Below are 72,089 nucleotides of genomic sequence, written 5' to 3' on the forward strand. Positions count from 1 at the left end.
AAAAGATTTGATTGCAAGATCTAAAGATATACCTTCAAGCACTCGCCTCCCCGGCAGCGGCGCCAGAAAAGAGCTTGATGTCTACTAAGCACCTTTATTCTGGTAGACTCGTGTTGGGCCTCCAAGCGCAGAGTTTTGTAGGATAGTAGCAATTTTCCCTCAAGTGGATGACCAAAGGTTTATCAATTTGTGGGAGGTGTAGGATGAAGATGGTCTCTCTCAAACAACCCTGCAACCAAATACAAGAGATCTCTTGTGTCCCCAACACACCCAATACAATGGCAAATTGTATAGGTGCACTAGTTCAGCAAAGAGATGGTGATAAAAGTGTAATATGGATGGTAGAAATATATTTTTATAATTTGAATAAATAAAAACAGCAAGGTAGCGAACGATAGAAGTGAGCACAAACGGTATTGCAATGCTTGAAAATGAGGCATAGGGTCCGTACTTTCGCTAGTGCAATCTCTCAACAATGCTAATATAATTGGATCATATAACCATCCCTCAACGTGCAACGAAGAATCACTCCAAAGTTCCTATCTAGCAGAGAACATAAGAAGAAATCATTTGTAGGGTACGAAACCACCTCGAAGCTATTCATTCCGGTCGATCTATCCAAGAGTTCATACTAAAATAACACCAAGTTATTCTTTCCGATCGATCTATCAAGAGTTCGTACTAAAATAACACCAAGTTATTCTTTCTGAGCGATCTATCAAGAGTTCGTAATTTAGGCCGGAAACGGCAAGAGTTGGGATACAGATAAGGTAAATTACATCCGGGGTGTTACAGAGTTGTGCTCATCATGGTGGCCGCCGAGATGATGAAGATGGCCACCGGTGATGATTTCCCCCTCCAACGGAGTATCAGAACGGTGTCTAGATTGGTTTTTCGTGGCTACAGAGTCTTGCGGCAGTGGAACTTCCGATCTAGGGTTACCCCAAGGGTTTTTGGAATATTTGACGATTTATAGGGAGAAGAGGGGGTACGAGAGGCCACCGAGGTGGGCACAACCCACCTGGGCGCGCTTGGGCCCCCAAGCGCGCCCTGGTGGGTTGTGCCCCTCTTGGGGCACCCATAGGTGCTTCTCTGGCCCATTGGATGTCTTCTGGTCCAAAAAATCTCCAAAAAGTTTCGCTGCATTTGGACTCCATTTGATTTTTGTTTTCTGCTATGTAAAAAACAAGCAAAAACAGCAACTGGCACTGGGCACTATGTCAATAGGTTAGTCCCAAAAAATGATATAAAGATGCTATAAAATGATTGTAAACCATCCAAGAATGATAATATATTAGCATTAGTACTTCATAAATTATAGATACGTTGGAGACGTATCAAGTCCCCACATTATTGACGGCATCCTTGAGCTCTTGCTGCACTTCGGCACTCTTGCCTCGTGCTTCTCACTCACACTTTTCACTGTCATAAGTTCGGCAAGCACTTGCTCGGCTGTCGCCTTCTGTTCGGCCACCTCCTCCTTGGCCTTCTTCAGTTTGGCCACCTCCTCCTTGGCCTTCTTCAGTTTGGCCTTGAGGCCCTCGACCTCCGTGGTGACAGCTGCAAACATAACTAAGCACCTCTTGCTTAGGAATAATCCCGAACACTTTGATCAACAGGAGGAATGTAAAGTCTCGACTAGGCTAACCTTGCACTTCGTCAAACCGGTTGCTGACGAGGTCGAGCTCCTCATCGAAGCTTTTGAGCTTCCGGTTCATCTCATCCAACGTCGCGGTATTAGCTGCCGCCGCTAGAGACGAGGCCCGCAATCACAAAAAAAGAGAGGGTCGCATAGTTCAGACTCCCGGTTCAATGATTTTTGATCCTCCGCCAGGTTTTTCAATCCTGACAGAGTCTCAGGAGCTGCTATATACAAGGAGTGTACAACTTTGTTCAAAAATCTGCTTTATGAAAAGAGCATTACATGGCTTACCTCGAACCCCATCAGGAGGCCACCAAAGGCTTCCTCAGTCCGTTGTTAACGGACCGAATACTTTGCAACACCATGCCCATTAGGGAGCGGTGCTCCACAATCATGGAGGATTTGTTCAAGGCCTCCTCCATCATATCCGGGCACCTAGCCGCAACTCGATCGCCGGTGTTTGGCGCGAGCGGCGGGGCCCCGACCCCTCCTTCGGTGGAGGGTGGAATTGACGCCTTCGGGGGCCTTGGGGCTCCGAAGCTGTCTTTCAGGAGGGCTTGGATTGACCGAGCTCTCCCTCTTTTTTCACCAGGAGGGATCCTTCCTCCTGGTCTTCGGTGACCGAGGTGTTTACCTCGGCCATGATCTCGTCACTACCACCCCCCGTGTCCGGGTCGGGTGGGGTCCTTCAGGACAGTATCTCTTCGGTCTCCCCGATTACCGGAGGAGGCGCAGAACATGATGCGGACCCACTTTCCGCCAGTTCGGCAGTCGGAGAAGTCCCCTCTGAGATTTGATCAGTGGGGTGGGCGCATGGTGGGCTATAACATAACATACATGTATACTGTCAGTAACCGACTAATGAAACGAGCGCCTGGGGAATCTTCGAGTTCATACCTTTCGGCGGGGGGCTTGACCCTGGGGTTCCTCTTCGGAACCTCCTCGGACGTCGTGGATTCCTTGTCGGAATCCGAGTTGTCATCAAGCAGGACCAACTTGGGCATGTGTTGTTTCTTTGCGAGACGAGGAGGTTGCTTGTAACACCTCGGATGTAATTTACATTATATGTATCCCAACTCTTGCCGTTTCCGGCCTAAGTAATTTTATTTTCTCTGTTGTCGGGTTTTTGTCTTCGTGTGTTGTTGTCTTTGTCATGCATCTCATATCATGTCATCATGTGCATTGCATTCGCATACGTGTTCGTCTCATGCATCCAAGCATTTTCCCCGTTGTCCGTTTTGCATTCCGGCGCTCCTATCTCCTCCGGTGCCCATTTCTACCTCTTTTCGTGTGTGGGGGTTAAACATTTCCGGATTAGACCGATACTTTCCATGCGGCCTTGGTTTACTACCGGTAGACCGCCTGTCAAGTTTCGTGCCATTTGGACTTCGTTTGATACTCCAACGGTTAACCGAGGGACCGAAAAGGCCTCGTTTGTGTTGCAGCCCAACACCCTTCCAATTTGGCCCAAAACCCACCAAAAACCCTTCTATCGTCTAGAGCGTTCGATCACGGTCGCGTGGCCGCAAACCGCACCTCATTTGGAGCTTCCTATCTCCCTCTACCTCTATAAATAGATCCCCTTCCGAAATTCCCGGGTCTCTTCCCCCCTAACCCTAGATCTTTCCCTCTCCTCGCGCGCCGAACAAAGAATCCGCCGACGGACATGTCCGCTGGCCTCCCGCCGCCGCCATGTGGCACTGTCTGAGTCGCCCGCCTGGGCGCCCACATCGCCGCCGGATCCGCAGGGCCCGCCGACCCGCTCCGGGCCCTCCCGGCCCATCCGCCGCGCCCGCGCCTCCCGCCTGGTTCCTCGCCGAGCCGCCTCGGTCCGCCTCCGCGCCGGCGGCCGCCACCTTGCCGGCGACCCCACCGCGCTTCGCCGCTCCGGCTGCCGCCCGCCTCGCTCCGACGCCGCCACCGACGCCGTCCGCCGCCCCCTCGTCGCCCGCGCCGCTGTACAAGTCCGGCGACGAGCAACTCTGGCCTCCCTCGCCTCCGGTGACCAGCTTCGGCGGCCTTGGCTTCTTCTCCGGCGACCTCTACTCCGACCGGCGAACCTCGGGCCGCGCGCATTGCTACAGTGTAGATCGGCCAGATCCAGATCCAAAAACGCATCGGTTGACTTTTCATCCCCGAACCCTAATTTTTTGCAAACTTTGGCATGCCATAACTCTCTCATCGTAGGTCCGATTTGTGCGTGTAGCATATCAATGTTCGTCTCGACGAGTACATCATTTCATCTCATTGCATCATTTTCATTTGAGCTCATCTTGATGCGCAAAATGCTGTTGGAAGAGGGCTATGTGATGATTTTGGCAGATCCGTTTCAGCAAATGGCATTTTGTCATTTTTGCCATGATTAATGTGTGCATGCTATGATCCTGAGCTCTACATGTGTTTTGTTATATGCTATGCCATCTTTACAGAGGTGCTTGCCATGTATTTTTGTGACATTTGTGGTGACTAGCACAAGCTTGCAAAGTAGCGTAATCGGTAATGCTAATTTCAGGGACTTAGAATTTCACTAAGTCCTTGTTTTGTTTTTGTCCTTATGCCATATGTTCATGTTGTTTCCTAGTGATCCGTGCCTCTTTTGAGGATGATCAGTAAAGGTTGTTTTGTTAATATTGTGGTGCTCTATCCATCCATGTCTTCGTTTGCATTTATGGAGCACCCTAGCTTGAGTCAATCAAGCTCTACTTTTGCTATAAAATGATCCTGGCAGATTGTTGACTTGTTTAGCGATTTTGCCGAGGATGTTGCTATTGATCCGTGCATGCTATGTTGTTGTTCTTGCCATGTATTCTTGATGGGTGTATGCTTAGTTTGTCATGCCATGGTCTGTAGTGAGTGCATCGAGCTCGTAAACATGTCTATTCGTTAACTGATTTGCATGCTCCAGTTTTTCACTAAGTCTGAATCTGTTTATGTCTTTGCCATGTTCACATGCTTGCCATTGTATTTTCTGATCCCATTTGGCTCAAGGTCACTAAGGGACTTTTGTTAAGTCGTTTGAGTAGCTTCATACCATGCCTTGCTTTGCCATGTTAAGTTCCTGTAGCATGTAGTTTTCATGCTCTAAAGTGTGCTTCCTGATGATAAATTCCAGACTTGTGTTAATTTCACGAAGTCTGAAACCTGTTATCATTTGCACTTTTGCCATGCTTGTTTGAACCTGTTAATGGATGAATTAGCCGTAGCTCAGTGTTCATATTTTGTCAAGCATCATTAGTGGATACCTGCCATGTATTTTGTTGTTATGTTTGAGTGCTGTAGCATATTTTTCGTGATGCATTTAGTTGGTCACTTGCTGATTATCGCAGACCGGTGCCATATTTGTTTTGCTTGCCATTTCCAAACCGTGCATCCGATTCCGGTGATCTTTATATCGATTTCAACCGAAATCACCTCACCTTTCCAGTGGCACCCTTGGATTTCCGAGTTGAGGCCAGGTTCAATCATTCCTTGTCAAATCTTGCATATGCATCACATACCGCATCCCGCATACCATACCATGTTTGCATCATGTTGTTTGAGCATTGCACGTGGTTGATGGTGTTCCATTTTCTTGTTGTTCTTGTTTGGGTAGAGACGGAAGACGAGTTCACGAATGAGGAGCCCGTTGAGTTTGCTTATGAGGATCAAGTCAACTCTGAGAACTTTGCAGGCAAGATGATCATACCCTCGAAATCACTTCTATCTTTACTTGCTAGATGCTCGCTCTTTTGCTATGCCTATGCTACAATACCTACCACTTGCTTATCATGCCTCCCAAATTTCCATGTCAAACCTCTAACCCACCATGTCCTAGCAAATCGTTGATTGGCTATGTTACCGCTTTGCTCAGCCCCTCTGATAGCGTTGCTAGTTGCAGGTGAAGATTGGAGATCGTTCCTTGTTGGAACATTTTTTATTGTTGGAATATCACCATATTATCTTGTTTATCTTAATGCATCTATATACTTGGTAAGGGTGGAAGGCTCGGCCTTTTGCCTAGTGTTTTGTTCCACTCTTGCCGCCCTAGTTTCCGTCATATCGGTGTTATGTTCCCGGATTTTACGTTCCTTACGCGGTTGGGTTATAATGGGAACCCCTTAACAGTTTGCTTTGAATAAAACTCCTCCAGCAATGCCCAACCTTGGTTTTACCATTTGCCACCTAGCCTCTTTTTCCCTTGGGTTTCCGGAGCCCAAGGGTCATCTTTATTTAAACCCCCCTGGGCTAGTGCTCCTATGAGTGTTGGTCTGACTGAGCTGCCTGCAGGGCCACCTCAGGGAAACTTGAGGGTTGGTTTTACTCGTAGCTAGTCTCATCTGAGTGTGCCCTAAGAACAAGATATGTGCAGCTCCTATCGGGATTTGTCGGCACATTCGGGCGGTGTTGCTGGACTTGTTTTACGATTGTCGAGGATGTCTTGTAACCGGGATGCCGAGTCTGATCGGAATGTCTCGGGAAAAGGAATATCCTTCATTGACCGTGAGAGCTTGTGATGGGCTAAGTTGGGACTCCCCTGCAGGTATTTGAACTTTCGAAAGCCGTGCCCGCAGTTATGGGCAGATGGGAATTTGTTAATATCCGGTTGTAGATAACATGAAACTTAACTTAATTAAAATAAATCAACCGCGTGTGTAACCGTGATGGTCTCTTCTCGGCGGAGTCCGGGAAGTGAACACGGTGTTGGAGTAATGCTTGACGTACGTTATTCTAGGATCACTTATTGATCGTAGTTGTTCGACCGTGCTTTGCCTTCTCTTCTCGCTCTCATTTGCGTATGTTAGCCACCATATATGCTAGTCGCTTGCTGCAGCTCCACATTAAACCTTGTCTTGCCTATAAGCTTAAATAGTATTGATCGCGAGGGTGCGAGATTGCTGATTCCCCGTGACTCACAGTTTACTTCCAAACCAGATGCCGGGACCGATGATACCGCTCCAGACGATGTGTAACACCCCGGATGTAACTTTCCCAATTTGAACTCCAACTCTTGCCGTTTCCGGCGTTAAGTTATTTTATTTTCTCGGGTTCGGGTCTTTACCTCTGTGTGTTGTTATCGTTGTCATGCATCTCATATCATGTCATCATGTGCATTGCATTTGCATACGTGTTCGTCTCTTGCATTCGAGCATTTTCCCCGTTGTCCGTTTTGCATTCCGGCGCTTCGTTCTCCTCCGGTGGTCATTTCTAGCTTTCTTTCGTGTGTGGGGATTAAACATTTCCGGATTGGACCGAGACTTGTCAAGCGGCCTTGGTTTACTACCGGTAGACCGCCTGTCGAGTTCCGTATCATTTGGACTTCATTTGTTACTCCAACGGTGAACCGAGGGACCGAAAAGGCCTCGTGTGTGTTGCAGCCCAACACCCCTCTATTTTGGCCCAAAACCCACCCAACTCTGCTCCATCATCTAGAGCATTCGATCACGATCGCATGGCCGAAAACCGCACCTCGTTTGGACTCTCCTAGCCCCCTACACCTCTATTTAAAGACCACTCCCCGAAATTTTCGGGCAAAACCTAGTCGTCTTCCACCTCTTGCCGCCGGACACGTCCGATTCGGGCCGGACGTGTCTGACCTGTCCCGCCGCCGCCACGTGGCATCGCGTCATTCGCCCGCGCCCGGGCCCGGGAAGCCCGCATCCGGCCCCCGCGGGCCCATCCATCGCGCCGCCCCGCGCCTCCCTCTCCTCCCTCGCCCGCCGCCACCCACCGGCGAGCCGCCGCCGCCTCTCCATGCTGGCACCGCACGCCGCAGCTCCGCCGCCCTCCGCCTCGCCAGCCCGCGCCGCCTCACTGCGCCTCCCCGCGCCGCTCCGCCGCCTCGGCCCTGCCTCGCCCCTCGCCGTTCGGTGAGCTCCGACCACCTCGACCTCTCCGGCGGCCCTGAGCACTGTTCCGGCGAAGATCCGACCGTCCTCCTAATCCGTGCAAACCCTAGATCTCGGAGGTGTTTTTTTACTAAGTCCCGAAATTGCAGATCCATGTGCTCATGTTCACGGCTCCGTATCTTTGCATCCGTAGCTCCGATTCATGCATATAGCATATCAAAATGTTCATCTCAGAGAGTACATCATTTCATTCCATTGCATCATTTTCATTTGAGTTCATATTGATGCCCGAAATGCCATTAGAAGAGGGCTACTTGAGATAATTGTCAGATCTGCTATTCCATTTAGGTTTTTGTCATTTTTGCCATGATTAATGTGTGCATGATATGCCCTGATGCTCTACATGTGTTTTGTTAACGGTTTTTTCATCTTTCCAGAGGTGCAACCCATGTATTTTTGTGATGTGTGTGGTGACTTGTGCAAGCTTGCAAAGTGGTGCACTTGCTAATTCTGTTTTCAGGGACTTAGTGATTTCACTAAGTCCTGGAGCTGTTTATTTCATGATGTCATATGTTCATGTTGTTTCCTAGTGATCCGTGCCTCTTTTGAGGATGATCAGTAAGGATGTTTTGTTAATATTGTAGTGCTCTATCCATCCATGTCTTTGTTTGAAATTATGGAGTACCCTAGCTTTAGTCAATCGAGCTCTACTTTTGCTACTTTGTGAATCTGGGCAGATTGTCAACTTGTTTGCAATTTTGCCGATGATGTTGTAGTTGATCCGTGCATGCTATGTTATTATTCTTGCCATGTATAGATTGAATTTTGTGCCTTATTGATGGGTGTATGCTTTTCTTGCCATGACTTGCACCGTAGTGAGTGCATCGAGCTCGTAAACATGGCTACTTGAGTTATATTTCAGCATGTGTCAGTTTTTCCCTAAGTCTGAAAACTGATTATGTTTTTGCTATGTTCACATGCTTGCAATTGTATTTTCTGATCCTTTTTGGCTCAAGGTCACTAAGAGACTTTTGTTAAGCTCTTTGAGTAGCTCCATGCCATTCTTTACTTTGCCATGTTCATGTCCTGTAGCATGTAGTTTTATTGCTCCGAAGAGTGCTACCTGATCTGAAATTCCAGACAAGTGTTAATTTCACTAAGTCTGGGATATGTTTACCATATGCATTTTTGCCATGCTTGTTTGAACCTGTTAATGGATGAATTGGCCGTAGCTCAGTGCTAGACTTTTGTTAAGTATCTTGTGTTCATCCCTTCCATGTATTTTGGTGTCATGTTTGGGTGCTGTAGCATGATCATCCCATTGCATTTAGATGGCTACTTGCTGTAAATCGCAGATCGGCGCCATATTTGAATCGCTTGCCATTTCCAAACCGTAACTCCGATTCCGGCGTTCTTTATATCGTTTTCAAGCGATTTCACCTCATCTTTCCAGTGGAACACTTGGTTTTCCAAGTTGAGGCCAGGTTCATGCATTTCCTGTCATATCTTGCATTTCGCATCCCGCATAGCATATCATCTTTGCATCATATTGCTTGGTCTTGCACGTGGTTGATTGTATCCTTGTTGCTTGTTTGTCTTGTTTGGGTAGAGCCGGGAGATGAGTTCGCTAACGAGGAGCCCGTTGAATTTGCTTCCGAGGATCCAGTCAACTCTGACAACTGTGCAGGCAAGATGATCATACCCTCGAAATCACTACTATCTTTGCTATGCTAGTTTGCTCACTCTTTTGCTGTGCCAATGCTACGATGCCTACCATTTGCTTGCAAGCCTCCCAAATTGCCATGTCAAACCTCTAACCCTCCTTGTCCTAGCAAACCGTTGATTGGCTATGTTACCGCTTTGCTCAGCCCCTCTTATAGTGTTGCTAGTTGCAGGTGAAGATTGAAGGCCGTTCCTTGTTGGAACCTTTATTTACTTGTTGGGATATCATTATATTATCTTGCTATCTTAATGCATCTATATACTTGGTAAAGGGTGGAAGGCTCGGCCTCTCGCCTAGTGTTTTTTTCCACTCTTGCCGCCCTAGTTTCCGTCATATCGGTGTTATGTTCCCGGATTTTGCGTTCCTTAAGCGGTTGGTTTATAATGGGAACCCCTTGATAGTTCGCCTTGATTAAAGCTTTTCCAGCAATGGCCAACATTGGTTTTACCATTTGCCACCTAGACTTTTCTTTCCCTTGGGTTCTGCAGACTCAAGGGTCATCATTATTTTAACCCCCCCCCCAGGCCAGTGCTCTTCTGAGTGTTGGTCCAAACTGTCAGCCGCCGGTGGCTACCAGGGGCAACTCTGGGCTGGCCTACCAGAAGTTTGGACAATCTGAGTGTGCCCTGAGAAAGAGATATGTGCAACTCCTATCGGGATTTGTCGGCACATTCGGGCGGTGTTGCTGGTCTTGTTTTAACCTGTCAAAGTGTCTTGAGTTACCGAGATATCGAGTCTGATCGGAACGTCTTGGGAGGAGGTCTATTCCTTCGTTGACCGTGAGAGCTTGTGATGGGCTAAGTTGGGGCTCCCTTGCAGGGATTGAACTTTCAAAAGTCGTGCCCGCGGTTATGGGCAGATGGGAATTTGTTAATGTCCAGTTGTAGATAACTTGAACCTTAATTTAATTAAAATGAATCAACTGAGTGTGTTACCGTGATGGACTCTTCTCGGCGGAGTCCGGGAAGTGGACACGGTGTTGGAGTAATGTTTGCGCAGGTTGTTCTCTAGTTTCTCGCTCGCGCTTTGCCTCCTCTTCTCGCTCTCCTTTGCGAATAAGTTAGCCACCATACTTGCTAGTCGCTTGCTGCAGCTCCACTTATATTTACCTTGCCATACCTATAAGCTTAAATAGTCTTGATCGCGAGGGTGCGAGATTGCTGAGTCCCTGTGGCTCATAGATTACTATTGCACCAGATGCAGGGCCTGATGATTCCGCTCCAGGAGACGCGTTTGAGCTCAAGTGGGAGTTCGATGAAGACTCTCAACATTACTATGTTTCCTTTCCCGATGATCAGTAGTGGTGCCCAGTTGGGGGTGATTGGGATCGTGTCGCATGTTGGGTTCTCTTTTATTTTGGTGCCGCAGTCGGGCCATGAGTGTTTGTATGATGTAATGTTATTTATGTACTTGATTGACGTGGCGAGTGTAAGCCAACTATGTTATCTCCCCTTTATTATTTATATTACATGGGATGTTGTGAAGATTGCCTAACTTGCGACATATGCCTTCAATGCGATTATGCCTCTAAGTCGTGCCTCGACACGTGGGAGATATAGTCGCATCGAGGGTGTTACAAGTTGGTAATGAGAGCCTTCCCCGACCTTAGGAGCCCCATTGCTTGATCGTTTTTAGCGGCTGAGTTGTGTCTAGAAAAAATGTTTTGAGTCATTTAGGAATTATATATCGGAGAGTTTAGGAATTCTTTTTACTTCCCAGTCTCCTCATCGCTCTGGTAAGGCATCCTGATGTAGAGTTTTGACTCTTCTCTTCTCAAATTTCACTAAAAAAATTTAGGATCACGCGGGTAGCTTGGAATCGTTCCGATGGTTTTATGATGAGAACATTGACTTGGTGCCTCCTGTCAGGGGTTTAGTGGAAGTTTCCCGGGGAGTTGAGCTCTGAGGTGTTGTCATCATAATTTTATCGTTGCAATTCTGGAATAACTGAGTTTAGTACGCCAACATCGAAAATCTCTTTTATGCAGTTCGTTGGTGAGATAACCTCGATGCCACCCAGTACTTGGGCGGGAGTTCGGGAGTATCGCCATAACTTGTATAACGGATGCTTTTTGAAGGTTGAGGTAGATGGTTTCCGAAGGTTTCTTGGTTATGTGTTGAAGGATGGATACAGCTGGATGTAGGAATTGCTAGTTTGGGTGAGATATTATGCTTCCCCTGTATCCCCAACACCTGATTGCATAACCGGAAAGGTTCGGGAGTTTCATAGGTGGGAATTCTTGTAGCTCTAGTTCTTCTTCCGCGGATATTTGGTTTGGGATTGGGTAATCCTCACCAAGTATTCGTTCTTGTCCGTACCTTGTTGTTTTTCTTCTACCTCAATTCTAAGTGGCTTCTCAATTTATGGATATGTGACCATTTCAAGAGGAATACATTCGTTCATTTTGTTCGGATGTGAAGACTATATGTTGCAATTTTCATTCCGTTGGATTCAGCTTCAATAATTGTCTATCAATGTGCTAATGGTGGTCAACCTCTTTAGGATGGCTCCTCCAACGCGCACGACTCCGAATCCTGATCCGCCACCACCTCCACCTCCTCCAGAGGCATGGCAAGCTGTGATGGCCGCAACCAATGCAAACACAAAGTTGATCATGCAAATTCTCCAAGAGCGCAATCAAGGCAGTCAAGGGAATCAAGGCAACAATCAGAGTCACTTTGCTACACTCAACCAGTTCCTTGCTAATGGGCCAAAGACTTTCAGCAATTGTGTTGAGGCAACCGATGCTGACGATTGGTTAGTGGATCTGTGCAAGCATTTTGAGTGCAGTAACGTCAGGCCTGAGGACTTTGTTAAGTTCGCTTCCTTCCAACTCAAAGATCAAGCTACAGAATGGTTCCAGCAGTACATGGATTCCAGAGGTGGACGTTTTATCACTTGGGATGATTTCCGTCGAGATTTCTGAGCTCAGCATATTCCCAGAGCGTGGTTGAAAGCAAGCGTGAGGAATTCCGCAATCTGAAGCAAGGCTCTTTGTCTGTCTATGACTACAACAAGTTGTTCCAGAAGCTCGCCCGCTTTGCCAAGAAGGACGTCCCTGATGAGAAGAGCATGATATACCAGTTCAGAGGTGGTCTCAGAGAAGAAATTCAGCTCGCTCTTGTTCTCTTTGAGCCCTTGAGATATGATGAGTTCTACAACATGGCATTGAAGCAAGAGGCTGCTCAGTTGAGGTGTGATGCTTCCAAGAAGCGAGTCAGAGATGTTACTCCTTCTTCCTCTACTCAAGTGACCAAGCAGCAGAAGTATTGGCTTCCTCCTCCTCCGTTTCGTCAGCCGTATCAGAAGAAGAGCAAAGGTGGCAGTGGTTCTTCCCACCCACCCAACCCTGGCTTTCAGAACAATACTTCGTCTCAATCTCCAAGATCGAGTGCTCCGTATCACCGTCCGCTTTCAGAGGTCACGTGCAACAAGTGCCAACAGAAGGGTCACTATGCCAACAAGTGTTTCAACCAGAGGCGTCTTCCTCCTCCTCCTCCTGTCAGATCGGCAAGTATAGCTGTGGTCAAGCATAACCCCAAGCACGCCAAGGTCAACTTGATGAACGCAGCTCAAGCGGAGGACTCGTCAGATGTGATCATGGGTAACCTTCCTGTTAACGATGTTCCCACAAAAGTTCTTTTTGACACTGGTGCATCGCATTGCTTCATCTCGAAACCTTTTGCATCTAAGCATGACTTGACTTCCCAAGTTATGCATAAACCGTTAGCAGTTGTCTCTTCGGGTAAATGTTTGCTTGCTAATCACGAGATTCCGGATATTTCTATCATGATGGGTGATTTCAAGTTTCTGGCTTCTCCATTGGTTCTTGGTAACTCAGATATTGATCTTATTCTCGGAATGGATTGGCTTTCTAAGCACAAGGCCCAGCTTGATTGTGCAGCCAGGCTGATTCAATTGACTCATTCGTCTGAGGATGTAATTGTCTTTGCCGCTCGAGATAATACCATCCGTCTGTTTTCTCTCAATGAAAGGGGTGAACTCGATGCCATCTCGCAAATTCCAGTCGTTTGTGAATATCAAGACGTCTTTCTAGAAGAGCTTCCAGGAATGCCTCCGCACCGGCCAGTTGAATCCGTTATTGATCTTGAGCCTGGCACGGAACCTGTGTGCAAACGTCCCTACAAGCTCGGACCTGAAGAGTTGAAGGAGCTGAAGAAGCAACTCGATATTCAAGAGAAAATGGGTCTCATTCGGCCTAGTTCTTCTCCGTGGGGTTGTGGTGTTCTTTTTGTGAAGAAGAAGGATGGAACGGACCGACTTTGTGTTGATTACCGTCCATTGAACAAGAAGACCATCAAGAACAAATACCCACTTCCCAACATCAATGAGCTGTTCGAACAACTCAAAGGTGCCCAAGTATTCTCCAAGCTCGATCTCCGTATGGGTTATCATCAGATTCGAATTCGTGAGCAAGATATTCCCAAGACAGCTTTCAGGACAAGCTTTGGTTCATATGAATAAACTGTCATGTCTTTTGGCCTCGTCAACGCTGCTCCAACTTTCTCTTGCATGATGAACTTCATCTTCAACGCCTACACCAATGACTTCGTTTTGGTCTATCTCGACGACATTCTGGTTTTCTCCAAGAACAAGGAAGATCATCCCAAGCACTTGCGTTTGGTTCTTGATAAGCTAAGGGAACATCAGTTCTACGCCAAGTTCTCCAAGTGCGAATTTTGGCTCGATGAGGTTCTTTATCTTGGTCATATCATCTCTGCCAAGGGCATTTCCGTGAATCCTAAGAACGTGTCTGCAATTGTGAATTGGGAACCTCCTCAGAACGTGAAGCAACTCCGTAGCTTCCTCGGTCTCGCAAGCTATTGCCGAAGATTCGTTGAAAACTTTTCTAAGATCGCGAAGCCTCTCTCAAATCTTCTTCAGAAGCACGTCAAGTACGTTTGGTCTCCGAATTGTGATATTGCTTTCAACACTTTGAAAGAGAAATTGATCACTGCTCCAGTTCTGACTCCGCCTAATGAATCCAAGCCGTACGAGGTATTTTGTGATGCCTCTCTCCAAGGTCTTGGCACAGTATTGATGCAAGAGAAGAAAGTTGTTGCTTATACATCTCGCCAATTGAAGCCTAATGAGAAGAACTACCACACTCATGATCTCGAGTTGGCGGCAGTTGTGCATGCTATTTTGACTTGGAGACATCTTCTATTGGGAAGAAAAGTGGACATTTTCACTGATCACAAGAGTCTCAAGTACATCTTCACTCAGCCTAATCTCAACCTCAGGCAAACTCGATGGGTCGAAATGATTCAAGAGTATAATCCGAGTATCGAGTATACTCCAGGCAAGGCCAATGTGATTGCTGACGCATTGAGCAGGAAAGCTTACTGCAACAGTCTGATTCTCAAGCCTTATCAACCCGAGCTTTGTGAAGCTTTCCGCAAACTTAATCTGCAAGTTGTTCCTCAAGGTTTCCTTGCCAACCTTCAAGTCTCTCCTACCTTAGAAGACCAGATTCGCCAAGCTCAGCTTCTGGATGCTATGGTGAAAAAGGTGAAGATTGGGATTGCCAAGAGTCAGTCCAAGTACAAGTGCTACCGCCTTGATGTCAAGGACACTCTTCTTCGAGGATTGTATTATTGTAACCAAAGGTGAACTTCGTAAAGTGATCATGAACGAGGCTCACAATTCTCTCCTCTCCATCCACCCTGGGAGCACGAAGCTGTATCAGGACCTGAAGCAAGCTTATTGGTGGACTCGAATGAAGCGCGAGATCGCTCAATTCGTGAATGAATGTGATGTCTGCAGAAGAGTGAAGGCAGAACACCAAAGGCCACCAGGTCTCCTCCAACCTCTTGCCATTCCAGAATGGAAGTTTGACCACATTGAAATGGACTTCGTGACTGGGTTTCCAAAGTCCAAGCGTGGCAATGATGCTATATTCGTTGTCACCGACAAACTCACCAAAGTGGCTCACTTTCTGCCTATCAAAGAGTCGATCACTGCAGCTCAATTGGCGGAACTCTATACCTCTCGTATTGTCTCTCTGCACAGCATTCCACAAGTGATCTCTTCAGACCGTGGCAGCATCTTTACCTTAAAGTTTTGGGATTCTTTTCAGAAGGCCATGGGCACCAACATCCACTTCAGCACAACATTCCATCCACAAACTAGCGGTCAAGTCGAGCGTGTCAACCAGATTCTTGAAGATATGCTCAGGGCTTGTGTGATCTCCTTCGGCATGAAATGGAAGGATTGTCTTGCTTATGCTGAATTCTCCTACAACAACAGTTTTCAAGCAAGTTCGGGCAAGGCCCCTTTTGAAATTCTGTATGGCAGGAAGTGCCGTACCCCTCTCAACTGGTCTGAAACCGGTGAACGTCAGCTTTTGGGTAATGACTTAATCTCAGAAGCAGAAGAAATGTGCAAAGTCATTCAAGATAACCTCAAAGCAGCCCAATCCCGCCAAAAGAGCTACCATGATAGTAAGCACCATGATTTGGCTTTCGAGATCGGAGATCATGTTTACCTCCACGTCTCTCCTATGAAAGGTACTCGTCGCTTCGGTATCAAAGGGAAGCTTGCCCCTAGATACATGGGACCTTTCAAGATTGTCAGCAAGAGAGGCGACCTCGCCTATCAACTCGAGCTTCCTTCAAACTTTGCAAATGTTCATGACGTGTTCCATGTCTCTCAGCTTCGAAAGTGCTTCAAGACTCCTGACCGTACCGTCAACTTCGAGGACATTGAGCTCCAAGAAGATCTTTCCTATCGTGAGCACCCAGTTGCTATTCTTGAAGAGATTGAACGCAAGACTCGCAACAAGTCAATCAAATTTCTCAAAGTCAAGTGGTCAAACCATTCCAACCGTGAAGCTACCTGGGAACGCGAGGATCACCTCTGTTCTGAGTACCCGGCGTTCTTTTAGTCCTAGATCTCGGGACGAGATCCTTTCGTAGTGGTGGAGTGTTGTAACACCCCGGATGTAACTTTCCCAATTTGTACTCCAACTCTTGCCGTTTCCGGCGTTAAGTTATTTCATTTTCTCGGGTTCGGGTCTTTGTCTCCATGTGTTGTTATCATTGTCATGCATCTTATATCATGTCATCATGTGCATTGCATTTGCATACGTGTTCGTCTCTTGCATTCCGGCGCTTCGTTCTCCTCCGGTGGTCATTTCTAGCTTTCTTTCGTGTGTGGGGATTAAACATTTCCGGATTGGACCGAGACTTGCCAAGCGGCCTTGGTTTACTACCGGTAGACCGCCTGTCAAGTTCCGTATCATTTGGACTTCGTTTGTTACTCCAACGGTTAACCGAGGGACCGAAAAGGCCTCGTGTGTGTTGCAGCCCAACACCCCTCTATTTTGGCCCAAAACCCACCCAACTCTGCTCCATCATCTAGAGCGTTCGATCACGATCGCGTGGCCGAAAACCGCACCTCGTTTGGACTCTCCTAGCCCCCTCCACCTCTATTTAAAGACCACTCCCTGAAATTTTCGGGCAAAACCTAATCGTCTTCCACCTGGCGCCGCCGGACACGTCCGATTCGGGCCGGACGTGTCCGACCTGTCCCGCCGCCGCCATGTGGCATCGCGTCATTCGCCCGCGCCCGGTCCCCAGATCCCCGCGCCGCTCGGGCCCGGGAAGCCCGCATCCGGCCCCCGCGGGCCCATCCATCGCGCCGCCCCGCGCCTCCCTCTACTCCCTCGCCCGCCGCCACCCGCCGGCGCCGCACGCCGCAGCTCCGCCGCCCGCCGCCTCCGCCTCGCTGCGCCGCTCCGCCGCCTCGGCCCCGCCTCGCCCCTCGCCGTCCGGCGAGCTCCGGCCACCTCGACCTCTCCGGCTGCCCTGAGCACTGTTCCGGTGAAGATCCGACCGTCCTCGTAATCCGTGCAAACCCTAGATCTCGGAGGTGTTTTTTTACTAAGTCCCGAAATTGCAGATCCATGTGCTCATGTTCACGGCTCCGTATCTTTGCATCCGTAGCTCCAATTCACGCATATAGCATATCAAAATGTTCATCTCAGAGAGTACATCATTTCATTCCATTGCATCATTTTCATTTTAGTTCATCTTGATGCCCGAAATGCCGTTAGAAGAGGGCTACTTGAGATAATTGTTAGATCTGCTATTCCATTTAGGTTTTTGTCATTTTTTGCCATGATTAATGTGTGCATGATATGCCCTGATGCTCTACATGTGTTTTGTTAAGGGTTTTATCATCTTTCCAGAGGTGAAACACATGTATTTTTGTGATCTGTGTGGTGACTTGTGCAAGCTTGTAAAGTGGTGCACTTGCTAATTCTGTTTTCAGGGACATAGTGATTTCACTAAGTCCTGGAGCTGTTTATTTCATGATGCCATATGTTCATGTTGTTTCCTAGTGATCCGTGCCTCTTTTGAGGATGATAAGTAAGGATGTTTTGTTAATATTGTATTGCTCTATCCATCCATGTCTTTGTTTGTAATTATGGAGCGCCCTAGCTTTATTCAATCGAGCTCTACTTTTGCTACTTTGTGAATCTGGGCAGATTGTCAACTTGTTTGCAATTTTGCTGATGATGTTGTAGTTGATCCGTGCATGCTATGTTATTATTCTTGCCATGTCTAGCTTGAATTTTGTGCCTTCTTGATGGGTGTATGCTTGTCTAGCCATGACTTGCACCGTAGTGAGTGCATCGAACTCGTAAACATGCCTACTTGAGTTATATTTCAGCATGTGTCAGTTTTTCACTGTCTGAAAACTGATTATGTTTTTGCTATGTTCACATGCTTGCAATTGTATTTTCTGATCCCTTTTGGCACAAGGTCACTAAGAGACTTTTGTTAATATCTTTGAGTAGCTCCATGCCATGCTTTATTTTGCCATGTTTAGGTCCTGTAGCATGTAGTTTTGTTGCTCCGAAGAGTGCTACCTGATCTGAAATTCCAGACAAGTGTTAATTTCACTAAGTCTGGGATATGTTTGCCATATGCATTTTTGCCATGCTTGTTTGAACCTGTTAATGGATGAATTGGCCGTAGCTCAGTGCTAGACTTTTGTTAAGTATCTTGTGTGCATCCCTGCCATGTATTTTTTTGTCATGTTTGGGTGCTGTAGCATGTTCATCTCATTGCATTTAGATGGCTACTTGCTGTAAATCGCAGACCGGCGCCATATTTGAATCGCTTGCCATTTCCAAACCGTAACTCCGATTCCGGCGTTCTTTATATCGTTTTCAAGCGATTTCACCTCATCTTTCCAGTGGCATGCTTGGTTTTCCAATTTGAGGCCAGGTTCATGCATTTCCTGTCATATCTTGCATTTCGCATCCCGCATAGCATATCATCTTTGCATCATATTGCTTGGTCTTGCACGTGGTTGATCGTATCCTTGTTGCTTGTTTGTCTTGTTTGGGTAGAGCCGGGAGACGAGTTCGCTAACAAGCAGCCCGTTGAGTTTGCTTCCGAGGATCCAATCAACTCTGACAACTGTGCAGGCAAGATGATCATACCCTCGAAATCACTACTATCTTTGCTATGCTAGTTTGCTCGCTCTTTTGCTATGCCAATGCTACGATGCCTACCATTTGCTTGCAAGCCTCCCAAATTGCCATGTCAAACCTCTAACCCTCCTTGTCCTAGCAAACCATTGATTGGCTATGTTACTGCTTTGCTCAGCCCCTCTTATAGCGTTGCTAGTTGCAGGTGAAGATTGAAGGCCGTTCCTTGTTGGAACCTTTATTTACTTGTTGGGATATCATTATATTATCTTGATATCTTAATGCATCTATATACTTGGTAAAGGGTGGAAGGCTCGGCCTCTCCCCTAGTGTTTTGTTCCACTCTTGCCGGCCTAGTTTCCGTCATATCGGTGTTCTGTTCCCGAATTTTGCGTTCCTTACACGGTTGGGTTATAATGGGAACCCCTTGATAGTTCGCCTTGATTAAAGCTTTTCCAGCAATGGCCAACATTGGTTTTACCATCTGCCACCTAGCCTTTTATTTCCCTTGGGTTCTGCAGACTCAAGGGTCATCATTATTTTAACCCCCCCCCCCCGGGCCAGTGCTCCTCTGAGTGTCGGTCCAAACTGTCAGCCGCCGGTGGCTACCTGGGGCAACTCTGGGCTGGCCTACCGGAAGTTTGGACAATCTGAGTGTGCCCTGAGAAAGAGATATGTGCAGCTCCTATCGGGATTTTTCGGCACATTCGGGCGATGTTGCTGGTCTTGTTTTAACCTGTCGAAGTGTCTTGAGTTACCGAGATACCGAGTCTGATCGGAACGTCTTGGGAGGAGGTCTATTCCTTCGTTGACCGTGCGAGCTTGGCATGGGCTAAGTTGGGACTCCCCTGCAGGGATTGAACTTTCGAAAGCCATGCCCGGCATATGGGAATTTGTTAATGTCCGGTTGTATATAACTTGAACCTTAATATAATTAAAATGAATCAACTGAGTGTGTTACTGTGATGGCCTCTTCTCGGAGGAGTCCGGGAAGTGGACACGGTGTTGGAGTAATGTTTGCGCAGGTTGTTCTCTAGTTTCTCGCTCGCGCTTTGCCTCCTCTTCTCGCTCTCCTTTGCGAATAAGTTAGCCACCATACTTGCTAGTCGCTTGCTGCAGCTCCACTTATATTTACCTTGCCATACTTATAAGCTTAAATAGTCTTGATCGCGAGGGTGCGAGATTGCTGAGTCCCTGTGGCTCACAGATTACTATTACACCAGATGCAGGGCCTGATAATTCCGCTCCAGGAGACGCGTTTGAGCTCAAGTGGGAGTTCGACGAAGACTGTCAACGTTACTATGTTTCCTTTCCCGATGATCAGTAGTGGTGCCTAGTTGGGGGTGATTGGGACCGTGTCGCATGTTGGGTTCTCTTTTATTTTGGCGCCATAGTCGGGCCATGAGTGTTTGGATGATGTAATGTTATTTATGTACTTGATTGACGTGGCGAGTGTAAGCCAACTATGTTATCTCCCCTTTATTATTTATATTACATGGGATGTTGTGAAGATTGCCTAACTTGCGACATATGCCTTCAATGCGATTATGCCTCTAAGTCGTGCCTCGACACGTGGGAGATATAGTCGCATCGAGGGTGTTACACGATGCGCTTGAGCTCAAGTGGGAGTTCGATGAAGACTCTCGTCGTTACTACGTGTCTTTCCTAGATGATCAGTAGTGGTGCCCAGTTGGGGCGATCGGGGACCGTGTCACATGTGGGGGTTGATCTTTATTTTGGTACCGTAGTCGGACCATGAGTGTATTGGATGATTGTAATGTTATTCATGTATTTGTGTGACGTGGCGAGTGTAAGCCAACTATGTACCTTTTCCCCTTTTATCTATTTACATGGGTTGTTGTGAAGATTACCTTACTTGCGACATTGCTTTCAATGCGGTTATGCCTCTAAGTCATGCTCCGACACGTAGGAGATATAGCCGCATCGAGGGCGTTACAAGTTGGTAATCAGAGCCTTCCCCGACCTTAGGAGCTCCCTGCTTGATCGAATCGTTGGCGTTGTTGAGTCTAGAAAAATGTTTTGAGTCATTTAGGATTATATATATCGGAGAGTTAGGAATTCTTTTTACTCCCTAGTCCCTTCATCACTCTGGTAAGGCATCCTGATGTAGTGTTTTGACTCTTCTCTTCTCAAATTTCACTAATTTTTTTAGGATCACGCGGGTATCTTGGAATCGTTCCGATCGATTTGTGACGAGAACATTGTTCTTGGTGCCTTCTTTCATTTAGGGGTTGTGGCAGTGTCCCGCGGAGTTGAGATCCGAGGTGTTGTCGTCACAATTTTATCGTTGAGATTCTGGAATACCTGAGTTTCGCCGACATCAAAAATCTCTTTTATGTAGTTGTTGGTGAGATAACCTCGACGCCACCCAGTACTGGGGCGGGAGTTCGGGAGTATTGCCATAACTTGTATAACGGATGCTTTTCGAAGGTTGAGGTAGATGATTTCGGAAGTTTTTCTCGGTTATGTGTTGAAGGATGGATACAGCTGGATGTAGGATTTGCTAGATTTGGGTGAGATATTATGCTTCCCCTGTATCCCCAACACCTGATTGCATAACCAGAAAGGTTCGGGAGTTTCATAGGTGGGAATTCTTGTAGCTCTAGTTCTTCTTCCGCGGATATTTGGTTTGGGATTGGGTAATCCTCACCAAGTATTCGTTCTTGTTCGTACCTTGTTGTTTTTCTTCTACCTCAATTCTAAGTGGCTTCTCAATTTATGGATATGTGACCATTTCAATTGGAATCGTTCGTTCATTTGGTTCGGATGTGAAGACTATATGTTGCAATTTCAACCCGTTTGATTCATCTTAAATATTTGTCTGCCAATGTGCTAATGGATGTCAACCTCTTCAGGATGGCTCCTCCAACACGCACGACTCCGAATCCTGATCCGCCACCACCACCTCCACCTCCGGAGGCATGGCAAGCTGTGATGGCCGCTACCAATGCAAACACGCAGCTGATCATGCAACTTCTTCAAGAGCGCAACCAAGAGAACCAGGGCCATGGCAACAATCAGAATCAGTTTGCTACACTCAACCAGTTCCTTGCTAACCAGCCAAAGACCTTCAGCAATTGTGTTGAGGCAACAGACGCTGATGATTGGCTCGTGGACATATGCAAGCATTTCGAGTGCAGTAACGTCAGGCCTGAGGAGTTTGTCAAGTTCACCTCCTTCCAACTCAAAGACCAAGCTGCAGAATGGTTTCAGCAGTACAAAGATTCCAGAGGAGGCCGTGCAATTACCTGGGATGAATTCCGTCAAGACATTAAAGCTCTTCATATTCCTCAGAGTGTGGCTGAAAGCAAGCGTGAGGAATTCGGCAACCTGAAGCAAGGCACTATGTCTGTTTACCAGTACAACATCATGTTTCAGAAGCTCGCCCGTTTTGCTAAGCAAGACATCCCTGACGAGAAGAGCATGATATACCAGTTCAGGGGTGGTCTCAGAGAAGAAATCCAACTAGCTCTCGTCCTCTTTGAGCCCAAGAGGTACGATGAGTTTTACAACATGGCAATGAAGCAAGAGACTGTTCAACTGAAGTGCGATGCTTCCAAGAAGCGAGTCAGAGATGCAACTCCTTCTTCCTCAACTCAAGTGGCTAAGCAGCAAAAGTATTGGCTACCTCCTCCTCCGTTCCGCCAGCCTTATCAGCAAAAGAGCAAAGGTGGCAGCGGATCTTCCCACCCGCCCAACCCTGGCTTTCAGAACAAGACTTCGTCTCAAGCTCCAAGATCAAGTGCTCCGTATCATCGTCCTCTTTCAGAGGTCACGTGCAACAAGTGCCAACAGAAGGGTCACTATGCCAACAAATGCTTCAATCAGAGGCGTCTCCCTCCTCCTCCTGTGAGATCGGCAAGTACAGCTGTGGTCAAGCATAACCCCAAGCACGCCAAGGTCAATTTGATGAATGCAGCTCAGGCAGAGGACTCGTCAGATGTCATCATGGGTAACCTTCGTGTTAACGATATTCCAGCTAAAGTACTTTTTGACTCTGGTGCATCGCATTCTTTCACGTCATTCCCATTTGCATCGGAGAACAATTTTTGTACTAAGGCATTACCTAGAGCATTGCAAGTTGTTTCTCTGGCTAAGCGTCTGAGTTCTAGCATGATGGTTCCGGATATTTCTATCATGATGGGTGATTTCAAGTTTCTGGCTTCTCCAATGGTCCTTGGTAACTTGAATATTGATCTTATTCTTGGAATAGATTGGCTTTCTAAGCACAAGGCTCAGCTTGATTGTGCAGCCAGGCAGATTCAATTGACTCATTCGTCTGAGGATGTAATTGCCTTTGCAGCTCGGGATAATACAATCCGTCTGTTTTCTCTCAATGAGAAGGACGAACTGGATGTCATCTCTCAAATTCCGGTCGTTTGCGAATATCAAGACTTCTTTCCAGAAGAGCTTCCAGGAATGCCTCCGCACCGGCCAGTTGAATTCGTCATCGATCTTTAGCCTGGCACGGAATCTGTTTGCAAATGTCCTTACAAGCTTGGACCTAAAGAGTTGAAGGAGCTGAAGAAGCAACTCGATGAACAAGAGCGTATGGGTCTCATCCGACCTATTTCTTCTCCGTGTGGCTGTGGAGTTCTTCTTGTGAAGAAGAAGGATGGAACGGACCGACTTTGTGTTGACTACCGTCCATTGAACAAGAAGACTATAAAGAACAAGTACCCACTTCCCAACATCAACGAGCTGTTTGAAAAAATCAAAGGTGCTCATGTATTCTCCAAGCTTGATCTCCGTATGGGCTATCACCAGATTCGAATTCGTGAGCAAGATATCCCCAAGACGGCTTTCAGAACAAGCTATGGTTCATATGAATACACTGTCATGTCTTTTGGCCTCGTCAACGCTCCTCCGACTTTCTCTCGCATGATGAACTTCATGTTCAACCCCTACACAAATGACTTCGTCTTGGTCTACCTCGATGACATTTTGGTCTTTTCCAAGAACAAGGAAGATCATTCCAGGCACTTGCATTTGGTGCTCGATAAGCTCAGAGAACATCAGTTCTACGCCAAGTTCTCAAAGTGCGAGTTTTGGCTCGATGAGGTTCTCGATCTTGGGCATATCTTCTCTGCCAAGGGCATAGCGGTGAATCCTGAGAAGGTGTCTGCAATTGTGAATTGGGAACCACCTCAGAACGTGAAGCAACTCCGCAGCTTCCTTGGTCTCGCAAGCTATTGTCGAAGGTTCGTTGAGAACTTTTCAAAGATCGCGAAGCCTCTTTCAAACCTTCTCCAGAAGCACGTGAAGTACGTGTGGTCTCCTGAATGTGACATCGCTTTCAACACCTTGAAAGAGAAATTAGTCACTGCTCCAGTTCTGACTCCTCCTGATGAATCCAAACCGTTTGAGGTCTTCTATGATGCCTCTCTTCAAGGTTTTGGTGCAGTATTGATGCAAGAGAAGAAAGTTGTGGCCTATACTTCTCGCCAGTTGAAGCCCAATGAAAAGAACTACCCCACTCACGACCTCGAGTTGGCGGCAGTTGTGCATGCTCTTTTGACTTGGAGACATCTCTTATTGGGAAGAAAAGTGGACATCTTCACTGACGACAAGAGTCTCAAGTACATCTTCACTCAGCCTAATCTCAACCTCAGGCACACTCTTTGGGTCGAAATGATTCAAGAGTATAATCCGAGTATGGAATATACTCTAGGCAAGGCCAATGTAATTGCTGACGCATTGAGCAAGAAGGCTTACTGCAACAGTTTGATTCTCAAGCCTTACCAGCCCGAGCTTTGTGAAGCTTTCCGCAAACTCAATCTGCAAGTTGTTCCTCAAGGATTTCTGGCCAACCTTCAAGTCTCTCCTACCTTGGAAGATCAGATTCGCGAGACTCAACTTCTTGATGCTATGGTGAACAAGGTGAAGATTGGGATTGCCAAGAGTCAACCCAAGTACAAGTGCTATCGCCTTGATGACAAGGATACTCTCTTCTTCGAAGAACGCATTGTTGTGCCTAAAGGTGACCTTTGTGAAGTAATTATGAACGAGGCTCACAATTCACTCCTCTCCATCCACCCTGGGAGTACGAAGATGTACCAGGATCTCAAGCAGGCGTATTGGTGGACTCGAATGAAGCATGAGATTGCTCAGTTCGTGAATGAATGTGATGTCTGCAGAAGAGTGAAGGCAGAACACCAACGACCAGCTGGTCTCCTCCAACCTCTTGCCATTCCAGAATGGAAGTTTGACCACATTGAGATGGACTTCATGACGGGATTTCCAAAGTCCAAGCGTGGCAATGATGCTATATTCGTTGTCATCGACAAACTCACTAAAGTAGCTCACTTTCTGCCTATCGAAGAGTCTATGACAGCTGCTCAATTGGCAGAGCTTTATACCTCTCGGATTGTCTCTTTGCACAGCATTCCGCAGTTGATCTCTTCAGATCGTGCAAGCATCTTTACCTCCAAGTTTTGGGATTCTTTTCAGAAGGCCATGGGCACCAACATCCGTTTCAGCACAGCTTTTCATCCTGAAACTAGCGGCCAAGTCAAGCGTGTCAATCAGATTCTTGAAGATATGCTTAGGGCTTGTGTTATCTCTTTCGGTATGAAGTGGGAAGATTGTCTTCCATATGCCGAGTTCTCCTACAACAACAGCTTCCAAGCGAGTTCGGGCAAGGCCCCATTTGAAATTCTCTATGGCAGGAAGTGTCGTACTCCTCTAAACTGGTCAGAGACCGGTGAACGTCAACTTCTTGGAAATGACTTGATCACAGAGGCAGAGGAAATGTGTAAAGTCATTTGTGATAACCTCAAAGCAGCGCAATCGAGCTAGAAGAGCTACCATGATAGTAAGCATCGTGATTTGGCTTTCGAGATCGGAGACCATGGTTACCTCTGCGTCTCTCCAATGAAAGGTACTCGTCGCTTCGGTATCAAAGGGAAGCTTGCCCTAGATACGTGGGTCCTTTCAAGATCTTTAGCAAGAGAGGCGATCTCTCCTATCAACTTGAGCTTCCCTCCAACTTTGCAAACGTGCATGACGTATTTCATGTCTCTCAGCTCCGCAAGTGCTTCAAGACTCCTGACCGCACCGTCAACTTCGAAGACATTGATCTCCAAGAAGACCTTTCATCGTGAGCACCCAGCTGCTATTCTTGAAGAGACTGAGCGCAAGACTCGCAACAAGTCAATCAAATTCCTCAAAGTCAAGTGGTCACATCATTCCGACCGTGAAGCCACCTAGGAACGCGAGGATCACCTCCATTTTGAGTACCCGGCGTTTTTCCAGTCCTAGATCTCGGGACGAGATCCTTTCGTAGTGGTGGAGTGTTGTAACACCCTGGATGTAATTTACCTTATCTGTATCCCAACTCTTGTCGTTTCCGGCCTAAGTTATCTTATTTTCTCCGTTGTCGGGTTTTTGTCTTTGTGTGTTGTTCTCTTTTTCATGCATCTCATATCATGTCATCACGTGCATTGCATTCGCATACGTGTTCATCTCATGCATCCGAGCATTTTCCCCGTTGTCCGTTTTGCATTCCGGCACTCCTATCTCCTCTGGTGCCCCTTTCTACCTCTTTTCGTGTGTGGGGGTTAAACATTTCCGGATTGGACCGAGACTTGCCATGCGGCTTTGGTTTACTACCGGTAGACCGCCTGTCAAGTTTCGTGCCATTTGGACTTCGTTTGATACTCCAACGGTTAACCGAGGGACCGAAAAGGCCCTGTTTGTGTTGCAGCCCAACACCCTTCCAATTTGGCCCAAAACCCACCAAAAACCCTTCTATCGTCTAGGGCGTTCGATCACAGTCGCGTGGCCACAAACCGCACCTCATTTGGAGCTTCCTAGCTCCCACTACCTCTATAAATAGATCCCCTTCCGAAATTCCCGGGTCTCTTCCCCCCTAACCCTAGATCTTTCCCTCTCCTCGCGCGCCGGACAAAGAATCTGCCGACGGACATGTCCGCTGGCCTCCTGCCACCGCCACGTCGCACTGTCTGAGTCGCCCGCCTGGGCGCCCACATCGCCGCCGGATCCGCAGGGCCCGCCGACCCGCTCCGGGCCCATCCGCCGCGCCCGCACCTCCCGCCTGGTTCCTCGCTGAGACGCCTCGGTCTGCCTCCGCGCCGGCGGCCGCCACCTCACCGGTGACCCCGCCACGCTTCGCCGCCACCGCTGCCGTCCGCCGCCCCCTCGTCGCCCGCGCCGCCGTACAAGTCCGGCGACGAGCAACTCCGGCCTCCCTCGACTCCGGTGACCAGCTCCGGCAGCCTCGGCTTCTTCTCCGGCGACCTCTACTCCGACCGGCAAACCTCGGGCCGCATGCATCGCTATAGTGTAGATCGGCCAGATACAGATCCAAAAACGCATCGGTTGACTTTTCATCCCCGAACCCTAATTTTTTGCAAACTTTGTCATGCCATAACTCTATCATCGTAGGTTCGATTTGTGCGTGTAGCATATCAAAATGTTGTCTCGACGAGTACATCATCTCATCTCATTGCATCATTTTCATTTGATCTCATGTTGATGCTCAAAATGCTGTTGGAAGAGGGCTATGTGATGATTTTGGCAGATCCGTTTCAGCAAATGGCATTTTGTCATTTTTGCCATGATTAATGTGTGCATGCTATGATCCTGAGCTCTACATGTGTTTTGTTATATGCTATGCCATCTTTACAGGTTCTTTCCATGTATTTTTGTGACATTTGTGGTGACTAGCACAAGCTTGCAAAGTAGCGTAATCGGTAATGCTGATTTCAGGGACTTAGAATTTCACTAAGTCCTAGTTCTGTTTTTGTCCTTATGCCATATGTTCATGTTGTTTCCTAGTGATCTATGCCTCTTTCGAGGATGATCAGTAAGGATGTTTTGTTAACATTGTGGTGCTCTATCCATCCATGTCTTTGTTTGCATTTATGGAGCACCCTAGCTTGAGTTAATCGAGCTCTACTTTTGCTATAAAATGATCCTGGCAGATTGTTGACTTGTTTAGCGATTTTGCCGAGGATGGTGCTATTGATCTGTGCATGCTATGTTGTTGTTCTTGCCATTTCTAGCTTCTATGCCATGTCTTCTTGATGGGTGTATGCTTAGTTTGTCATGCCATGCTCTGTAGTGAGTGCATCGAGCTCGTAAACATGCCTATTCGTTAACTGATTTGCATGTAGCATGTAGTTTTCATGCTCTAAAGTGTGCTTCCTGATGATAAATTCCAGACTTGCTCTAAAGTCTGAAACCTGTTATCATTTGCACTTTTGCCATGCTTGTTTGAACCTGTTAATGGATGAATTTGCCGTAGCTCAGTGCTCATCTTTTGTCAAGCATCATGAGTGGATCCCTTCCATGTATTTTGTTGTTATGTTTGAGTGTTGTAGCATATTTTTCTTGATGCATTTAGTTGGTCACTTGCTGATTATCGTAGACCGGTGCCATATTTGTTTTGCTTGCCATTTCCAAACCATGCATCCGATTCCGGTGATCTTCATATTGATTTCAACCAAAATCACCTCACCTTTCCAGTGGCACTCTTGGATTTCCAAGTTGAGCACAGGTTCAATCATTCCTTGTCAAATCTTGCATATGCATCACATACGGCATCCCGCATATCATACCATGTTTGCATCATGTTGTTTGAGCATTGCACGTGGTTGATGGTGTTCCGTTTGCTTTTGTTCTTGTTTGGGTAGAGCCAGGAGACGAGTTCGTGAACGAGGAGCCTGTTGAGTTCGCTTACAAGGATCAAATCAACTCTGAGAACTTTGCAGGCAAGATGATCATACCCTCGAAATCAATTCTATCTTTTCTTGCTAGATGCTCGCTCTTTTGCTATTCCTATTCTACGATACCTATCACTTGCTTATCATGCCTCCCAAATTGCCATGTCAAACCTCTAACCCACCATGTCCTAGCAAACCGTTGATTGGCTATGTTACCACTTTGCTCAGCCCCTCTTATAGCGTTGCTAGTTGCAGGTGAAGATTGGAGATCGTTCCTTGTTGGAACATTGTTTATTGTTGGGATATCACCATATTATCTTGTTTATCTTAATGCATCTATATACTTGGTAAAGGGTGGAAGGCTCGGCCTTTTGCCTAGTTTTTTGTTCCACTCTTGCCGCCCTAGTTTCCGTCATATCGGTGTTATGTTCCCGGATTTTGCGTTCCTTACGCGGTTGGGTTATAATGGGAACCCCTTGACAGTTCGCTTTGAATAAAACTCCTCCAGCAATGCCCAACCTTGGTTTTACCATTTGCCACCTAGCCTCTTTTTCCCTTGGGTTTCCGGAGCCCAAGGGTCATCTTTATTTAAACCCCCCTGGGCCAGTGCTCCTCTGAGTGTTGGTCCGACTGAGCTGCCTGCGGGGCCACCTCGGGGAAACTTGAGGGTTGGTTTTACTCGTAGCTAGTCTCATCTGAGTGTGCCCTGAGAACGAGATATGTGCAGCTCCTATCGGGATTTGTCGGCACATTCGGGCGGTGTTGCTGGACTTGTTTTACCATTGTCGAGGATGTCATGTAACCGGGATGCCGAGTCTGATCGGAATGTCTCGGGAGAAGGAATATCCTTCGTTGACCGTGAGAGCTTGTGATGGGATAAGTTGGGACTCCCCTGTAGGGATTTGAACTTTTGAAAGCCGTGCCCGTGGTTATGGGCAGATGGGAATTTGTTAATGTCCGGTTGTAGATAACATGAAAATTAACTTAATTAAAATAAATCAACCGCGTGTGTAACCGTGATGGTCTCTTCTCGGCGGAGTCCGGGAAGTGAACACGGTGTTGGAGTAATGCTTGACGTAGGTTGTTCTAGGATCATTTCTTAATGGTAGTTGTTCGACCGTGCTTTGCCTTCTCTTCTCACTCTCATTTGCGTATGTTAGCCACCATATATGCTAGTCGCTTGCTGCAGCTCCACATTAAACCTTGTCTTGCCTATAAGCTTAAATAGTCTTGATCGCGAGGGTGCGAGATTGCTGAGTCCCCGTGACTCACAGTTTACTTCCAAACCAGATGCAGGGACCGATGATACCGCTCCAGACGATGCGCTTGAGCTCAAGTGGGAGTTCAATGAAGACTCTCGCTGTTACTATGTGTCTTTCCCAGATGATCAGTAGTGGTGCCTAGTTGGGGCGATCGGGGACTGTGTCGCATGTGGGGGTTGATCTTTATTTTGGTACCATAGTCGGACCATGAGTGTATTGGATGATTGTAATGTTATTCATGTATTTGTGTGACGTGGCGAGTGTAAGCCAACTATGTACCTTTTCCCCTTTTATCTATTTACATGGGTTGTTGTGAAGATTACCTTACTTGCGACATTGCTTTCAATGCGGTTATGCCTCTAAGTCGTGCTCCGACACGTAGGAGATATAGCCGCATCGAGGGCGTTACATTGCTCCTCCTCGACACCTTCTAACGGCGCCCTCTTCCTTGTATGGGAGGAGTTGCTCTCCTCCTTGTCCTCTTTCTGCTCCCCCTTTGGGTCCGAGGGAGCTTGGGTCTCTCCAGACTTTGTGTCCGGATGAGCTCTTGAGCGGAGGCCTTCCCCGACCTCCCTCTTCTCGCTCATCTTCTTCTTATCTTTCCTTTCTGGCACCTTGTATGGCACCACGGTGAGCATCTCTTCTAACGGGGCCGACATGGGACCTCGGGCTGTGGGGGGCCGGGCTATCCATTTGTGCATCTTTGTCGAGCTAGCCCTGCGAGGAAGGGGAAGTAAGAGTCGGATCCCTTGTTAAGAAATAGGTATCCAAACACAAGATGATGAAAGCTTTATTACCTTCTTAGGGGGGTGCTCGGTGTCAAGGCCGATGTCCTCCTCTGTGGCCGACCACTCCTTCTGAGGTTTGAATAGCACTTTCCACAGCTTTTTGTGGGTGGTGCCGTGGAAGTGGTGCACGGTGATGGGGTCTTCAGACTTATAGTCCCACATTGGAGTGTCCCGTTGCTGGCAAGGTAGGAGGCGGCGACAGAGCATCACTTGGAGCACATTAGTCAGCTTGGCGCCCGCATTTTTCATGCTGACAATGCATTTTTGCAGCAACACCACCTATGAGGGTGACCCCTGGTCGAGGCTCTTCTTGGTTCACGAGGTTAGCCTCGTGGGCAGTCTAGATATAAATTCAGGTACTGCTGCCCGGGCTGCATCACGAGGTTCCGTAATATAGAACCACTCCTTCTACCAAACCTTGACAGTATCTATGAATGTGCCTTAGGCCATTCAACCCCGTCCAGTGATACGTCTCCGTCGTATCTATAATTTTTGATTGTTCCATGCCAATATTATTCAACTTTTTTGGCAACTTTTTAGACTATTTTTGGGACTAACATATTGATCAAGTGCCCGGTGCCAGTTCCTGTTTGTTGCATGTTTTTTGTTTCGCAGAAAACCCATACCAAACGGAGTCCAAACGGAATAAAAACTGACGGAGATTTATTTTGGAATATTTATGAATTTTGGGAAGTGAAATCATCGCAAGACAGTGCCCGAGGGGGTCACGAGGTAGGGGGGGCGCGCCCCAGGGTGTCAGGCGCGCCCCTGACCCTCGTGGCCACCCCGTAAGGCAATTGGAGCCCTTCTTTCGCCGCAAGAAAGCTAATATCTGGATAGAGATCGTGTTAACATTTCATCCCAATCGGAGTTACAGATCTCCGGGAATATAAGAAACGGTGAAAGGGAAGAATCTGAGAACGCAGAAACAGAGAGAGACAGAGAGACAGATCCAATCTCGGAGGGGCTCTCGCCCCTGCCATGCCATGGAGGCCATAGACCAGAGGGGAAACCCTTCTCCCATCTAGGGAGGAGGTCAGGGAAGAAGAAGAAGGAGGGGGGCTCTCTCCCCCTCGCTTCCGGTGGCACCGGAGTGCCACCGGGGGCCATCATCATCACCGCGATCTACACCAACACCTCCGCCATCTTCACCAACATCTCCATCACCTTCCCACCTCTATCTACAGCGGTCCACTCTCCCGCAACCCGCTGTATCCTCTACTTGAACATGGTGATTTATGCTTCATATTATTATCCAATGATGTGTTGCCATCCTATGATGTCTGAGTAGATTTTCGTTGTCCTATCGGTGGTTGATGAATTGCTATGATTTATTTAATTTGCTTGTGGTTATGTTGTTGTCCTTTGGTGCCCATCATATGATTGTGCGCATGGATCACACCCTAGGGTTAGTTGTATGTTGATAGGACTATGTATTCGAGGGCAAGAGTGACAGAAGCTTCAACCTAGCATAGAAATTGATGCATACGGGATTGAAGGGGGACCAATATATCTTAATGCTATGGTTGGGTTTTACCTTAATGAACATTAGTAGTTGCGGATTCTTGCTAATAGTTCCAATCATAAGTGCATAGAATTCCAAGTCAGGGATGACATGCTAGCAGTGGCCTCTCCCACATAATACTTGCTATTGGTCTAGTAAAGTAGTCAATTTCTTAGGGGAAATTCCGCAACTCCTACCACCACTTTTCCACACTCGCTATATTTACTTTATTGTTTCTTTATCTAAACAGTACCTACTTTTTATTTACGTACTCTTTATTATCTTGCAAACCTATCCAACAACACCTACAAAGTACTTCTAGTTTCATACTTGTTCTAGGTAAAGCGAACGTCAAGCGTGTGTAGAGTTGTATCGGTGGTCGATAGAACTTGAGTGAATATTTGTTCTGCCTTTAGCTCCTCGTTGGGTTCAACACTCTTACTTATCGAAAACTGTTGCGATGCCCTATACTTGTGGGTTATCAAGACCTTTTTCTGGCGCCGTTGCCGGGGAGCAATAGTGTGGGGTGAATATTCTCGTGTGTGCTTGTTTGCTTTATCGCTAAGTAATTTTTATTTGCTGTTCTTAGTTGTTTCCTATCTTTAGTTATGGGTAGGAAATGCAAAATACCAAAAAAATTAGTTGTACCTACTGAAGCAATGGTTGAAGAACCACTCAAAATCTATCACATTGCTGAAGCTTATTACTTGGATCATCTTCGATCCCTTTGTGCTCGTGCTGAAACCCAAACTAGCTTAGTTGAGAGCAAATCTTTAGATGAGCATGCTTGTTATGTGCGACATCGTATATCTAAAAGAGGGAAACATTTATTGGATCAAATTCATCGTTTGCAATGCTATGCTTGGAATTTATGTTATATATATATGATTTTACTTGTTGTTCTGAAAACCCTAAGAAACACCTTCCCTACCAATGTGAGTTTATTGATAATGGAATCGTATCTTCGTATGCTAAGGGTGTTTATAGTTACTATGATGTTCAACAAATTGAAGAATTTGTTGCTTTTAAGGGTGCTTATGAAATTGCTTCTTTGATTGAAAAGTATGATGCTACTCTTTACCAATCTGAAATTTTTTCCATACTTAAATATTGCGTTGATAATTATGCTTCTAATTCTTATGTTAAACTATATATTGAGGACTACTCCGCTGTCCAAAAAGAGACTAATATTTTGCAGGAGTCTATGGAAGAAGAAATTGATGAAACTGTGAGCTCATTGGATGAAAAAGATGAGGAGAGCGAAGAACAAAAGGAGGAAGAGCGGATTAATCACCCGTGCCCACCTTCTAATGAGAGTAACTCTTCAACTCATACATTGTTTAATTCCCCTTCGTGCTTACCGAAGGATGATTGCTATGATGACTGTTATGATCCCATTGATTCTCTTGAAATATCCCTTTTTGATGATGCTTGCTATGCTTGTGGCCAAGATGCCAATATGAATTATGCTTATGGAGATGAACTTGCTATATTTCCTTATGTTAAACATGAAATTGTTGCTATTGCACCCACACATGATAGTCCTATTATCTTTTTGAATTCTCCTGACTACACTATAATGGAGAAGTTTGCCCTTATTAAGGATTACATTGATGGGTTGCGTTTTACTATTACACATGATGATTTTGATGAATATAATATGCATGTGCTTGCTGCTCCTACTTGCAATTATTATGAGAGAGGAACTATATCTCCAACTCTCTATGTTTCCAATATGATAAAATTGCAAGAAACTATTTATACTATGCATTGGCCTTTACTTTGTGTGCATGAATTGTTCTTTTATGACATGCCGATGCATAGGAAGAGAGTTAGACTTCGTCATTACATTATATGTTACTTTGTGCTCACTACTAAATTACAAATCATTGCTAATTAAAATTGGCTTTGATATACCTTGGGATCCGGGTGGATTCACTACTTGAGCACTATATGCCTAGCTTAATGGCTTTAAAGAAAGCACTGCCAAGGAGACAACCCGGAAGTTTTAGAGAGTCATTTATTTCTATTAAGTGCTTTCATATAGTTTAAAAACAAAAAAAATAAAGAGGGGAACCCAAAACTTTTTCTAAAAGAAAAGTGAAAGTGAGAGAGACGAGCATTGTGAAAGTGGGGGACGTACTTGAACTTTGTTCATGCCCATGGGAACTTTGTGAATCTTAATTACAGAAACCTTTCAAAAATAATAATTATCCCCTTGTACAATTCCTTTGTATTATAAAAATAATGTGCCAAGGTTTGCCTTTAGGATGTTTACATTTGCTTGATGGTTTGTACGGTGCAGGACAGAAACTTTGGCTGTAGTGCGCGATTTTACATTTTTAGCTGGAACGTCAAATGGTTCTGATTCTTTTTGCACTGTCTTACTATACAAATTTTTTATTTTTCCTAATTTTGGTAGAATTTTTTCAACTACCAGAAGTATGGTGAATGTTCAGATTGCTACAGACTGTTCTGTTTTAGACAGATTCTGTTTTTGATGCATAGTTTGCTTGTTTTGATGAAACTATCAATTTATATCAGTGGATTAAGCCATGAAAAAGTTATATTACAGTAGACACAATGCAAAAACAAAATATGAATTGGTTTGCAACAGTACTTAGAGTAGTGATTTGCTTTATTATACTAACGGATCTTACCGAGTTTTCTGTTGAAGTTTTGTGCGGATGAAGTGTTCGATGATTGAGAAGGTCTCGATGTGAGAAGAAGGAAGAGAGGCAAGAGCTCAAGCTTGGGGATGCCCGACACACCCCAAGTAAATATTCAAGGATACTCAAGCGTCTAAGCTTGGGGATGCTGGGGAGGCATCCCCTCTTTCTTCAACAAGTATCGGTATGTTTTCGGATTCGTTTCGTTCATGCGATATGTGCAATCTTGGAGCGTCTTTTGCATTTAGGTTTTCATTTTTCTTTTATGCACCATGCTGGTATGAGATAGTCCTTGGTTTATTTATAGAATTCTCTTTGCACTTCACTTATATTTTTTGAGTATGGCTTTATAGAATGCTTCATGTGCTTCACTTATATCATTTGAAGTTTGGATTGCCTGTTTCTCTTTAGATAGACAACCGCCATTTGTAGAATGCTCTTTTGCTTCACTTATATTTGTTAGAGCATGGGCATATCTTTTGTAGAAAGAATTAAACTCTCTTGCTTCACTTATATCTATTTAGAGAGATGACAGGAATTGGTCATTCACATGGTTAGTCATAAAATCCTACATAAAACTTGTGGATCGCTAAATATGATATGTTTGATTCCTTGCAATAGTTTTGCGATATAAAGATGGTGATATTAGAGTCATGCTAGTGTGTAGTTGTGGATTCTAGAAATACTTGTGTTGAGGTTTGTGATTCCCGTAGCATGCACGTATGGTGAACCGTTATGTAACGAAGTCAGAGCATGATTTATTTATTGATTGTCTTCCTTGTGAGTGGCGGTCGGGGACGAGCGATGGTCTTTTCCTACCAATCTATCCCCTAGGAGCATGCACGTAGTACTTTTCTTCGATGACTAATAGATTTTTGCAATAAGTATGTGAGTTCTTTATGACTAATGTTGAGTCCATGGATTATACGCACTCTCACCCTTCCACCATTGCTAGCCTCTCTAGTACTGCACAACTTTCGCCGGTACCTTAAACCCACCATATACCTTCCTCAAAATAGCCACTATACCTACCTATCATGGCATTTCCATAGCCATTCCAAGATATATTGCCATGCAACTTCCATCATCATCATATACATGACTTGAGCATTCATTGCCATATTGCTTTGCATGATCGTAAGATAGCTAGCATGATGTTTTCATGGCTTGTCCATTTTTTGATGTCATTGCTACGCTAGATCATTGCACATCCCGGTACACCACCGGAGGCATTCATATAGAGTCATATCTTTGTTCTAGATATCGAGTTGTAATATTGAGTTGTAAGTAAATAAAAGTGTGATGATCATCATTATTAGGACATTGCCCCAGTGAGGAAGGGATGATGGAGACTATGATTCCCCCACAAGTCGGGATGAGACTCCGGAAGAAAAAAAGAGAAGGCCCAAAAAAAGAGAAAATAAAAAGAGAAAATAGAAAAAGTGAGAGAAAAAGAGAGAAGGGGCAATGTTACTATCCCTTTACCACACTTGTGCTTCAAAGTAGCACCATGTTCTTCATATAGAGAGTCTCTTGAGTTATCACTTTCATATACTAGTGGGAATTTTCATTATAGAACTTGGCTTGTATATTCCGATGATGGGCTTCCTCAAATGCTCGAGGTCTTCATGAGCAAGAAAGTTGGATGCACACCCACTTAGTTTCAGTTAGAGCTTTCATACACTTATAGCTCTAGTGCATCCGTTGCATGGCAATCCCTACTCACTCACATTGATATCTATTGATGGGCATCTCCATAGCCCGTTGATACGCCTAGTTGATGTGAGACTATCTTCTCCTTTTTGTCTTCTCCACCATCATACTCTATTCCACCTATAGTGCTATGTCCATGGCTCACACTCATGTATTGCGTGAAAGTTGAAAAGGTTTGAGAACGTCAAAAGTATGAAACAATTGCTTGGCTTGTCATCGGAGTTGTGCATGATGTGAATATTTTGTGTGGTGAAGATGGAGCATAGCCAGACTATACGATTTTGTAGGGATAACTTTCTTTGAACATGTTATTTTGAAAAGACATGATTGCTTTATTAGTAGGCTTGAAGTATTATTGTTTTTATGTCAAATGATAGATTATTGCTTTGAATCACTCATGTCTTAATATTCATGCCATGATTACACATATGATCAAGATTATGCTAGGTAGCATTCCACATCAAAAATTATCTTTTTTATCATTTACCTACTCGAGGACTAGCAGGAATTAAGCTTGGGATGCTGATACGTCTCCATCGTATCTATAATTTTTGATTGTTCCATGCCAATATTATTCAACTTTCATATACTTTTTTGGCAACTTTTTATACTATTTTTGGGACTAACATATTGATCCAGTGCCCAGTGCCCAGTGCCAGTTCCTGTTTGTTGCATGTTTTTTGTTTCGCAGAAAACCCATACCAAACGGAATAAAAATTGACGGAGATTTATTTTGGAACATTTATGAATTTTGGGAAGTGGAATCATCGCGAGACGGTGCCCGAGGGGGCACGAGGTAGGTGGGCGCGCCCCAGGGTGTCAGGCGCGCCCCTGACCCCCGTGGCCACCCCGTAAGGCTGTTGGAGCCCTTATTTTTCCACAAGAAAGCTAATACCCGAATAGAGATCGTGTTAAAATTTCAGCCCAATCGGAGTTACAGATCTCCGGGAATATAAGAAACGGTGAAAGGGAAGAATCTGAGAACGCAGAAACAGAGAGAGACAGAGAGACAGATCCAATCTCGGAGGGGCTCCCGCCCCTCCCACGCCATGGAGGCCATGGACCAGAGGGGAAACCCTTCTCCCATCTAGGGAGGAGGTCAAGGAAGAATAAGCAGGAGGGGGGCTCTCTCCCCCTCGCTTCCGGTGGCACCGGAGTGCCACCGGGGGGCCATCATCATCACCGCGATCTACACCAACACCTCCGCCATCTTCACCAACATCTCCATCACCTTCCCCCCTCTATCTACAGCGGTCCACTCTCCCGCAACCCGCTGTACCCTCTACTTGAACATGGTGCTTTATGCTTCATATTATTATCCAATGATGTGTTGCCATCCTATGAAGTCTGAGTAGATTTTCGGTGTCCTATCGGTGGTTGATGAATTGCTATGATTGATTTAATTTGCTTGTGGTTATGTTGCTGTCCTTTGGTGCCCATCATATGATTGCGCGCATGGATCACACCCTAGGGTTAGTTGTATGTTGATATGACTATGTATTGGAGGGCAAGAGTGACAGAAGCTTCAACCTAGCATAGAAATTGATGCATACGGAATTGAAGGGGGACCAATATATCTTAATGCTATGGTTGGGTTTTACCTTAATGAACATTAGTAGTTGTGGATGCTTGCTAATAGTTCCAATCATAAGTGCATAGAACTCCAAGTGAGGGATGACATGCTAGCAGTGGCCTCTCCCACATAATACTTGCTATCGGTCTAGTAAAGTAGTCAATTGGTTAGGGGCAATTCCGCAACTCCTACCACCACTTTTCCACACTCGCTATATTTACTTTATTGTTTCTTTATCTAAACAGCCCCTACTTTTTATTTACGTACTCTTTATTATGTTGCAAACCTATCAAACAATAGCTACAAAGTAATTCTAGTTTCATACTTGTTCTAGGTAAAGCGAACGTCAAGCGTGCATAGAGTTGTATCGATGGTCGAGAGAACTTGAGGGAATATTTGTTCTGCCTTTAGCTCCTCTTTCGGTTCGACACTCTTACTTATCGAAAACTGTTGCGATCCCCTATACTTGTGGGTCATCAGCCAGCTTACTGACCATCCCCCCCATAGTCCGCCTGCTGGACGTCAACAATCTTCGGCTTAACATTAAATACTTTTAGCCAAAAGTCGGAGTGTGGCTGGACCCGAAGAAAGGCCTCGCAAACAATGATGAAGACCGAGATATGAAGAATGGAGTTTGGGGCCAGATCATGAAAATCTAGCCCGTAGAAAAACATCAACCCCCGGATGAAGGGGTGGAGCGAGAAGCCTAGTCCCCGGATAAAGTGGGGGACGAACACCACCCTCTTGCCAGGACGGGGCGTGGGGATGACCTAGACCTCCTCTGGAGCTCGGTGAGCGACATTGGTCAGGATGTACTCGGCACACTTCAAGTCCTTGATGTCCTTGTTGGTAACGACGAAAGCCTCCCAGTTGCCTCCTGATCTAGATCCGGCCATGGCGGGATCCAGGGAATGGCTGCGAAGAAGTTCTTGAGGAGAGGTGTAAAATTGGGGTGCTGGAGCTCTGCAGATGGGGAAAGCGATGGCAAGAGAAAGGAGATGGCTTACCGAAATAAGCGGCGGCCGCTCCCCTTTGACTGCGCCACGCGCCTCGCCACTTCCTGATATAATTGCAACGTTATGCGCAAACAGGGTAATTAATATCATTGATCATATCCCGGGCACGATCTCCGTATTGAGGGGATGTGCCAATGGAGGAACTACCTCGAAGCGCGCATGGAGCACCCGCAAAATGGTTCAACGCTTCTGAACAGTCGTGACTTTTCACCAATAGTTTTCATGTGAAGGAATTATTCACACTTGAGCGATTATACTTTGAATCTAACTAAAATCAATAATCCAGATTCTGGATACAACTTAAAACAAACACACGGGGGAGAAGAACTCGCCCGCAAGCCGAAGACTGCAGGTGCGGGAGTTAGGAGACACCGGCATTGGAGGCTAGTTTGGGGGCTACTAAGGGAGTCTTGGACTATGGGGTCCTCGGGCTACCGGCCTACCTCTTACGGGCCGGACAGGTGGGCCTCCATATGGCTACCAAAAGGCCGAGCTATAAGGTGACTCCGTGTCTATACGGGAGACCCTCAAAGTCTTGGTGTGTCCTCCAAGTCAATATAGAAGATTCAACATGTTTATTTCCCTTGTTGTAACCGATCATGTGTAACCCTAGTTCCCATGTTGTCTATATAAACCAGAGGGTTTAGTCCGTAGGGACTAGAACAACAACCATCATCCTAGTAGTCTAGGATTTAGTCCATATGATCTCGTGGTAGATCGACTCTGTAACCATCCTATGCACATCAATATAATCAAGCAGGATGTAGGGTTTTACCACATAGAGAGGGCCCGAACCTGGGTAAACACCATGTCCTTCGTCCCTTGTTCCCCATTGATCCAAGATACACAGCTTGGGACCCCCTACCCGAGATCCGCCGGTTATGACACTGATAGGAGGGATTTTTGAATTGGGACAAAAAGCAACAATAGGGACTCCAAGATGTGAATCAACCATGGCTCATGATACCAAGATGTTGTAGGATGGAACCCTAAGTGGAGATCTTTTCACACTTTGAGGGGGAAAAAGGGGTGAACACAAGAACACAAAGAGGAAATTCACTCAAACAAAACCCAATCACATGTCCACTAGAATAGCATAGTTGAGATCCACAAGAATACAAGAACAATCCAAGGAAACAAGCACAAAGGTAAGGCTCTTCCCACTCCTAAGGAGGTGAGGTCTTGATGATAGTCTTCTCCAAGAGGAGGTCTTGATATCCACTTGGGATCTTCCCCTAGGATGCCTTGATGTCCAAGAGGAGTGGTAGAAGGAGCAAAGCTCTATTGATGTCTCACATATACTTTGCTAACCCTAACAAATAACTTAGACACAGAATATATAGCTAGAGGGAGGAAGGGGACGACTTGGGAGGCAAGACAGGAAACCCACGATCGAAACCTGGGAGGGCCGTGTGCACGGGTAAGTGAGGCCCGCGCGTGATGTCGGCTTGGATTACGTCGGTATTTCCCCAAAGAGGAAGGGATGATGCAGCACATAGACGGTAGGTATTTCCCTCAGTGATGAGACCAAGGTTATCGAACCAGTAGGAGAACCACGCAACATTACTTGAACGGCACCTGCACACACATAACAAATACTCGCAACCCAGCGTATTAAAGGGGTTCTAAATCCCTTCCGGGCAACGGCTCCAGAAATTGGCAAGTAAACGGGATAAAAGTTGTGATAGATTGATAGATGCAAATAAAAACAAATAAAATTCAGCGAGATATTTTTGGGTTTTTGGATAATATTGATCTGAAAATAAAATCAAATAAAAATAGATCGCAAAGCCAAATATAATAAAGAAGACGCGGGGGGCCGTAGATTTCACTAGTGGCTTCTCTCGAGAAAAATAACAAATGGTGGGTAAATGAATTACTATTGGGAAATTGATAGAACTTCAAATAATCATGACGATATCCAGGCAATGATCATCATATAGGCATCACGTCCAAGATTAGTAGACCGACTTCTGCCTGCATCTACTACTATTACTCCACACATTGACTGCTATCCAGCATGCATCTAGTGTATTAAGTTCATGGAGAAACGGAGTAATGCAATAAGAATGATGGCATGATGTAGACAAGATCTATTTATGTAGAAATAGACCCCATCTTGTTATCCTTAATAGGAACGTGTCACATCCCTAGTTCTATTAATGCCTAGTGCTAGCATCTGGTGTTGCATCATGTTTAAATTTCAGTTAAACCTGAAATGGGGATTGCCTAAACCCTAGCATTAAAAGGAATTCACTAGGTTCAACAAAAAAAATATTCTCAGTGAATCCAAATGGTTTTCAAAAATGTTCATCATTTTTGGTTCTGGCTAAAACCTCTGCCAAAAATGGGTTCATAAAATTTGGAGCCATTTTGGATTTTTGAGTTAAGACCTAACTATTTGCATTTGGGCACTTAAAATACTATAAATACTTTTAAATGCCCAAATACTTTTGAAAGTAATTTTAGGCTGTTGGGAGTAATTCCAAAGGTGCCTATGATTATTTTTAGAATTTTCTAAAATGGATTATTATTTTTACTAATTCAAAACAAACAACAGAGCATTAAATAAATGAAAACAGAAAGGAAAGAAGCAGAAACTTACCTGGCCTCACTGTGCAGCCCACCTAGTCGGCCCAGCTGTGGCCCAGCACCGTAGAGAGCCCAGCCCACCACCCCACCGCGTCGTCTTCCTCCTGCCAGTAGGAGCAGCTCGCTGTCGCGCGCGCGCGCTCGCCGCTGGCCACCTCCTGCTTCCTCCCCAGACCTTCTAACGCCTCCACGCACGCCCCTGGCACCCCCCCAGATCTCTCTCTCCCTCACCCGTGGCCTCTCCCCTCCCCTGGACCTCTTCCTCTCACCCACCTGAACGGGTCCGTCGCCGCTGACAAGCACCACCGCGGCCACTGCCTCCCCCTCGCTCCCTGGACATGCCCAGGAGCTCCGCCACTTTGTCCTCTACCTCCTCGATGAGCCACGAGGCCCCGGATGCGCTGCAACACCGCCACCGCCGCCGCCCTCTTCGTTCGGCCACCGAGATCGCCGGCGACCTCTCGTCACCACTAGCCCCTGGCCGAGCTCGCCGAGGCCACCTCTGAACTCGCGGTGAGCTCCTCTATCGATCCCCCCTACTCCCATGCCCACTAGCTCATCGTAGCCCTCGTTTCTGTCGAGACCAAGACCTCACCGGCGCCGGACTTGTCGCCGTCGTCGTTTTGGTACGCCTCTGTCCAAACCGAGCGCGTCACTGCACTCAGTGCACCCCCAGGAGCACGTTTCACCCACCGGCTCCTCCTCCCATGCACCACAACGCCAAACCCGCAGGTGCCCGAACTCCAGCCGCCGCTCGACTTGACGCCGTCGTCGACTCCGGCCACCCCAGGCCCGGCTACTGCCACCAGGCGACGCGCTGCAACGCCAGCTACCCGTAGAGACCAACCGCGGCTCAAACCGCGGCCTGTACGCGAAACCCGAGCAACTCCGGCAAGTTGCCGCCACGGGTTTGGTCGCCGCCGGCTGAACTCCGTTGACTCCGACGTGGCACACTTAGTTAACGCTAATGACGCTGCTAATTTAACCCCACAGCCGCTGACATATGGGCCCAAGCCCTAATTAACCCCGGGCTTCATTTTCTATTTAGTTTAGATTATCCCAGCGGGACCCACGCGTCAGAGTTGACCCCGTTGACGTGGCCGTTGACCAGGCCCACATGTCAGCCACACTAGCCAGCTCTGTGAGACTGACTAGTGGGTCCCAGCCGTCAGGTTTGACTCTGGGCGACCCTGTTGACCTGCTGACGTCATAATGACGTAGTGCTGACGCAGTAAAGGAATTTCTGGTTTTAAAATAATATAGGAAATTCCAGAAAACAATTTAAACTTCTAAAAATCATAGAAATTCAACCGTAACTCCAAATAAGATAAATTATATATGAAAAATTATCAGAAAAATTCAAGGAATCTGTTTATGGCATTTGCATGCATGTTTGAACAATCTAGGATTGCTGTACAGGGCAATTTGCATAAATGACATTTAAATAAGCACATATGGAGTTTGAATTTGAACCCTTGGTTCAAACCAACTTCATTTAATATGGTTGCTAGTTGCATTAGCTTAATCAACAACATATTGCCATGAGACTATCATGCATCATAATTGTTGCATTGCATTGATTGTGTTCCTCTTTGTTTGCCGGTATTTGTCCCCTCTCGATAGACGTGGTTCCGACGACGAGTTCGATGACACCGATGAAGAACTATACTATCTTCAGAAGTGCTAGGCAAGCAAAACCCCTTTGTTCATTCTGATACAATCCCACTCTCTCGCTCCTGCTCTCTTTTACTGCATTAGGACAACAACGATTCAACAGTTACTTGCTGCGGTAGTTGAGCCCCTTATCCTCTGCATGACCTGTCATTGCCACAGTAAATAGATGAAACCCACTAGTATGAGTAGGAGTTGTTTGAGCCCTGATGTGCCTACTCATTCATGCTTATTTGTCATGCCTGCTATTGCATAGAGTTGTGTCAGGTCTGATTCATCGGGGATGAATCGGAGGTGTGTAAACATGTCCTACTGTTGAGAGCTAAGTGTGTGAACACGATTTGGTAAAGGTAGCGGTGAGAGGCCATGTAGGAGTACATGGTGGGTTGTCTCATTGAAGCCGTCCTTAGGATCTGAGTTCTGTGCTTGTGATCCATGAAATAGTTACTACCATGCATTGGGCCCGAAACCAATGGACCCTCTCGGCTTCTTGATCACCCTTTTCCTCTGTCCAGGAGTTGCAACTAGTTTCTGGTGTTTATAGGATATGTGTTGGCGGCCGTGTGTAGCACTGACCCTAGGGGTGGGCTATGATGCGGTAGATACACCGTGGCACGGTGTACCGGGCGCCCGTTTGGTGTCCCGGGAACCCTGTTCACATCGTTCGGGGCCGTATGTGGAAACCTCGGCCGGACTCCCTGCGGATGGAACCTGGATAGGCGATAAACCTAGACTAGAGACTTGAGTGTTTAGGTAGGCCGTGGCCAACACCCTCGTTGGGCTTCCGCTTGAAGGTTGCTGAGTACATGTCGTGTAAACGGCGGTAAGTGGTGAGAGCGTGTGTGAAGAAGTACACCCCTGCAGGGTTAACATCATCTATTTGAATAGCCGTTTCCGCGGTAATGGACTTCTGGGTTGCCTATAACAGTTCATAGACAAGTGAAAGTGGATACTCTAAAACTCGCAAGATAAGTGTGAGTGCTATGGATGGCCTTTTCGTAGGGAGACGGGAGGGAATCCATAGTGGTGTATTGAATGGTGAATATGTGGACTCGTGTGCGCCACCTCAAAAGAGTTGCTTGCAATCGTAGTTCAGGTTAACCACTGAGTCAAAGCTGGCTTGCTGCAGTTAAACTCCACCACCCCCCCTTGTTGATACCGATGCATATGTAGTTTAGTTCTGATGTAAGTCTTGCTGAGTACCTTTGTACTCACGTTTGTTTAGTTTATGTTTTGCAGAGAGACTTCAGTCTCGCTAGTAGTTCCGCATGGACTTTGATGATTAGCTTGATACCTCAGCTACGATCTTGTGCCCTCGGCAGGATCTGGTAGATAGTCAGGCTTCTCAGCCTTCTTCATTTGTAGTTGTCTGTACTCAGACAAGTTAAGCTTCCGCATGTGCTTGTTGCTTGTATGCTCTGTATGTTGGGTCATAAGACCCATGTTTGTCATATCTCGCTCCTCGGAGCCTAATGAATAAATACTTTGAGTCGTAGAGTTATGTTGTGATGCCATGTTGTATTTACACATACCGAGCATATTGTGTGTATGATTGAAATGCTTGGTATGTGTGGGATCCGACAATCTAGTTGTTTATCCTTGGCAGCCTCTCTTATGGGGAAATGTAGTCTAGTGCTTCCTTGAGCCATAGTAGTCCGCTACAGCCCAGTTCACCGGAGTCCTGCTAGCCCAGCACTACTGCTCAGATCACTTGACTGGCCGGCATGTGTTTCACTTCGTTCCTGTGTCTGTCCCTTCGGGGAAATGTCACGCGGTGACATCCGGAGTCCTGCCTAGCCTGCTACAGCCCGGGTTCCCGGAGTCCTGTTAGCCCAGTGCTACAGCCCGGAATCACTCGCTGATGACCGACATGCTCGATGTGATTCATGTATGCCTGTCTCCATAGGTCTGTGCCGCTTTGGGTTCACGACTAGCCATGTCGGCCCGGGTTCTCTGTCATATGGATGCTAGCGACACTATCATATACGTGAGCCAAAAGGCGCAAACGGTCTCGGGCCATGGTAAGGCGACACCTGTGGGTTACCGTGCGTGAGGCCGCAAAGTGATATGAGGTGTTACCGGCTAGATCGATGTGACTTGGAATCGGGGTCCTGACAGCTTTGGTATCAGAGCCTGACTGCCTGTAGGATTACCAAGCCAAACTGGTCGAAGTCGAGTCTAGAAATGCTTTAGTTATGTAAGGGAATTGATTGTGGAAGGGAACGTAAGGCTCTTTTTACTCCTTTACCCTATGGCCTTCTAATCTGAGTCATCCTCTTCTCTTCTACAGGGATTAAGAACTAGGATTCTCATCTTTCTATTAGGATGACGTGTTACTAATCCATAGACTTATAGAATTGATAGTTTCAAGCCTCAGTTCCGTTCCTACTACTTCCGTATGTTGTCAGTTGATCTCGGAACCTTGATATTGTTGTTGAGTGGCTATGCCACCATTTTTGCAGGTTGTCTCAAATCTTTTGAGCAATTACAGCCGTTATGCTGTCCGAGTCATCCCAGGTTTCTAAATAGTCTGATGCATTTGCAAACCCTTTCCCCTGTTCCTGATGTCCATTTGGGCCAGATTACTCACACTACCTGTCAATTGAGGTACTCTATTGCCTCGACATATATGTTGGAGCTATTATTATGACCCTAGGTGTTTAGGGAGTCACCTAGTAATCTAGCCATGTTTTATGTTCCCGGTGTGATGATTTTGGCCACCATTCTCAAAAGCATCCCGTGATGCCATGTAGTGGTAGGTATTCTATTCATGGGTTCTTGAACCCAAGATTCACCCTACTTACCTCATGTTGATAGTGTTGCTAGTTCCTTTAGGATATTAGTAACCTTTGTGATAGTCCTCGAGGTCTGTGGTATTTCCTTCTTCCAAATACTATGAACCACCTATGGCAGAAGTTTGTTGTATCAAAAGATCACAACCAGAGTGCTCTTAATGAGTTCTCCATTCTGCATTGTAAATCTGCTAGTCCTACCTATCTGCATGGGTTGTCCAGAAGAAATGTTGAGCTTTGCTCGACATACTAATCTATGCATCCACAACTCAGAAAATTATATGTTCCTTGAGTTGTTCCTCTTCAGTTGTATTCTGACCATCTTCTATCAGTTGATAGCCAAGAGTATGTGTGCATTTGTGTTCATCGATGCCTATTATTCTTGTGGTCCGTCAAGCCATTCTATTCCGGAATGACTAGGAGAAACAAACTCCAGTACCTCATCCATCTCTGGGATTGGGTCAAAGCAGTTGTATTCCGCAGATCAGAATGCCAATCCAGCTTCTGTTCTGTTCTACCTTGGAGTGTTACCATCTTTATGTCAGGAGTGTCATGAGAATTGCACCACCTCTTATGAATTCTTGACGCAGTAATATTTCTTGCCATCATTGTTCATTCCTCGGTTCCGTGTTATTGTAACCGGAGTGCCGACAAGTGTACTGTGATGTGCGAAATCAATACTCCTAGCAACTCCATTGCTTGGTAGTTAATGGACAATACTCTCATTCTTAGCGTGCTGGTTATTGAATCATCACCCTAAGGTTTATCGTGCTACCTAGTCCTTATTTCTGGTGCACACTTCGATCAATGAGTTAGGATCATGTCAATCCCTCACTCTCTTGATCACATCGTCTTGCCCTGAAAAGCAAGATTGTTATCGAGCTTAGTAACATATCGGTGGTTCGCGACTTTCTGATTATCTTCTCAGAAGTGTTACCAGGTTGTCGCCTGACCGTTATGTTGAGCTCGTGATCAAGCTGGTTTCTTGTAAACCACCCCTTCTCCAAGAATCTGTGTTGGATACCCCTGAGCTAGTTGGTTAAGCTGAACAGCAACTTGGAGAGTTGGAAGATAAAAGGCTTTGCCGAATTTGGTTCTTCCTGAAGGGATATCTTTGTGTTGTGTATGTGTTGAAGAAAGATGATATCTTCACCAATTGGTCCTCGTGATCAGTTGTTGGATCTATTGTCTTGTCAAAACTTTGACTTGAGTATGGGCTATCGTCAAGCCAAATCAGAACCAACGATGTTCGTAATGTTGTCTTACTTGTGGTTGATTCCTCGAGCATACACCATTACATCCTTTGGTCTGACCAATGCTACCACCGTGTTTACATGATGGTGGAAGCCCAGTGATATGGAAATTTCGATGAGTTGCTGTTGAGCCCATCAGCAGCATGCTGTCTCCCCCATGATTCATGTTGAACATCTAAGTTAGTATTGGAAACTTTGTAAGCAATGCTTTCGTGTTCCGTTCATGAAGTATATGTTTGGTGAAAGAAGTGACTTTCTCTAAGTTCACGTGCACTAGGTGTAAGTTGCCGCCATGAATTTGAGAAAGGTTTGTTTTCTTTCCCTTGGAATCATCCCAAATCAGTCATGCATATGTGCGAAGTATTCTATGGTTTGGTAGATTAATTACCTCCACTCGATATGTGTTCCTAGCACACCAAGCCACTGATTGGTTTGTTCAAGGAGAAGAAGTTTCTTCTTAGGAGCTAGACTTACGCAAGAACTTCGATATCCTCGTTGATGGCTCCCCCTGAACTCGGTTGTGTGTTATTATAAGACTACTATGTGGTCATCCTTGTCTGGGACAGCGTGTTCACAGGTTTGTAGCAAAACCGGCTCATGTTTTGGAGCTTACTACCGTAGTCCATTTCCTGAGAATCTCGCAATGACATCTCGTCGATTTGTGTTGCAAACTTTCGTTTTATTTCTAGACTCGATGAGTCTGGAATATCCTAACACCAACCAGATCTGAATCTCGGGCGGATATGATGGTTGGAACATACTCCAAGAACTATATTGTTGGTCCCTCTGTAACCGGTAATGTGGATGTCGTGGCCAACACACCTAACCAGAAGGCCTATTATTGTAGTATCCAGGTTGAAGAAGTTAGTCACCTCCCCATAAGGATCTCGCAGGATCTGCCTCCGTAGTTATTCCTTATGGATTCTTGAGCTTCCGAAGTGCGACCTTTTACTTGATGTTCTAGATATCAAACCATATCTATGAATGGATTACGCTAGCACATCAAGGAGAACATTAGAGGCGGAGTGCTAACTGTCTCTTGGTCGATCATCCAGATTCTGATCCCTTGGCCTCGCTAAGGTGAAATCTGAGAAAGTGTTATCTTTCTTTGCATCTGCATCTTCCACCATTATTCATCATGGTAGCATGTTGTGTTGCCAGGATCCTTGACACGGATATTGGCAGAACCTTGATGAATACGGAAATGCTCAAGTTCTTGAGAGCACGCGCAAGCACCAGGTTTGACCGTTGGCGCTAACTGGGATTTGCTTCCAGTTTCCTCCGTTATGTTATAACCTTTTCAAACAGTGGACTCACTCTCGACTGTTGAGTTCTTCCCCAGTTACTAGAATCATTCCCAACATTTGCATTTTGTTCCCAGCTTGCACCTCAGTAGTTGTTGTTCATGATCATCTTCAAAAGTGGACTTACCATGGGTCTCATCCATTTCCGATGATAAGCAAAAATCATCCATTGCGTTGTCTTCAACAAGGTAGTCCTCATCATCCATCCTAGTCGGAGTATGCCATTCTTTCGAACCCCTTCCAACGATCGTTGTGATTGCCTTAGGCTGGTATAAAGAGTTTCAATGATCTCTGAATCAAAAGTAATTCTTTTTGCCACTTAAGGGAATATATCTGCGAGTCACTTTCCTTAAGATGTCTCGTTATGGTATCATGGCAATTATCTCCTCGCTACTTTGAAACCATGCATCATCCTACTTAAGCATGGAATTGTTGCCTACCAAATTTGAACCTTTATCATCCGCTTCTTTCCATCACCCCTGATGTGTGTTTCGTGTCTCAGCTCAAGAGATGTTTTATATCTCACTCCATGAGTTGATCTTGAGTGCTCGATCTCCGAGGAGATCGATTTCTGTAGAATTTCTTTCAACCGTCATCATGCTGGATGAAGATCCCGAAAGCAAAGACGTCAAGATCAAGATGACGCAATTAATCAACATCCTCGGGAAGGGCAGTTGGATCGAGAAGACTGCGATAGTTTTGTGACCCCCCCTTCCTTCTTACCTCATGTCTTCAATCTCGGGCCAAGATTCTTGTTTAGTGGGGGTGAGTTGTCACATCCCTAGTTCTATTAATGCCTAGTGCTAGCATCTGGTGTTGCATCATGTTTAAATTTCAGTTAAACCTGAAATGGGGATTGCCTAAACCCTAGCATTAAAAGGAATTCACTAGGTTCAACAAAAAAAATTCTCAGTGAATCCAAATGGTTTTCAAAAATGTTCATCATTTTTGGTTCTGGCTAAAACCTCTGCCAAAAATGGGTTCATAAAATTTGGAGCCATTTTGGATTTTTGAGTTAAGACATAACTATTTGCATTTGGGCACTTAAAATACTATAAATACTTTTAAATGCCCAAATACTTTTGAAAGTATTTTTAGGCTGTTGGGAGTAATTCCAAAGGTGCCTATGATTATTTTCAGAATTTTCTAAAATGGATTAGTATTTTTACTAATTCAAAACAAACAACAGAGCATTAAATAAATGAAAACAGAAAGGAAAGAAGCAGAAACTTACCTGGCATCACTGTGCAGCCCACCTAGTCGGCCCAGCTGTGGCCCAGCACCGTAGCGAGCCCAGCCCACCACCCCACCGCATCGTCTTCCTCCTGCCAGTAGGAGCAGCTCGCTGTCGCGCGCGCGCTCGCCCCTGGCCACCTCCTGCTTCCTCCCCGGACCTTCTAACGCCGCCACGCACGCCCCTGGCACCCCCCAGATCTCTCTCTCCCTCACCCGTGGCCTCTCCCCTCCCCTGGACCTCTTCCTCTCACCCACCTGAACGGGTCCGTCACTGCTGACAAGCACCACCACGGCCACTGCCTCCCCCTCGCTCCCTGGACATGCCCAGGAGCTCCGCCACTTTGTCCTCTACCTCCTCGATGAGCCACGAGGCCCCGGATGCGCTGCAACACCGCCACCGCCGCCGCCCTCTTCGTTCGGCCACCGAGATCGCCGGCGACCTCTCGTCACCACCAGCCCCTCTCCGAGCTCGCCGAGGCCACCTCTGAACTCGCGGTGAGCTCCTCTATCGATCCCCCTACTCCCATGCCCACTAGCTCATCGTAGCCCTCGTTTCCGTCGAGACCGAGACCTCACCGGCGCCGGACTTGTCGCCGTCGTCGTTTTGGTACGCCTTCGTCCAAACCGAGCGCGTCACTCCACTCAGTGCACCCCCAGGATCACGTTTCACCCACCGGCTCCTCCTCCCATGCACCACAACCCCAAACCCGCAGGTGCCCGAACTCCGGCCGCCGCTCGACTTGACGCCGTCGTCGACTCCAGCCACCCCCAGACCCGGCTACTGCCACCAGGCGACGTGCTGCAATGCCAGCTACCCGTAGAGACCAACCGCGGCTCAAACTGCGGCCTGTACGTGAAACCCGAGCAACTTCGGCGAGTTGCCGCCACGGGTTTGGTCGCCGCCGGCTGAACTCCGGTGACTCCGACGTGGCACACTTAGTTAACGCTAATGACGCCGCTAATTTAACCCCACAGCCGCTGACATATGGGCCCATGCCCTAATTAACCCCGGGCTTCATTGTCTGTTTAGTTTAGATTAACCCAGCGGGACCCACGCGTCAGAGTTGACCCCGCTAACGTGGCCGTTGACCAGGCCCACATGTCAGCCACACTAGCCAGCTCTGTGAGACTGACTAGTGGGTCCCAGCCGTCAGGTTTGACTCTAGGCGACCCTGTTGACCTGCTGACATCATAATGACGTAGTGTTGACGCAGTAAAGGAATTTCTGGTTTTAAAATAATACATGAAATTCCAGAAAACAATTTAAACTTCTTAAAATCATAGAAATTCAACCGTAACTCCAAATAAGATAAATTATATATGAAAAATTATCAAAAAAATTCAAGGAATCTGTTTATGGCATTTGCATGCATGTTTGAACAACCTAGGGTTGCTGTACAGGGCAATTTGCATAAATGACATTTAAATAAGCACGTATGGAGTTTGAATTTGAACCCTTGGTTCAAACCAACTTCATTTAATATGGTTGCTAGTTGCATTAGCTCAATCAACAGCATATTGCCATGACACTATCATGCATCATAATTGTTGCATTGCATTGATTGTGTTCCTCTTTGTTTGCCGGTATTTGTCCCCTCTCGATAGACGTGGTTCCGACGACGAGTTCGATGACACCGATGAAGAACTATACTATCTTCAGAAGTGCCAGGCAAGGAAAACCCCTTTGTTCATTCCGATACAATCCCACTCTCTCGCTCCTGCTCTCTTTTACTGCATTAGGACAACAACGATTCAACAGTTACTTGCTGCGGTAGTTGAGCCCCTTATCCTCTGCATGACCTGTCATTGCCACAGTAAATAGATGAAACCCACTAGTATGAGTAGGAGTTGTTTGAGCCCTAATGTGCCTACTCATTCATGCTTATTTATCATGCCTGCTATTGCATAGAGTTGTGTCAGGTCTGATTCATCGGGGATGAATCGGAGGTGTGTAAACATGTCCTACTGTTGAGAGCTAAGTGTGTGAACACGATTTGGTAAAGGTAGCGGTGAGAGGCCATGTAGGAGTACATGGTGGGTTGTCTCATTGAAGCCGTCCTTAGGATCTGAGTTCTGTGCTTGTGATCCATGAAACAGTTACTACCACGCATTGGGCCCGAAACCAATGGACCCTCTCGGCTTCTTGATCACCCTTTTCCTCTGTCCAGGAGTTGCAACTAGTTTCTAGTGTTTATAGGATATGTGTTGGCGGCCGTGTGTAGCGCTGCCCCTAGGGGTGGGCTATGATGCGGTAGATACACCGTGGCACGGTGTACCGGGCGCCCGTTTGGTGTCCTGGGAACCCTGTTCACATCGTTCGGGGCCGTATGTGGAAACCTCGGCCGGACTCCCTGCGGATGGAACCTGGATAGGCGATAAACCTGGACTAGAGACTTGAGTGTTTAGGTAGGCCGTGGCCAACACCCTCGTTGGGCTTCCGCTTGAAGGTTGCTGAGTACATGTCGTGTAAACGACGGTAAGTGGTGAGAGCGTGTGTGAAGAAGTACACCCCTGCAGGGTTAACATCATCCATTCGAATAGCCGTTTCCGCGGTAATGGACTTCTGGGTTGCCTATAACAGTTCATAGACAAGTGAAAGTGGATACTCTAAAACTCGCAAGATAAGTGTGAGTGCTATGGATGGCCTTTTCGTAGGGAGACGGGAGGGAATCCATAGTGGTGTATTGAATGGTGAATATGTGGACTCGTGTGCGCCACCTCAAAAGAGTTGCTTGCAATCGTAGTTCAGGTTAACCACTGAGTCAAAGCTGGCTTGCTGCAGTTAAACTCCACCACCCCCCCTTGTTGATACCGATGCATATGTAGTTTAGTTCTGATGTAAGTCTTGCTGAGTACCTTTGTACTCACGTTTGTTTAGTTTATGTTTTGCAGAGATACTTCAGTCTCGCTAGTAGTTCCACGTGGACTTTGACGATTAGCTTGATACCTCAGCTACGATCTTGTGCCCTCGGCAGGATCTGGTAGATAGTCAGGCTTCTCAGCCTTCTTCATTTGTAGTTGTCTGTACTCAGACAAGTTAAGCTTCCGCATGTGCTTGTTGCTTGTATGCTCTGTATGTTGGGTCATAAGACCCATGTTTGTCATATCTCGCTCCTCGGAGCCTAATGAATAAATACTTTGAGTCGTAGAGTTATGTTGTGATGCCATGTTGTATTTACACATACCGAGCATATTGTGTGTATGATTGAAATGCTTGGTATGTGTGGGATCCGACAATCTAGTTGTTTATCCTTGGCAGCCTCTCTTATGGGGAAATGTAGTCTAGTGCTTCCTTGAGCCATAGTAGTCCGCTACAGCCCAGTTCACCGGAGTCCTGCTAGCCCAGCACTACTGCTCAGATCACTTGATTGGCCGGCATGTGTTTCACTTTGTTACTGTGTCTGTCCCTTTGGGGAAATGTCACGCGGTGACATCCGGAGTCCTTCCTAGCCTGCTACAGCCCGGGTTCCCGGAGTCCTGTTAGCCCAGTGCTACAGCCCGGATTCACTTGCTGATGACCGACATGCTCGATGCGATTCATGTATGCCTGTCTCCATAGGTCTGTGCCGCTTTGGGTTCACGACTAGCCATGTCGGCCCGGGTTCTCTATCATATGGATGCTAGCGACACTATCATATACGTGAGCCAAAAGGCGCAAACGGTCCCGGGCCATGGTAAGGCGACACCCGTGGGTTACCGTGCGTGAGGCCGCAAAGTGATATGAGGTGTTACCGGCTAGATCGATGTGACTTGGAATCGGGGTCCTGACAGAACGATACATACGTGCCGGTTCCCCTTCCCATTGCAAAATAAATAGATCAAGTTGGCCAAAAAAACCAAAATATCAGAGAAAAAATACGAGGCTATAAGAGATCATGCATAAAAGAGATCAAAGAAACTCAAATACTTCCATGGATATAAAAACATAGATCTAATAATAAACTCAAAGTTCATCGGATCCCAACAAACACACAGCAAAAAGAGTTACATCATATGTATCTCCAAGAGACCATTGTATTGAGAATCAAAAGATAGAGAGGAAGCCATCTAGCTACTAACTACGGACCCATAGGTCTACAAAAGACTTCTCGCGCATCATCAAAGAGGCACCATTGGACATGATGAACCCCTCTGTGATGGTGTCTAGATTGGATTTGGTGGCTCTAGAACTTGTGGCGGCTGGAATTGATTTTTGTCGACTCCCTTAGGGTTTCTGGAATATTGGGGTACTTATAGAGCAACGAGGCGGTGCGGGAGGCCACCGAGGTGGGCACAACCCACCAGGGCGCTCCTGGGCCTCCAGGCGTGCCCTGGTGTCTTGTGCTCACCTCGGGCTCCCTCTTTGGTACTTCTTTGGCCCACTGGATGTCTTCTGGTCCAAAAAACCACAAAAAGTTTCGCTGCGTTTGGACACCGTTTGATATTGTTTTCCTGCAATGTAAAAACATGCAGAAAACAGCAACTGGCACTGGGCACTATGTCAATAGGTTAGTACCAAAAAATGATATAAAATGATTGTAAAACATCCAAGAATGATAATATAATAGGATGGAAAAATCAAAAATTATTGATACGTTCGAGACTTATCAGCATCCCCAAGCTTAATTCATGCTCGTCCTCGAGTAGGTAAATGATAAAAACAGAATTTTTTATGTGGAATGCTGCCTAACATGCTCATCACATATTCTTTTCTTTGTAGCATGGACATTTGGACTTTTATATGGTTCAAAGCAATAGTCTAGTTTTGACATGAGGACTTAGATACTCAAGCATATCAACGGGCAACCATGTCTTTCAAAATATCAACACTAAAGCAAGTTATCCCTAGCCCATTATGCTCAATCTTTGATCCATTCATGAAACACACTCGCATATTATCTACACCCAATGCTCAAGTACGATCATAGTGCCCCCTAGTTGGTACTTTATAAGAGAAGATGGAGACTCAAATAAAAAATAAAAATAAGCAGAGGGAAGTAGGGATATGTAGAGGTGCCAGAGCTCAAAGCGAAAAAGGTAGAGATAAAAACATTTTGGGAGGCATGCTTTTCTTGTCAACGAAAACGACCGAGTAGTTCCCAATACTTTCCATGCTAGATATATCATAGGCGGTTCCCAAACATTAAATAATGTTTATTCCTTTTTCAACCATACTTTCACTTTCCATGGCTAGCCGTATTCACGGGTGCCTTTCATACTAACACTGTCCAAGGAATTTATTATTTGACAACATAAAGTCTATATCGGTATGACACATTGCCAATCAATATCCAGAAGAATAAAATCTATGGGTCGATAATTCCTATTTGCAATAATAAGAACATCATTAATTCTTCCCATAGGCTTTTTAATAGTAGAATCCGCCAAGTGCAAATTTAAAGAACATTCTTCAATATCGGTAAGACCAAGCACATCGCATAAAGATTTTGGAATTGTAGAAACTCTAGCACCCAAGTCGCATAAAGCAGAGCACTCATAATTTTTAATCTTGACTTCGATAGTAGGTTCCCATTCAGCATGTAATTTTCTAGGAACTGAAACTTCTAATTCCAACTTTTCTTCTAAAGCTTTCATCATAGCATCAACAATATGTTTAGTAAAAGCTTTATTTTATTCATAGGCATGGGGTGAATTTATCATGGATTGCAACAAAGAAATACAATCAATAAAAGATCAACTATCATGATTAAAGTCTTTGTAATCCAAAAGAGTGGGCACATCACTAGTTAAAGTTTTGACCTCTTCAAACCCACTTTTATCAATTTTCTCAACAAGATTTTCACCCTCCGAATTATCGAGATGCCTTCTAGCTAAATTTTACTCTTATTCAGTCCCTTTATCATCAATCTTAATTTAACTAAACACAGAATCAATAGGAGAAACACCAATCATTTTCTAATCTTTATCACTTTTATCTTCTAACGAGATTGGTTTGGTGGCCATTTGGTTTACTAGGGTAGCTTATGCATCGGATATTTTCCTAGCAAAGTTTCAGTGAAAGCATACTTAGATTGGAGATTGCAAACTTCTCTACTAATATCATTGAGTTGTTTTGTTATAGCATCTAGAACAACGGAGTGCTCCTTAATTTCTTCGGTAAAATATTTATTGTGCTCAAATTGTGTAGTCATATATTCCTTAGTACTTTTCTCAATTTCAAGCAAAATATTGGGGTAAGGAACATCATAATATTTTCTTTGAGGCATCATGACTACGCAAACAAGATTGCATCAAAAATAGATCCGGCAAGAAAATGGCGAACGAAAACGAGGGCGAATAAAACGGCAATTTTTTGTGAAGTCGGGGAGAGGAAAACGAGAGGCAAATGGCAAATATGTAAATTGCAAAGAGATGAGATTTGTGATTAGGAACCTGGTAGATGTTGAAGATGTCTCCCCGACAACGATGCTAGAAATTCCTTTTGATGTCTGCTTGGACAACGTCGGTATTTCCCCAAAGAGAAAGGGATGATCCAGCACAGTGACGGTGGGTATTTCTCCCAGTGATGAGACCAAGGTTATCGAACCAGTAGGAGAACCACGCAACACTACGTGAATGAAACCTACACACAAATAACAAATACTCGCAACCCGGCGTATTAAAGGGGTTGTAAATCCCTTTCGGGCAACGGCGCCAGAAATTGGCAAGTAGACGGGATAAAAGTTGTGATAGATTGATAGATGCAAATAAAACAACAAAAATTCAATGGGATATTTTTGGGTTTTTGGATAATATATATCTGAAAATAAAAGCAAAGAAAAATAGATCGCAAAGGCAAATATAATAAAGAAGAGACCCGTGGGCCGTAGATTTCACTAGTGGCTTCTCTTGAGAAAAATAGGAAATGGTAGGTAAACAAATTACTGTTGGGCAATTGATAGAACTTCAAATAATCATAATCATATCCAGGCAATGATCATTATATAGGCTTCACTTCCAAGATTAGTAGACCGACTTCTGCCTGCATCTACTACTATTACTCCACACATTGACTGCTATCCAGCATGCATCTAGTGTATTAAGTTCATGGAGAAATGGAGTAATGCAATAAGAATGATGACATGATGTAGACAAGATCTATTTATGTAGAAGTAGACCCCATCTTGTTATCCTTAATAGCAACGATACATATGTGTCGATTCCCCTTCTGTCACTGGGATCAAGCACTGTAAGATAGAACCTATCACAAAGCACCTCTTCCCATTGCAAGTTAAATAGATCAAGTTGGACAAACAAAACCCAAATGTCGAAGAATAAATATGAGGCTATAAGCAATCATGCATATAAGAGATCAAAGCAGACTCAAATAACTTTCATGGATAAAAAGATAGATCTGATCATAAACTCAAAGTTCATCGGATCCCAATAAACACACCGCAAAAAGAGGTACATCATATGGATCTCCCAGAGCCCACTGTATTGAGAATCAAAAGAGAGAGAGGAAGTCGTCTAGCTACTAACTACGGACCCGTAGGTCTACAAAATACTACTCACACATCATCGGAGAGGCACCAATGGACATGATGAACCCCTCTGTGATGGTGTCTAGATTGGATCTGGTGGTTCTGGAACTTACGGTGGCTGGAATTGATTTTCGTCGACTCCCCTAGGGTTTTTGGAATATTGGGGTATTAATAGAGCAAAGAGGCGGTACGGGAGGCCAGTGAGGTGGGCACAACCCACGAGGGCATGCCTGGGCCTCCAGTCGCGCCCTGGTGTCTTGTGCTCACCTCGGGCTCCCTCTTCGGTACTTCTTTGGCCCACTGGATGATAATATAACAGCATGGAACAATACAAAATTATAGATACGTTGGAGACGTATCAACATCCCCAAGCTTAATTCCTGCTCGTCCTCGAGTAGGTAAATGATAAAAACAGAATTTTTGATGTGGAATGCTGCCTAACATGCTCATCACATATTCTTTTCTTTGTGGCATGGACATTTGGACTTTTATATGGTTCAAAGCAATGGTCTAGTTTTGACATGAGAACTTAAATACTCAAGCATATCAACAACCAACCATGTCTTTCAAAATATCAATGCTAAAGCAAGTTATCCCTAGCCCATTATGCTCAATCATTGAACCATTCATGAAACACACTCACATATTAGCTACACCCAATGCTCAAGTACGATCATAGTGCCCCCTTCTTGGTGCTTTATAAGAGAAGATGGAGACTCAAATAAAAAATAAAAATTGCATAAAGTAAAAGAAAGGCCCTTCGCAGAGGGAAGTAGGGATTTGTAGAGGTGCCAGAGCTCAAAGCAAAAAAGATAGATATAAAAACATTTGGGGAGGCATGCTTTTCCTGTCAATGAAAACGACCGAGTAGTTCCCAATACTTTCCATGCTAGATATATCATAGGCGGTTCCCAAACAGAAAATAACGTTTATTCCTTTTTTAACCATACTTTCAATTTCCATGGCTAGCCGTATTCACAGGTGCCTTCCATACCAACACTTTCCAAGGAATATATTATTTGACACATAAAGTAAATTCATTTTTCATTTAGGGACTAGGAATCCCTAATACCTTTGTCGTACTCTCGTGCAATGACAAGTGAATAAACACTCATCGTGAGAATAACACATCTAGCATGGAAATATATTTGCCACCCCCTAACGTTTCACGAGCGGTACGAGCACACAAAAGAGAAGTTTATTTCGAAAAATAGAGATGGCACATACAAATTTGCTTAGAACGGCACGGAAATACCGCATATAGGCAGGTATGGTGGACTCATATGGCAAAACTGGTTTAAAGGATTTTGGATGCACAAGTAGTGATCATACTTAGTGCAAAATGAAGGCTAGCAAAAGATTGAGAAGCGACCAACCAAGAAATGAAAAATCTCATAAGTGAGCATTTAGCATAATTAACACTGAATAATGCACCATAAGTAGGATGTAATTTAATTGCATAACTATTGACTTTTGTGCTTGCATAGGTAATCACAAACCTTAACACCAATATTATTACTAAAGCATAATTACTCATCAACATGACTCACATATCACATCATCATATCTCAAAACTATTACAAGTAATCAAGTTTATTTTGTCCAATGATCTTCATGAACGTTTTTATTATATCCTCCTTGGATACCTATCACTTTGGGACTAGTTTCATATGTTGCTTTTAATAAGCTCAAACAAATATAAGTGAAGATCATGAGCATCATATTTCTCTCTCTCAAATTAATTTAAGTGAAGCAAAAGAGAATTTCTTCAAAAATACTAAAGCACACCATTCTCAAAAACATATAAGTGAAGCACTAGAGCAATTCCATGCTCATAAAGATTTAAGTGAAGCATAGAGAGCAATTCTAACAAGTGATGGCATAATTTTGGCTCTCTCAAATAGGTGTGTCCAACAAGGATTCAAGACTTAAAAAGAAAAACAAGCAAAGAATCATATCATACAAGACGCTCCAAGAAAAACTCATAATATGTGATGAATAAAAATATAGCTTCGAGTAAAATACTGATGGTCGATAGAAGAAAGAGGGGAGGCCACTCGGGCATCCCCAAGCTTAGTTGCTTGCTTCTCTTTGGACAATAGCTTGGGATGCCATGGGCATCCACAAGCTTAGGTTCTTCTTACTCCTTATTCCTTCATACATCGTAATATCACCCCAAACTTGAAAACTTCAATCACATAAAACTCAACCCCATCCATAAGTACTGTTGCAAACCCATCCATATTTTATTATTGCATTATATCTACTATATTGCAACTTTTATATGGCAAAAACTCTTCAAAGAAAACCATAAAATTCTAAAAAATTAGGAACACGTGAAGAATTTGTATATTAATATCTTCAAAAATAATTGGTATTTTATCATGCTTCTGTTAAAAATGAGAATTATTTTCGTAAGCGTGGAAGTTTCTGTTTTTCAGCAAGATCAAATCAACTATCACCCAACATGATCCTAAAGGCTTTGCTTGGCACAAACACTAATTAAAACACAAAAAACACAAGCATAACAGTAGCATAATTGTTCAAACACTCAAGAACAGGAAGCAAAAGAGAAAAATAAATTTTATTTATTGGGTTGCCTCCCAACAAGCGTTATCGTTTTACGCCCCTAGCTAGGCATAAACCACGGATCTAACTATTGTCATATTTATTTCTAGATCCATAAGATGCCCTCATGATTGATTCATATGGTAGCCTAATTCTTGTTCTAGGGAAGTGTTCCATACCCATCCTTAGTGGAAATTGAAATTTAATATTGCCTTCTTTCATATCAATCACGGCACCAATAGTATGTAAAAACGGTCTACCAAGAGTAATTGGACAAGACGGGTTGCAATCAAGATCTAGAACAATAAAATCTATGGGCACATAATTCCTATTTGCAAGAATAAGAACATCATTAATTCTTCCCATATGCTTTTAATAGTAGAATACGTCAAGTGCAAATTTAAAGAACATTCTTCAATATCGGTAAGACCAAGCACATCACATAAAGATTTCGGAATTGTAGAAACACTAGCACCCAAGTCGCATAAAGCAAAACACTCATAATTCTTAATCTTGACTTTGATAGTAGGTTCCCATTCATCATGTAATTTCCTAGGAATTGAAACTTCTAATTCCAGCTTTTTTTCTAAAGCTTTCATCATAGCATCAACAATATGTTTAGTAAAATCTTTATTTTGTTCATAGGCATGGGGTGAATTTATCATGGATCAAAGATCAACTATCATAATTAAAGTCTTTGTAATCCAAAAGAGTGGACACTGAAGGAAATATGCCCTAGAGGCAATAATAAATTTGTTATTTATATTTCCTTATATCATCATAAATGTTTATTATTCATGCCAGAATTGTATTAACCGGAAACATAATACATGTGTGAATACATAGACAAACAGAGTGTCACTAGTATGCCTCTACTTGACTAGCTCGTTGATCAAAGATGGTTATGTTTCCTAACCATAGACATGAGTTGTCATTTGATAAACGAGATCACATCATTAGGAGAATGATGTGATTGACTTGACCCATTCCTTTAGCTTAGCACTTGATCGTTTTAGTTTACCGCTACTGCTTTCTTCATGACTTATACATGTTCCTATGACTATGGGATTATGCAACTCCCGAGTACCAGAGGAATACTTTGTGTGCTACCAAATGTTATAACGTAACTGGGTGATTATAAAGGTGCTCTACAGGTGTCTCCGATGGTTCTTGTTGAGTTGGCATAGATCGAGATTAGGATTTGTCACTCTGATTGTCGGAGAGGTGTCTCTGGGCCCTCTCGGTAATGCACATCACTATAAGCCTTGCAAGCATTGTGACTAATGAGTTAGTTGCGGGATGATGCATTATGGAAACGAGTAAAGAGACTTGCCAGTAACGAGATCGAATCTCGGGCAAGTAACATACCGATGATAAAGGGAACAACGTATGTTGTTATGCGGTCTGACCGATAAAGATCTTTGTAGAATATGTAGAAAACAATATGAGCATCCAGGTTCCGCTATTGGTTATTGACCGGAGACGTGTCTCGGTCATGTCTACATAGTTCTTGAAGCCGTAGGGTCCGCACGCTTAAAGTTCCATGACGATCGGTATTATGAGTTTATGTGTTTTGATGTACCGAAGGTAGTTCGGAGTCCCGGATGAGATCGGGTACATGACGAGGAGTCTCGAAATGGTCAAGACGTAAAGATCGATATATTGGACAACTATATTCGGACATCGTAAAGGTTCCGAGTGATTCGGGTATTTTTTGGAGTATCGGGGAGTTACGGGAATACGAGGAAAAAGTAATGGGCCTCATGGGCCAAGTGGTGGAAGTGAGGAGGCAGGGCGCGCGGCCCCCCTAGCCCAAACCGAATTGGACTAGGGGGCCGGCCCCCCTTTCCCCCTTTTCCTCCCTCTCCTTCCTTCTCCTCTTTCCCATTCATTTCCTCCTCCTAGTAGGAGTAGGAAAGGGGAGTCCTACTCCTACTAGGAGGAGGACTCCTCCTCCTGGTGCGCCCTACAAGGGCCGGTCGCCCCCCCCCCCCTTGCTCCTTTATATACGGGGGCAGGGGGCACCCTAGAACACACAAGTTGATCATTGATCCCTTCGCCGTGTGCGGTGCCCCCCTCCACCATAATCCACCTCGGTCATATCATGGAGGTGCTTAGGGGAAGCCCTGCGTCGGTAGCTTCATCAACACCGTCACCATGCCATCGTGCTGACGAAGCTCTTCCCCGAAGCTCTACTGGATCGTGAGTTCGCGAGACGTCACCGAGCTGAATGTGTGCTGAACACGGAGGTGCCGTACGTTCGGTACTGAGGATCGGTTGACCGTGAAGACGTACGACTACATCAACTGCGTTGTCATAACGCTTCCACTTATGGTCTACGAGGGTACATGGACGACACTCTCCCCTCTCGTTGCTATGCATCACCATGATCTTGTATGTGCGTAGGAATGTTTTTGAAATTACTACGTTCCCCAACATTGGCATCCGAGCCAGGTTTATGCGTAGATGTTATATACACGAGTAGAAGACAAGTGAGTTGTGGGCGATACAAGTCATACTACTTACCAGCATGTCATACTTTGGTTCGGCGGTATTGTTGGATGAAGCGGCCCGGACCGACATTACGCGTATGCTTACGCGAGATTGGTTCTACCGACGTGCTTTGCACACAGGTGGCTGGCGGGTGTCAGTTTCTCCAGCTTTAGTTGAACTGAGTGTCACTACGCTCGGTCCTTGTTGAAGGTTAAAACAGTACTAACTTGACGAACTGTCGTTGTGGTTTGGATGCGTAGGTAAGAACGGTTCTTGCTCAGCCCATAGCAGCCACGTAAAACTTGCAACAACAAAGTAGAGGACGTCTAACTTGTTTTTGCAGGGCATGTTGTGATGTGATATGGTCAAGGCATGATGCTATATTTTATTGTATGAGATGATCATGTTTCGTAACAGAGTTATCGCCAACTGGCAGGACCCATATGGTTGTCGCTTTATTGTATGAAATGCAATCGCCATGTAATTGCTTTACTTTATTACTAAGCGGTAGCGATAGTCATAGAAGCAATAGTTGGTGAGACGACAACGATGCTACGATGGAGATCAAGGTGTCGCGTTGGTGACGATGGTGATCATGACGGTGCTTTGGAGAAGGAGATTAAAGGCACAAGATGATGATGACCATATCATATCACTTATATTGATTGCATGTGATGTTTATCCTTTATGCATCTTATTCTGCTTTGATTGACGGTAGCATTATAAGATGATCTCTCACTAAAAATTTCAAGGTACAAGTGTTCTCCCTGTGTATGCACCGTTGCAAAAGTTCGTCGCGCCGAGACACCACGTGATGATCGGGTGTGATAAGCTCAACGTTCTTATACAACGGGCGCAAGCCAGTTTTGCACACGTAGAATACTCGGGTTAAACTTGACGAGCCTAGCATATACAGATATGGCCTCGGAACACTAAGACCGAAAGTTCGAGCGTGAATCATATAGTAGATATGATGAACATAGTGATGTTCACCATTGAAAACTACTCCATTGCACGTGATGATCGGTTATGGTTTAGTTGATTTGGATCACGTGATCACTTATATGATTAGAGGGATATCTATCTAAGTGGGAGTTCTTAAGTAATATGATTAATTGAACTTTAATTTATCATGAACTTAGACCTGATAGTATTTGCATAACTATGTTTTAGATCAATAGCTCGTGATGTAGCTCCCCGTTTATTTTGATATGTTCCTAGAGAAAAACTAAGTTGAAAGATGCTAGTAGAAATGATGCGGATTGGATCCGTGATCCGAGGATTATCCTCATTGCTGCACAAAAGAATTATGTCCTTGATGCACCGCTAGGTGACAGACCTATTGGAGGAGCAGATGCAGACGTTATGAACGTTTGGTGAGCTTGATATGATGACTACTTGATAGTTTAGTGCACCATGCTTTACGCTTAGAATCAGGGCTTCAAAGACGTTTTGAATGCCATGGAGCATATGAGATGTTGAAATCGACGAAGGTAGAAATCAAGAAAAACATCAAGTGTTGATGGTTGATAAGACCACTAGTTTCAAGAAAAGGGCAAAGGGAAGAAGGGGAACTTCAAGAAGAACGGCAAGAAAGTTGATACTCAAGTGCAGAAGCCCAAGTCTAGACCTAAAGCCTGTGACTAAGTGCTTCTACTGCAAAGGGACTAGTCACTGGAAGCAGAACTGCCCCAAGTATTTGGCGGATAAGAAGGATGGCAAAGGTATATTTGATATACATGTTATTGGTGTGTACTTTACTAGTGTTTATAGCAACCCCTCAGTATTTGATACTAGTTCAGTTGCTAAGATTAATATCTCAAAATGGGAGTTGCAGAATGAGTAGAGACTAGTTAAGGGTGAAGTGACGATGTGTGTTGGAAGTGGTTCCAAGATTGATAGGATCATCATCGCACACTCCCTATACTTTTGAGATTATTGTTGAACCTAAATAAATGTTATTTGGTGCTTGTGTTAAGCAAGAATATGATTTGATCATGATTATTGCAATACGGTTATTCATTTAAAGTCAGAGAATAATTATTGTTCTTTTTACATGAATAAAACCTTCAATGGTCATACACCCAAGGTGAATGGTTTATTGAATCTCAATCGTAGTGATACTCATATTCATAATATTGAAGCCAAAGGATGCAAAGTTAATAATGATAGTGCAACTTATTTGTGGCACTTCCGTTTAGGTCATATTGGTGTAAAGCGCATGAAGAAAATCCATGCTGATGGGCTTTTGGAATCACTTGATTATGAATCAGTTGATGCTTGCGAACCATGCCTCATGGGCAAGATGACTAAGACTCCATTCTCTGGAACAATGGAGCGAGTAACAGACTTGTTGGAAATAATACATACTGATGTATGCAGTCCGGTGAGTGTTGAGGCTCGCAGCAGGTATCATTATTTTCTGACCTTCACAGATGATTTGATCAGATATGGGTATATCTACTTGATGAAACATAAATCTGAAACATTTGAAAAGTTCAAATAATTTCAGAGTGAAGTGGAAAATCATCGTAACAAGAAAATAAAGTTTCTACGATCTAATCGTGGAGGAGAATATTTTGAGTTGCGATTTTGGTCTTCATTTGAAACAATGCGGAATAGTTTTGCAACTCACGCCACCTGGAACACCACAGCATAATGGTGTGTCCGAACATCGTAATCATACTTTATTGGATATGGTGTGATCTATGATGTCTCTTATCGATTTACCACTATCGTTTTGGGGTTATGCATTAGAGACAGATGCATTCACGTTAACTAGGGAACCATCTAAATCCATTGAGACGACATCGTATGAACTATGGTTTGGCAAGAAACCTAAGTTCTCGTTTCTTAAGGTTTGGGTTTGCGATGCTTATGTGAAAAAGTTTCAAACTGATAAGCTTGAACCCAAATCGGAGAAGTGCGTCTTCATAGGATACCCAAAAGAAATGTTGGGTACACCTTCTATCACAGATCCGAAGGCAAGATATATGTTGCTAAGAATGGATCCTTTCTAGAGAAGGAGTTTCTCTCGAAAGAAGTGAGTGGGAGGAAAGTAGAACTTGATGAGGTAATTGTACATTCTCCTGAATTGGAAAGTAGTTCATCACAGAAATTAGTTTCAGTGATTCCTACACCAATTAGTGAGGAAGCTAATGATGATGATCATGAAACTTCAGATCAAGTTACTACCGAATCTCGTAGGTCAGCCAGAGTACGGTCCGCACCAGAGTGGTACGGTAATCCTATTCTGGAAGTCATGTTACTAGACCATGATGAATCTACGAACTATGAGGAAGCGATGATGAGCCCAGATTCTGCAAAATGGCTTGAGGCCATGAAATCTGAGATGGGATCCATGTATTACATGAGAACAAAGTATGGACTTCGATTGACTTGCCCGATGATCTGTGAGTCATTGAGAATAAATGGATCTTCAAGAGGAAGACGGACGTTGATAGTAGTGTTACTATCTACAAAGCTCGAATTGTCGCAAAAATGTTTTCGACAAGTTCAAGGTGTTGACTACGATGAGAGTTTCTCACTCGTATCGATGCTTAAAAGTCTGTCCGAATCATGTTAGCAGTTGTCACATTTTATGAAATCTGGCAAATGGATGCCAAAACTGCATTCCTTAATGGATTTCTTAAAGACGAGTTGTATATGATGCAACCAATAGGTTTTGTCGATCCTAAAGGTGCTAACAAAGTGAGCAAGCTCCAACGATCCATCTATGGACTGGTGCAAGCATCTCGGAGTTGGAATATATGCTTTGATAAAGTGATCAAAGCATATGGTTTTATACAGACTTGCGGTGAAGACTGCATTTACAAGAAAGTGAGTGGGAGCACTACAACATTTCTGATAAGTATATGTGTATGACATATTGTTGATCGGAAATAATTTAGAATTTTCTGGAAAGCATAAAGGAATGTTTGAAAAGAGTTTTTCAAATAAAGACCTCGGTGAAGCTATTACATATTGAGCATCAAGATCTATAGAGATAGATCAAGATGCCTGATATATTTTCAATGAGTACATACCTTGACAGGATTTTGATGTTGTTCAAAATGGAATAGTCAAAGAAGGAGTTCTTACCTGTGTTGCAAGGTGTGAAGTTGACTAAAGACTCAAAACCCGACCACAACAGAAAATAGAAAGGGAATGAAAAGTCATTCCCTATGCCTTAGTCATAAGTTCTACAAAGTATGCTTGAGCACTTTTGTTGGTTTTCCCTTGAAGAGGAAAGGGTGATGCAGCAAAGTAGCGTAAGTATTTCCCTCAGTTTTTGAGAACCAAGGTATCAATCCAGTAGGAGGCCACGCACGAGTCCCTCGCACCTACACAAACAAATAAATCCTCGCAACCAACGCGGTAAGTGGTTGTCAATCCCTTCGCGGTCACTTACGAGAGTGAGATCTAATAGATATGATAAGATAATATTTCTGGTATTTTTATGATAACGATGCAAAGTAAAATAAAAGGCAATAAAAATAACTAAGTGTTGGAAGATCAATATGATGGAAGATAGACCCGGGGGCCATAGATTTCACAAGTGGCTTCTCTCAAGAGCATAAGTATTCATGGTGGGTAAACAAATTACTGTTGAGCAATTAACAGAATTGAGCATAGTTATGAGAATATCTAGGTATGATCATGTATATAGGCATCACGTCCGAGACAAGTAGACCGACTCCTGCCTGCATCTACTACTATTACTCCACACATCGACCACTATCCAACATGCATCTAGAGTATTAAGTTCAAGAGAACAGAGTAACACTTTAAGCAAGATGACATGATGTAGAGGGATAAACTCATGCAATATGAAATAAACCCCATCTTGTTATCCTCGATGGCAACAATACAATACGTGTCTTGCTGCCCCTACTGTCACTGGGAAAGGACACCGCAAGATTGAACCCAAAGCTAAGCACTTCCCCCATTGCAAGTAAGATCAATCTAGTAGGCCAAACCAAACTGATAATTCGAAGAGACTTTCAAAGATAACCAATCATACATAAAAGAATTCAGAGAAGATTCAAATATTGTTCATAGATAAACTTGATCATAAACCCACAATTCATCGGTCTCAAAAAACACACCGCAAAATAAGATTACATCGAATATATCTCCACAAGAGAGGGGGGAGAACTTTGTATTGAGATCCAAAAATAGAGAAGAAGCCATCTAGCTAATAACTATGGACCCGTAGGTCTGAGGTAAACTACTCACACTTCATCGGAGAGGCTATGGTGTTGATGTTTAAGCCCTCCGTGATCGATGCCCCCTCCGGCGGAGCTCCGGAACAGGCCCCGAGATGGGATCTCGTGGATATAGAAAGTTACGGCGGTGGAATTAGGGTTTTGGCTCTGTATCTGGTAGTTTGGGGGTACGTAGGTATATATAGGAGGAAGGAGTACGTCGGTGGAGCAACAGGGGGCCCACGAGGGTGGAGGGCGTGCCCAGGGGGGTAGGCGCGCCCCCTACCTTGTGGCCTCCTGGTTGATGTCTTGACGTTGGGTCCAAGTCCTCTGGATCATGTTTGTTCCGAAAATCACGTTCCCGAAGGTTTCATTCCGTTTGGACTCCGTTTGATATTCTTTTTCTGCGAAACCCTAAAATAGGCAAAAAAACAGCAATTCTGGTCTGGGCCTCTGGTTAATAGGTTAGTCCCAAAAATAATATAAAAGTGTATAATAAAGCCCAATAATGTCCAATACAGAATATAATATAGCATGGAACAATAAAAAATTATAGATACGTTGGAGACATATCAAGCATCCCCAAGCTTAATTCCTGCTCGTCCTCGAGTAGGTAAATGATAAAAACAGAATTTTTGATGTGGAATGCTACTTGGCATATTTTCAATGTAATTCTTCTTAATTGTGGTATGAATATTCAGATCCGAAAGATTCAAGACAAAAGTTCAATATTGACATAGAAATAATAATACTTCAAGCACACTAACTAAGCAATTATGTCTCTTCAAAATAACATGGCCAAAGAAAGTTATCCCTACAAAATCATATAGTCTGGCTATGCTCTATCTTCACCACACAAAGTATTTAAGTCATGCACAACCCCGATGACAAGCCAAGCAATTGTTTCATACTTTTGGTGTTCTCAAACTTTTTCAATCTTCACGCAATACATCAGCGTGAGCCATGGACATAGCAATTTAGGTGGAATGGAATGGTGGTTGTGGAAGAGACAAAAAGGGGGAAGATTGTCTCACATCAACTAGGCGTATCAACGGGCTGTGGAGATGCCCATCAGTAGATATTAATGTGAGTGAGTAGGGATTGCCATGCAACATATGCACTAGAGCTATAAGTATATGAAAGCTCAACGAAAAGAACTAAGTAGGTGTGCATCCAACTTGTTTGCTCACGAAGACCTAGGGCATTTTGAGGAAGCCCAACATTGGAATATACAAGCCAATTTCTATAATGAAAAATTCCCACTAGTATATGAAAGTGATAACATAGGAGACTCTCTATTATGAAGATCATGGTGCTACTTTGAAGCATAAGTGTGATAAAAGGATAGTAGAATTGTCCCTTCTCTCTTTTTCTCTCATATTTTTTATTTGGGCCTTTTCTCTTTTTCTTTTTTATGGCCTCTTTTTTTATTTGGGCTTCTTTGGCCTCTTTTTTTTATTATTTTTCATCTGGAGTCTCATCCCGACTTGTGGGGGAATCGTAGTCTCCATCATCCTTTCCTCACTTGGGACAATGCTCTAAAAATGATGATCATCGCACTTTTCTTTACTTATAACTCAACCATTACAACTCAATACTTAGAACAAAATATGACTCTATGTGAATGCCTCCAGCGGTGTACCGGGATATGCAATGAATCAAGAATGACATGTATGAAAGAATTATGGACGATGGCTTTGCCACAAATACAATGTCAACTACATGATCATGCAAAGCAATATGACAATGATGGAGTGGCTCATAGTAAATGGAATGGTGGAAAGTTGCATGGCAATATATCTCGGAATGGCTATGGAAATGCCATGATAGGTAGGTATAGTGGCTGTTTTGAGGAAGGTATATGGTCGGTGTATGATACCGGCGAAAGGTGCGCGGTATTTAGAGAGGCTAGCAATGGTGGAAGTAAGAAAAGTGTTTATGATCCATGGACTCAACCTTAGTCATAAAGAACTCATATACTTATTGCAAAAATCTACAAGTTACCAAAGCAAAGTATTACACGCATGCTCCTAGGGGGATAAATTGGTAGGAAAAGACCATCGCTCGTCCCCGACCGCCACTCATAAGGAAGACAATCAATAAATAAATCATGCTCCGACTTCATCACATAACGGTTCACCATACGTGCATGCTATGGGAATCACAAATTTTAACACAAGTATTTCTCAAATTCACAACTACTTGACTAGCAAGACTAATATTACCATCTTCATATCTCAAAACAATTATCAAGTATCAAACTTCTCATAGTATTCAACACACTCATAAGAAAATGTTATTATTAATCTTGAATGCCTAACATAATTAAAGCAAATTACCATGATGTTTTGTAGGACTCTGAAAATAATCTAAGTGAAGCATGAGAGAACAATAGTTTCTATAAAACAAATACACCGACGTGCTCTAAAAGATATAAGTGAAGCACTAGAGCAAAAACTATATAACTCAAAAGATATAAGTGAAGCACATAGAGTATTCTAACAATTTCTGAATCATGTGTCTCTCTCTCAAAAGGTGTGTAGCAAGGATTATTGTGGAAAACTAACAAATAAATACTCAAATAATACAAGATGCTCCAAGCAAAACACATATCATGTGGTGAATAAAAATATAGCTCCAAGTAAAGTTACCGATGGAAGTAGACGAAAGAGGGGATGCCTTCCGGGGCATCCCCAAGCTTTGTCTTTTAGGTGTCCTTAGATTATCTTGGGGTGCCATGGGCATCCCCAAGCTTAGGCTCTTTCCACTCCTTGTTCCATAATCCATCAAATCTTTACCCAAAACTTGAAAACTTCACAACACAAAACTTAAAGTAGAAAATCTCGTGAGCTCCGTTAGCGAAAGAAAACAAAACAGCACTTCAAGGTAATGTAATGAACTCATTATTTATTTATATTGGTGTTAAACCTACTGTATTACAACTTCTAAATGATTTATAAACAATTTTACTAGCCATAGATTCATCAAAATAGGCAAACAACACATGAAAAACAGAATCTGTCAAAAACAGAACAGTCTGTAGTAATCTGTATCTAACGCAAGATCTGGAACCCCAAAAATTCTAAAATAAATTTCTGGACGTAAGGAATCTATCCATTAATCATCTTCAAAAAGAATTAACTAAATATCACTTTCCAAATAAAAATGGCAGCAGTTCTCGTGACCGCTAAAGTTTCTGTTTTTTACAGCAAGATTAAAAAGACTTCCCCCAAGTCTTCCCAACGGTTCTACTTGGCACAAACACTAATTAAACACAAAAAACACAAACAAAACAGAGGCTAGATAAAATATTTATTACTAAACAGGAGAAAAACTCAAGGAATAAAAATAAAATTGGGTTACCTCCCAACAAGCGCTATCGTTTAACGCCCCTAGCTAGGCATAAAAAGCAAGGATAGATCTAGGTGTTGCCATCTTTGGTAGGCAATCCATAAGTGGCTATCATAATAGATTCATAAGGTAATTTAATTTTCTTTATAGGAAAGTGTTCCATGCCTTTCCTTAACGGAAATTGGAATCTAATATTTCCTTCCTTCATATCAATAATTGCACCAATCGTTCTAAGGAAAGGTCTACCAAGAATAATAGGACATGAAGGATTGCAATCGATATCAAGAACAATAAAATCTACGGGCACATAATTCCTATTTGCAACAATAATAACATCATTAATTCTTCCCATAGGTTTCTTAATAGTGAAATCCGCAAGGTGCAAGTTTAGAGAGCAATCATCAAAATCACGGAAACCTAGCAAATCACACAAAGTCATTGGAATCGTGGAAACACTAGCACCCAAATCACACAAAGCATAGCATTCATGATCTTTAATTTTAATTTTAATAGTAGGTTCCCACTCATCATAAAGTTTTCTAGGGATAGAAACTTCCAACTCAAGTTTTTCTTCATAAGATTGCATCAAAGCATCAACGATATGTTTTGTAAAAGCTTCATTTTGACTATAAGCATGAGGAGAATTTAGCACGGATTGCAACAAGGAAATACAATGTATCAAAGAGCAATTATCATAATTAAATTCCTTGAAATCCAAAATAGTGGTTTCATTAATATTTAAAGTTTTGACTTCTTCAATCCCACTTTTAACAATTTTAGCATCAAGATCTAAAGACTCTGAATTCTTGGAACGTCGTCTAGGTAAAGGAGGATCATATTCAATCCCATCATTATCAAGATTCATATTGCAAAACAAAGATTTAATAGGGGACACATCAATAACTTTTAGATCTTCATCTTTATCTTCCAAAAAAATCCGGCTTAGCAGCCATCTTATTAACTAAGGTGGCTTGCTTATCCGAAACTTCAGCTATTAACTTCTCAAGATAAGCAATCTGACATTTCAAACCATCAAATTCTTTAGACATATCATCGAGCTCTTTATTCATATAACCCATAAAACTTTTTTGTTCTTTAAGCTCATTTCTAAAGAAACTATTATGCTCAAATTGTAAAACCATAAAACTCCTGACGTTGATTTCGATCTCTTCAAACCTTTTAAGGTGAAGATCACCAAATCTAGGTAAAGCCATCGTGACAAGCAAGCAATCCAATACACGAGCAAACAAGAGACGGGCAAAAGGAGGCAAACG

Source organism: Triticum urartu, chromosome 7A, assembly GCF_056163025.1.
Source record: "Triticum urartu cultivar PI428250 chromosome 7A, HENAU_Tu73, whole genome shotgun sequence".
Classification (NCBI taxonomy): domain Eukaryota; kingdom Viridiplantae; phylum Streptophyta; class Magnoliopsida; order Poales; family Poaceae; genus Triticum; species Triticum urartu.